General features: G+C 34.3%; 3 protein-coding genes across 7 annotated transcripts; 2 read left to right on the forward strand and 1 right to left on the reverse strand.

Annotated features, from left to right (window-relative positions):
• The first annotated feature begins 11,519 nt into the window (after window positions 1-11,519).
• LOC131633029 (dicer-like protein 4) lies at window positions 11,520-27,557 on the forward strand. Of its 4 annotated transcripts, none has more exons than XM_058903736.1 (25): window positions 11,520-11,819; window positions 11,956-12,133; window positions 12,407-12,517; window positions 13,032-13,172; window positions 13,411-13,483; window positions 15,806-15,870; window positions 16,116-16,244; window positions 16,322-16,453; window positions 17,085-17,223; window positions 17,462-17,558; window positions 17,683-17,875; window positions 19,196-19,356; window positions 19,438-19,644; window positions 19,761-20,020; window positions 20,595-20,869; window positions 20,941-21,371; window positions 21,562-21,662; window positions 22,881-23,086; window positions 23,199-23,408; window positions 24,457-24,918; window positions 25,043-25,315; window positions 25,521-25,850; window positions 26,420-26,729; window positions 26,839-26,932; window positions 27,141-27,557. In XM_058903736.1, exons 1-25 carry the CDS (start codon window positions 11,668-11,670, stop codon window positions 27,304-27,306), a joined length of 4,896 nt encoding a protein of 1,631 aa, XP_058759719.1. In that variant the 5' UTR covers window positions 11,520-11,667; the 3' UTR covers window positions 27,307-27,557. The 4 variants fall into 4 exon arrangements, with proteins under 4 accessions (XP_058759719.1, XP_058759720.1, XP_058759722.1 ...); XM_058903737.1 differs by having other exon boundaries at window positions 11,521-11,819; window positions 16,325-16,453; XM_058903739.1 differs by lacking the exons at window positions 11,520-11,819; window positions 11,956-12,133; window positions 12,407-12,517; ... (1 more) ...; window positions 13,411-13,483; window positions 15,806-15,870 and having other exon boundaries at window positions 17,090-17,223.
• An 11,699-nt stretch (window positions 27,558-39,256) lies between these two features.
• On the forward strand, window positions 39,257-44,326 carry LOC131633049 (DNA replication licensing factor MCM5-like). The gene is made up of 18 exons (XM_058903760.1): window positions 39,257-39,630; window positions 39,713-39,856; window positions 40,119-40,298; window positions 40,400-40,498; window positions 40,579-40,715; window positions 40,821-40,926; window positions 41,123-41,257; window positions 41,347-41,424; window positions 41,681-41,785; window positions 41,923-42,014; window positions 42,094-42,226; window positions 42,320-42,415; window positions 42,725-42,822; window positions 42,899-42,989; window positions 43,236-43,345; window positions 43,480-43,609; window positions 43,692-43,793; window positions 44,056-44,326. The coding sequence occupies exons 1-18, from the start codon at window positions 39,352-39,354 to the stop codon at window positions 44,137-44,139; spliced, it is 2,199 nt and encodes a 732-aa protein (XP_058759743.1). The 5' UTR covers window positions 39,257-39,351; the 3' UTR covers window positions 44,140-44,326.
• An 8,244-nt stretch (window positions 44,327-52,570) lies between these two features.
• LOC131633022 (uncharacterized) lies at window positions 52,571-58,937 on the reverse strand. Of its 2 annotated transcripts, XM_058903729.1 has the most exons (6): window positions 58,782-58,937; window positions 56,076-56,084; window positions 54,161-54,710; window positions 53,547-53,965; window positions 53,350-53,448; window positions 52,571-53,176 (listed from the first exon to the last, which is right to left on the reverse strand). In XM_058903729.1, exons 1-6 carry the CDS (start codon window positions 58,904-58,906, stop codon window positions 52,837-52,839), a joined length of 1,542 nt encoding a protein of 513 aa, XP_058759712.1. In that variant the 5' UTR covers window positions 58,907-58,937; the 3' UTR covers window positions 52,571-52,836. The 2 variants fall into 2 exon arrangements, with proteins under 2 accessions (XP_058759712.1, XP_058759711.1); XM_058903728.1 differs by lacking the exons at window positions 56,076-56,084; window positions 58,782-58,937 and adding an exon at window positions 54,832-55,002.
• Window positions 58,938-60,948: the final 2,011 nt, after the last annotated feature.

Consider the following 60,948-nt stretch of genomic DNA (forward strand, 5'->3'; position numbering starts at 1 on the left):
TTAAAGAAGACATTACCTTATTTCAAGGTAATATAAGTCCACAAACCAAAAAACTGATTGAGAGACACTAAATTGATATTAAATAGAACCATAAACAATAAACTATAAGCAGAAAACAACAAACTATAAGCAAGAAGAAAGGGATAGTAACCTGAGTTAGACTTGATGTGGGAGATGGGTAGGTTTGAATCGGCGTTGTACAAGTAGAAACCAGAGACTTCAAAGTAACTGTAAAATTAAACACACACACGATGCAGTTAAATACAAATATCATAAAAGTGAAGGAACTATATGCAAACTGTAGCACAAACTACAACCTAAAACCATCGCTGGACATACACTAACCTATATAACACAAAAAGGAAGCAACATATATAAAGGGCTATCTCTTAATCATATTTTCGCTTTTCATTTACAAGCATATCGGCCACTTAAAGCAATCTACACAGTCAACATACAAGGTTCTGATAATCAAATTATGTTATTCCTTTTTAGCAGAACTAGAATCCCCTCTCCTTAACATGCTGGTGTGTCTAGTTAGGATCAGTTGACACCAATTTCAAAGATAGCATGGTTACATCTTCAGCAATTATTTAAACAATGCAAGTTTAACAAACCCAAGGTCTAGCCTTCAAATATTGATACAACTCAAACAAATTGATACTCCATCACATTACTTAGTTTTGATATAATGTTATTCAAAACATATTTAAAATTCAGCTATTAAATTATATGTAGATTAATGTCTAAATTTTGTAAAATCATGTATACATGAATGAACATCGAGATACTACAACATGCCTATGTGGTTAGATTTAGTAAATTCACGTTCTACAAAATTGATGGAAGAGGTAAAGTAATAGTATGCCAATTTACACACACAACGACAAAAAAACCCAAATAAGAAAATTATCAATTTAGAAGAGCATGTACCTGTTTCAATAAAGCAACAAATGACTGCTCATAAACAGAATTTTCAAAGATAAAAACAGAATTTTCACAGCAACAAACATATCGATTCGGCAGCATAACGACATAGTAATCTCTCAAGCTGAATGGGTACACAAGCTAAACTATACAGTTATGTTACATTGTCCCTGAATACAATATATATTCATTGGTCTATTCCATCCCCAGCATCACTCAGAGAACACAAAAATGCATTGCTTCTGAAGAAACATACACTGTCTTTTTTGAAAGGTCTAGTAAAGGTCTGAATAAAATACCTATAAACACTAATCTTTCAAATGTCAAAAACAGAACTATAAATCGTGTACCTTCGTCTTCTCTTCGTCTTCGTTTTCTGGGCAGGGATTCCTCTTCGTCTAGCTTCGTATTCTGGGCAGCAATGGAGTTTTTATGGAGATTAAGTGTTGCGGTTTTGAGGATGAGATACGGTTTTGAGGAGTTTTTATGGAGTTCTTCGTTCTGGGCAGCGATGGTTCTGGGCAGCAATGGCAGTGAAAGAAGATTTAGGGATTATGAAACAGCTATTATTTTGATTTTAAAAAATTTAATTAACGAAACAGCTATGAAAGCGCTTTTAAAAAGCGCTCTGGTAGCCCTGCCTTTACCAGCGCTTTTTAGGGTAAAAGCGCTTTCGTACCCCCCCTTTAAGAGCGCTTCTGAAAGCGCTTTCATAAACCCCCTATAAGAGCGCTTTTTGAAAGCGCTTTCGTACCCCCCCTATAAGAGCGCTTTTTGAAAGCGCTTTCGTAACCCCCCCTTCAAGAGCGCTTTTTTGCGTGTTTTTTTATTTTGTTTTTAGCGAAACCTATACCAGCGCTTTCTCCTAAAAGAGCTTTAGTAGGAGTGCTGCTAAAAGACAAATTTGGCATAGTGATTGTTAGCACTGCAATATTTAGAACTAGTTATAATGGATGTCCTCTTCATCAAATGGATGTCCTCTTCATCAAATGGATGTGAAAATGCTTTTATTCATGGTAACCTGGTTGAAGATATTTATATGACAACTCCTCAAGGCCTGTTCCTTTCATCCAAGAGTGTTTGCAAGCTTAAACGCTCCTTATATGATTTGAAATAAGCACCTAGAGCATGGTGTGGGAAAGTTTGCTCCACTATACTTGGGTTCTCCTTTACTCGTATTCGTTATGATTCCTCTCTATTTATTCATAACACATCCACATGAATTATATTATTTCTTCTGTATGTTGATGACAATTGTTAGTACTATAATATCTATAGTTGCTTCTATTGTATGGTTTCTTCATCAATTGGATGTGAAGAATGCTTTTCTTCATGGTAACCTGGTTGAAGATATTTATATGATAACTCCTTAAGGCTTGTTATCTTCATCCAAAGGTGCTTGAAAGCTTAAACGCTCCTTATATGGTTTGAAACAACCACCCAGAGTATGGCTATTTGGGTAACAGCATATTTGGATGTTCACCTTCTAGCAGCTTTTCTTCTGAAGTCTTGATATTCATTTATAGTCTTTAGAGAAAGAGACGTTGAGAGGACATAAGAGTCTTTTCTTAAAATCTAAAGGTTACATTCCAACAAATATAAATGTAGATGTTGGATATAGGAACACGTTACTTCCTTAACCTTGTAGCTTGCAGCTTTGACGTGATGGCTCGGAAGACAGCTTTTGATTAGTACAAACGTCTTGATATTTATGATTAATTGAACAGACCGCTGTACTGAATCTTCTAAAGAAAGTTTCTTGACCTTGTCTTCAAATGATGTACTTCTGATTCTGAAGTAGTAAGCTTGAAAGAGCATGGTGTATCTGATGTGTAGTTCAGAAACTACTTTGTTGAGAAAGCATAAGAACATCAGAACGAAACATGAGCAAAACTTTGTCTTTCAAAAATAAAGACAACAACGTTTTTGAATAGCAACACAGAACTTTCTAGATCAAATATGTATCTGAAGAGATAACAGATCTGATGGTGAGACAACATGGGAAATACAAGCTAGCGTTTGAGTCCTTTCAGAATAGAACAATGTCTTTAGATAATAGTGCAACACCATATCCAAGGAACACGTATAGATATCTAAACAAGAGTCATTAACTAAACTGTATTTCTGAGTTGATCCTTTTCAGCTGATCTTTGATTACGTCTTTAGAGTAATGAGCAACAGCTCTTCTGACGAACATATCTTTGACATCTGAAGTGATATCTTGCATCTAATGTAGACTTTGATTTTGATCTGGAGCAACACTTTTTGTAGACTTTGTTTCTTTTGGAGATACTTGAGACTTATGAAGTAACAGCTTGTTGAGAACTATTTTGGAGATCTTCTTTCTGAATGTCGTTCAAAATTTCATTGAACTAGTGGTGTACCTACAAGGATAAAAGACAGTAGTCTTTCTAACGACAATATTTCTGATGATACTTTAGACAACAGCCTTAAATCATACAGAGCTTTTTGATCTGCACACTCAAGAAAACATTTGAAACAAAATTGGAATATGAGTACGGATGGCAAGTTAAACGGCGTTGAAGACGGTGGGAATGATGGAGGCACGACGAATCTCCAAACAATCGTGAGCAAGAGAGGAGAACAATAGGGCAAAACTTGGAAATGTTCCAAATGAACCTCCTCACCCCCTCTTATAACCAACTCCACCATGCGGGGAAGCCCAAAGTAGGTCATCATTGCTTAGGCCCATAGGTCATAACGCCAAATTTAATAGTCGCCACGCGTGGCACATTAAAACCTTGACTTTATACCTTCCCGAGACAACACTCTGTATTCCTAAACGGATCCCAAGATCAATCAAAAGTTCCGCATCCCCAAGTCGGGCTCGTGGGATGCCAGTCGAGAACGAACGACGGATCACCACGATCTAACATGGTCGACCATCTACGAGAATGTTAGATCACTTATGCGGCAGGCGTGATTCCCCAAGCACCATACTATGCGCCCGGGATATGGGCGACAACAAACTGATTCAGATGTCGCGTCTCCCCGCGAACACTTCCTCGGGTACCGAATCCGTGAAGAGATCTTTCTCATCAGCATAATTGACAACGCCTCCAATAATGAACTTGAGCGTACTCGGACCCTTATGAAGAGTGCCATTGTTTAGGTTGATACGACCAAGCGAAACAGTCACCCGCGAAGCACGTCTCCTCGACGTGGCCCACGACACCCCCATCAGCGAGCTTGTGCGCACTCAGACTCTTGTGTCCCTGGGGACTTTTTCTAGATAAATAAAATTGTCAAACATCATCTACGACAACACAAACCTGACTTCACGGCACCAGCTCGAGACTCTTCGATCTTCTTCGATGCACGGACTGGCTTTAAGTCATTAATCCTTCTACTAAGAGCAACGACTAGGGGGCTCCTGCTCTGGACTAGGCTTGTGGTTGATCCACCGTCGGGCACAGCGTAGTCCAGTGTGCAACAATGAAAGCCCAATAAGAGAAATCCATACAACACTAGGCGTTAGGGAGCTTCTCACCCACATGCCCATCCAATAACACGTGGCCAACTGCCTTCCGAAGGAACCATTCCTCCACCTTCCGAGGTTCCCGGGCAGTTGACCCAGGACGAAGATCACCCGCTGATCTTGTCCTCCTACGTAAGGTCCTAACAGTATCTTGTTTTTGATCCACCGTCGGGCAGAGCGTAGTCCAGTGTGCAACAATGAAAGCCCAATAAGAGAAATCCATACAACACTAGGCGTTAGGGAGCTTCTCACCCACATGCCCATCCAATAACACGTGGCCAACTGCCTTCCGAAGGAAAGTGGAGAACAATCATCAACCCTATGAGATTGAAGAAAAGTTTTCTAAAAAGAAGGAAGAGTGTCTCTCTCTAGGTTTCCTTTATCACTCCTAAGGGTTTTAAGTTGCCTACAATTTTTTTTTATATCCAAAAAGTAAGTCATATTTTATATAGACCATCACAATTGTGAAATATTTATAATTTCATATCATCTAAATTCTTTGATTAATCTTAATGAAATTATTTTTGTAGTCATTAAAGGTATATCGTTTTAGAGTTGATGTTTCTCTTAGTGTATGTTTACTTTTGAGTTAGAAAGCTTTCAAATGTAGGATTTAGAGCTTCACAAAATCAAATTACAAAGTGCATTGAGATACGATAAAATAGTCTTAAATGTGTATCTAAACAAGTAATGTTACCTTGACATCAAAATATGACATCAAATATTATACCGTATATACTGTTCATCGTATTTATACGGTGTATTTTTTATTAAAATAATATATATATATATATATATATATATATATATATATATATATATATATATATATATATAAAATAAAATTATTTTTAAAATTTATTTTATAACATGATTATAAGAATGTGTCATTAACCAACTTCACAATTATATTAGCTACAGAAATGTATATCACTAACCACTTATTTTACTTAATACTTATAATTTATTAATCACTTTCACTACTTCATTAACCAATAAAATACATACTATTAACCCTATTCTGACACTAAATTATAAATATATTAGCATTTTTTACACTTCATTAAGCAACTTTATTTTACTATTTAATATTTTTATTTTATTTTTGAGAACTCGTTAACCAAGTTATGAATCGTATTAACCAACTTTATACATAATATTAACCAAAAGTGATTTACTACGTAAGATTTAATATTTGATGTCATAACACTCAATAACCAAACTCTAAACTCTATTAATTAAGTTGTAGAGTCGTCTCAATTTTTTCGGAGATCCTATATAGATTAGTTGTAGTTTAAGCATGGAAAAACAAATAGAGGCCCTATACGACTATAGTTTAACTATTATAAATATTTTATGAGCTCTCTTTTTTTTTTTAACAAAGCAAAATTAACTTCTTTCATTATTAATCAAAGATTTAATACAAGGAGGAACATTATAGATGTGACTACGTCTAGCCCAAGAATTGACCGCCTTCGCTAACGAATGGGCAACCATATTCGCTTGACGCTTTACAAAACTAACCTCAAAGTTTGGATAAATATCTAAAAGCGACTGAATGAGCTTAATAATAGTAGAAAACTCCGACACTCCTGTGATTTTGGTCTTATCCGCTTGCACCACCCGAAACGAATCACTCTCAAAAGTAACTTGGTCAATGTTCATAGATATTGCTTGTTGAATAGCCTCTTTAAGGGCTATAGCTTCCGCTTCAATGATCGAAAGCTTCCCCGGATCCCACGCCACTCCTGCAATCAGAACTTCGCCCGAGTTATTTCGAAAGCACCAACCCCCGTTTGATGTTCCACAAATATTGTTGAAACCCGCGTCCACGTTACACTTATGCCAACCCACAACCGGAGGGATCCAATGAATGTCGTGTTGCTGCCCGGATTCAACTCCTGCCTGTTTTTGCGCTTCAAACCATTCCTTCCATTTGTGGAAACCCAACCAACCTAGCTTCGAAGCCTCCTCCTTCTCTTCGTTCCAAATAAAATCATTTCTATTTCTCCACTTGACCTCCATCATCACCGCAACTCTACCTGCAATGTTCCTATCCTCCTTGTCGCAAATGTCACCAAAAACCGACTTTACATCTATAAAAGAGTTCAAACGGTGATCAATGACATTACTCAATCCTGCTGCCCGCCAACACTGAAATGTAACAGAACAACCAAAGAAAACATGCCAAGAATCCTCCAGATTACTTTCACAAAAAGGACACTCACCCGGGCATTGAACATGATGTTGACGAAGACGGGCTCTAGTAGGAAGACAATCGTGACAAATTCTCCAAAGGAGATGTTTTACTCTAGGAGGAGCCTTAATACCCCAAATGTTACTCCAAATTCTCGGCACATACGAATTACCGCTTTTCCTTCACATATTCCTCCACAAACGATACCCCGATCTCACACTATAGCAACCATTCTCCTCCTCTTTCCACACCAATCTATCTTCCGTTACTTCTTCCACCAACAGAACTTGAATAATATTTTCAATCGTTGTATAATCAAACAAGTCACGTAATACTCCCATATTCCATTGTTTTACATTATTTAGCATGAGATTACTAACTGTAATATTATACACACCCTGCTGTTGAGGTCCTTTCAAGCACTTTCTTTCTCCATCTCGAAGCCAAGGTTCATTCATCACTCTGATACTACTACCGTCACCAATGCTCCACCTGCATCCTAATGTTAGGATTTCTCTAGCTTTCCAAATACCCCTCCACACAAAACTAGGATTATATCCAAGGGAAGCCTCAAAGAAAGATGTTTTAGGAAAATACCTTGCTTTGAAGATTCTGGACACTAAAGCATGCAGATTAGACATAAGGAACCATCCCTGTTTAGCCACCATTGCCATATTAAAAGCTCTTAAATCCCGGAACCCCAATCCACCATCCGTTTTCGAAAAAGTAAGTTTCTCCCATGTCATCCATCTTATTCCCCGATTATTATTGCTTCCCCCCCCCCACCAAAAAGAATTCAACATTTTCTCAATATCATCGATCACTCCCTCGGGAATAATATACATACTCATTACATAAGCCAGAATTGCCTGTAAGACCGATTTAATCATCACTTCTTTCCCCGCTTTGGATATGGATCGCCCCTTCCAAGAATTTATCTTTTTCCACATACGATCTTTAACATAAGAAAATGTAGCTTTTTACTCCTTCCTATCATCGAGGGCAGCCCCAGATAATTTCCAGTGCCCATCACATGACGGACTCCCATGATACCTTCAAGATCTTCTTTCGCCGGGTTACTCAAATTGTTACTAAAGAAAACTTCTGACTTTGTCATATTAATTTCTTGACCCGACGCTTCCGCGTGTATCTTAAGAAGATTCATAAGAATTTTCACCTCCGATACATTGGCCCTGCAAAATAAAAAACAATCGTCAGCAAAAAGTAGACGGGACACACTAGGTGTCCCTCTACATATCTGAATCCCGTGAATGTCACCTCTCCCCACCGAGCCCTGAATAAGAGCCGATAGACCTTCTGAAATAAGAATAAAGAGGTAAGGTGACAGTGGGTCCCCTTGCCTCAATCCTCTTTCCGGTTCTATAGGACCAACACTTTCCGAATTGACCAGAACATTATAGTGCACCGAAGTGACACACATCATCATCCAATGCGTCCACCTCTCTGAAAAACCCAACTTCTTAAGCATCTCCTTAAGGAACCCCCAATCTACCCGATCATATGCTTTACTTATATCACTCTTTAGAGCCAACTGAGCTTTTTTTTCCATTTGTTCTTCTTTTCAAAGCATGTATAATCTCGCTTGCTATCATCGCATTATTAAGGATATACCTACCCTCCATGAAGGCAGATTGCTCTTCCGAAACACATTTGTCCAACACAAATTTTATCCTATTAGCCAACACTTTTGAAACAACTTTGTACACCATATTGCATAAGGAAATGGGACGAAAATCTTTAAAATAACTCGGCTGGTTACATTTCGGTATCAAGCAAATATTAGTATCTGTAATAGAAGCCGGGAAGTAGCCTCGTTCTAACCAATTCCTGGCTGCCATGAAAATATCTTCACCACAAATATCCCAAAACTTTTGGTAGAAAGCTGGGTTAAAACCATCCGGACCCGGTGATTTATCCGGATTCATTTCCATTAGCGCTGCATGAAATTCCTCTTTCGTAAACACCGACATCGACTTGTAATTATCTTCGTTTGTTACCACTGTACGGACATTACTCAACACCGGTTCATAACTCCCCTCTTTAGCCTGAAAAAGACTGTGAAAATACGCTTTCGCTACCTCCCCCAAACCCCGTTGATCCGTTACTTCACTGCCATCCTCTTTTACAAGCTTAGAAATCTTTTGGAATTTCTTCCTGGTGGTGGCTGACTGATGAAAAAATTTTGTGTTGAGGTCACCATTAACAAGCCAATGCATTTTTGCCCTTTGTCTCCAATAAGTGTCCTCTTGAATCAACACTTTATTGAGATTCTTTTGAGCTTCCATGTATAGCCTTGTTGAAAATTGATCCCTGCATCCCGCATATCTTTCCATGGTCTCTCTGTTTTTTTCCATATCCAACCACTCTTTTCTTCTGTTTTTTCTAGCCCAGCAAGTAAGTGCAGACGCACAATCCATAAGACGATGATCCAATTCTTTCGGCTGCCACTGCTCCCAGCCTGCGTGCACCACTTCCAACAAATATTCTTCAACAAGCCATTTATTTTCAAACCGAAACGAGAATTGTTTCTCCATTTGAACCTTCACTTTGCAATCTAACAGCAGCGGGTTATGATCTGAATGCGACGCTATAAGATTCAGCAATTTAACTTTCGGAAACATATTGAGCCATTCTGGTGTTGCTAGCGAGCGATCCAACCTTTCTTCTATCATATGCTCTGTCCTCCGACTCTTCACCCACGTGAACTGGTGACCCTCTAAAGGTATGTCTATCAAGTTACAGTCACTCACCGCTTCTCGAAAACCGGCACATAACCAATTAGGATGAGGATGAATTCCTGCTTTATCGTTTTGTGACAGTAAATCATTAAAATCCCCTATGATACACCATGGGATATTAGATACTCTGCTAATTTCTTTAAGTAACTCCCAGTCTTGTCTTCTTCTGCTCCTTTCAGGATAACTATAATAACACGTAAGTCTCCAATTGCCTCTTGTTTTGTCCGTCACAATAATATTTACGAAATTCCTACTATAATTCATAATTTTACAGACCGGTATATTTCTCCAGAGAACCGCGAGTCCACCACTTCTTCCCTCCACATCCACTGTTAAGCATCCTTCAAATTTCAACATAACACAAACTGTTTCCAATTTTCTGGCCTTGGTTAAAGTCTCTGACAGGAAAATTATATTCGGCTGGTGTTTCTGAGCAAGTCTCTTCAGATTCGGAATTGCGTTCGGGCTGCTCAAACCCCGACAATTCCAACTCAAGATTTTCATGAGTCCCGGCAGTCCTGGGAGCTGCCAAGACCTGCCGATAAAAAAATGATGGTGCAATACAATATCCTCCTCTACAGTTTCCCCTTCGCTTCGACGTATTTTCTTTTTCTCACCTTCCTCACCTTTAGCTGTAAGAATCTCTCCTTATGTGATATTATCATCCTGGTCATTGTTGTTCTTGTAGATGACTTTGGTTGATTTTAATCTGTTCTTGTTTGCCTTTGAATTCATACCGTTCCCTTTCGTCACGTATCCAATTTAGGCATGGCTTCGAGCTACAGTATCAGAGCGTGTTGTATTGAAAACAACTGGAAAAAGTATTTCATTAGCCTTCCTTGTTTGCTGCCTCGGATTCGGTACTTCCGCTATCGCGTCTTTGCATTGCCTCCTTGTTGCGATTGGTCAACACAAGTTAAGTGTGAAAAATTTGAGGCCTTGTGTGGTACCCCACCTTACACACCTTCAAAGACAAGTTAAGTGTGAAAAATTTGAGGCCTTGTGTGGTACCCCACCTTACACACCTTCAAAGACAATCATATTAAGTTATAATATTTCATGCGAAATGCTAACCAGTGTCCTTAGGACAATGATTAAAACTTTAAAATAGTAAATTTATATCGTTAATCTGCGTATTTAATGTCTTGAAATTTGAAATATTAAATTTTTTATAAAATATTTTTTTTTAGAATGCTTAACCATTACCCTGAGGGCACTGGTTAGCAAGACCCATATTTCATTAATCAAAGTAATTTAAAAAATAAAATAAAAAATAAATTAAAAATTTTAAAAAACAATGTTCACATATTTATAAATAGCGAATAGTGTTGACTGCAAGTGGAAAAATTTAGTGTTATGATATCATTTTTCATCTAAACATTATATTAAAATCTACAAACTAAAAAAAAAGTCTGGTTTTAAGTAAATACTCTATTCATGAGGATTTGTCTTCTGACAATGCCATAATTATTACTAGTACAAAGAGAAGTTATCATTGTCACAAAATTTCACAAATTCAATAGTACTAAATTTCTTTTAAAACGTTTTAGATAGCGATTGTATCAACATCATCTCAATAATTCAATTTTAATATCAATTTTAATTTATTTTGCTATATTTAAACTAACAAAACAAACGCGTTTTTGTGTGACTAATAGAGCGCGCGCTAATATTATTACTATATACATCTCAATAATTAAATCTCAATATTAATTTAAATTTACTTTGCTATATTTAGACGAACAAAACAGCCACGTTTCCCTACAACGCACCAATGGTGCGCGCATTAATATTGCGACCACCGATATAACACGCGTTAATATTGTTAGCATATACTACTACTCTTATTCTCTTAACCTATTGCAAATAAAATCAATTATATCACTATTTTAAAAAATCAACCATCTATATTTATTTTCGAGTACAAATATAAATATTCATCGTATACAATTTTGTTTAAATTGATATAATTAATTAAATAAAATTAAGAACATTCTAAATGTATTATAATAGTATTTTATTACAACTTATATAGTATAGATTTGAGGAATAAAACATATACATAAAAAAATAAGAATAAAATATAAATATATATAAAAAAAATACAATGAAATGAGGCATAAAGCATGAGAGGGAATCATTGTTGGGTCACTCAATCATAGTACTAATAAAGTGACTGAGTGAAGTAGGGATTTCGTCGTTTCATTTCATTTCCACTCTCTTTTCTTCTTGCTGACTTAACCATTAAGTTTATTCACAAGGTCAAGTTAAGTCCCGATTCTTCAATGCCGGACGGAGATTCCTCCACGGCCGGTACTGTTAAACTTCCGATGGAGACCACGGGAGACCTATTTGATCATGGACAGTCCCTGAATCTTACCCTAGTCAACAATCCTGACGGCAAAGTCAAAAAGGATCCTACAAAAATTGCACGAGAGTGAGTAGCTTTTTCCAGGGTTTGTAGGTTTGGTTTTGTTGCGTGTGTTATTGTATGAAATGTGATGTTGTTGATTGTGTTTATGATTTTGATTTTGATTTTGATCGTATGAGTGTTTTGTTTGTGGTTTTGGAAGGTATCAATTGGAGTTATGCAAAATTGCTATGGAGGAAAATGTGATTGTTTATTTGGGAACAGGATGTGGGAAGACGCACATTGCTGTGTTGCTCATGCATGAAATGAGGCATTTGATCAAGAAGCCGAGCAAGGACGTGTGTGTTTTTCTCGCTCCTACTGTTGCTCTAGTTCATCAGGTGAGGTGTTGTTGATATATGATTGAAATCATTGTGATATGGTTGGTTTGAATTTCTGCTGATCATTTTTATTGAATGAAATGAAAAGTTGCATTTATTGTAGAATTTGAATCTTATTTAATGTGATTGTTATGTGAGGTATAGTCATTTAATGCATGAATCTGATTAATTGATTTGATCCTGTATTTATAAATCTTTCTTTTTAACTGATTTGAGCAAGTTGGTGATTCCATTATGTGTCTCCTGAATCTTTGTTTTTTTGTTTATCTATAGCAAGCAAAGGTTATATCTGACTCTACTGATTTTGAAGTTGGAACTTACTGCGGGAGTTCCAAGCGCTCGAAATCGCATCAGCATTGGGATGAGGAGATTGAACAATATGAGGTGACAATGCCAGTTATTCATGTTGAGATTAATTATGATGCCTGTATTGCTTTTGTGTTGTGCTATCAACTATCCGCAATGGCGGCGGATATATATATGGTGGTTTTTGGGCTTGCCGCAATGGTAATTATTGGTCGATATTACGAGTTTTTCCGTCATAATCCGCTATAACGCCGCCACAATGGTAAATATATTGCGGGTTTTTCCATCATAAACCGCTATAACGCCGCTGCAAAGCGTATGGTATGGTAGGATTTTGGCTCTCCGCCGTGGACAATACTGCATTTGCTTTGTATGTTTGATGTGTTGCTAATACATAAGGCTGAAGTAAAAGCTAATGAAAGAATGTTATGAACAACAATTAAATTCGATTCATGCAATTAAATCAAGAAACAAATAAATAAATTAGCTCCAGATTGTTTGGCATCTAGAAATATTGTTAGTTAGAATTTACTTCTAATGGAGTTTGTTGATTCTAAATTTGCACTGTGTTTTTGTTTTTTTCCCTTTTCAGGTTCTTGTTATGACCCCACAAATATTACTTCACAACTTATCTCATTGTTTCATGAAGATGGAGATGATTGCACTTTTAATATTTGACGAATGCCATCATGCTCAAGTCAAAAGCAGCCATCCTTATGCTGAAATTATGAAAGTAAATTTCATTTTTGTCAATGTCAAAACCATTCATAGTGGAGAATGTTACACATTTTTATGATTAAAAAACCTTTATATTTCCTTCGTTTCTTTTTAATTTCATGATGGCAATGTTTCAATTTGGCAATTTGCCAGGCCTTTTACAAAAATAATTCCACAAAGGTTCCCCATATATTTGGCATGACTGTTTCTTTTTAATTTCATGATGGCAATGTTTTAATTTGGCAATTTGTCAGGTCTTTTACAAAAATAATTCCACAAAGGTTCCCCGTATATTTGGCATGACTGCATCTCCTGTTGTAGGAAAAGGTAAAGTAATAATTTTTATCTTTTTAGTTACACATAATTTTTTCCGACATTCTCGAATATTTAGGATTTTGACAAGGAAAGAGAGAAAGAATAGAGACTCTGAATAATAATAATGCCATGTGGTGTGTTATGATGTGATTTTTTTTGTTGGTATAAATTAGGTATCCTCTGCATGCCAAGGACTGAGTTCGAACCCAAGACCTCTGGTTAAGTTGGAAGACATCCCTTGCCATCTTATCCAAGTGCTCTTGGGTTTATGATGTGATTTGTTACCAAAGACAAAACACTAACCTTGTTTTATTGCAATAGTCATATTAGGTACTAGAATCTAACCCGAATCAAGTAAGAATCAAATGACTGATAAAGATAAAGATCAGAATCCCTAAGGTTAATATAAGGATGCTCAAGCAGTGTTGTTAATAGCGGACCGCAAAAAGTGAAAAATCATATATGTAGCACATAGCATTGTAGGCAAATCGTGAAAGTCGCAACAGTTGAAATAAATGAATTATATATACATAGCATAACATAAGAAATAAAAATTATTACGGAAAACCCAAAAATTGAGGTAGTTAGAGGAAAGACCTAAAAAATAATGAAAGAGAAGGGAGTAAAGTGAAACCAAATAAACAATTGAGGAAATGAAGGGAGAGGGAAAAAGAGAAAGGAGAGGAAAGAAAAACAAAACAAAGGAAGAAGAGATTGTTGTTATTTCCTCATATGTATGAAAGGGTTTGGTTGTATGTGAATGGTATTAGAGTAACTATAGTCTAGTTTCGATCATGGAAGCAACAATTTGGAGGTATCATTCGCACGCATAAGCTTCATTGTTTGCTAGTAAATCCAGTCGGTCCTTTGTGTTATTTGACTGAGGAATGGTATCCAAAGCTTAATCTCGATCCATAGCCATGACTTCCGATTGGGACTCGATTAAACACTGTTTGATAATCCTCTTCTCTAACCTTCAATCTGAAGGTATCATTCGCACGCATAAGCTTCATCGTTTGTTGGTGAGTCTATTTGTTCCTCCGTATTATTTAATTGAGAAAGATCTCCATAAGGAATCTAAAAATCTTGCGTATGCGACACAAGAACAAGATTCACACCTCTTCACATGGCTTCTCACTACGACGCTCTCAGATTTGGTGTTGCCTGTATGATTCGATGTGTTCACTCACATCAAATTTGGGACGAGGTTCAGAAGTATGTCTTTGCGCACTCCAAAGCCAATTTGTGCCCACTATAACCTATAACCGAAGATGAGTAGCTGCCATTACCCTTATAAAGGAACTTACTTAGTGTTGCACTTTTCATAGCAGATTCATATACATTGATATGAAACTGGGATGTGCGTTGGTGCTAACACTTAGCAGAAATAGAGGCACCTAATTGCTAACACTTCTCAACAAAGTTATTAATAGCGGTCGCTCCAGGTGCTATCCTGAGATACTCTCCCGGTGCAGCAACCCTATGCTACGGAGGAGCAGCGCACATCCCAGTTTTGGGTAGCGGCCGGGAAAGCTGGGATAGCGGGTTGCGGAAGCCGGGAAGCTCCCGACCTGGAGAGATTTTAAGCTTTTAGGGATTTTTTGGAGTGTGAAAAAAATTATTTATCCTTGAAAAATTTAAATTAGAAAATTTATTATAGTCATTCTTGTTTTCTCTCTCATTCGTGTTTTCATCTTTCTCCATCGCGTTTCTTCTGTTCTCTGCTTCTCGCTTTTTTCGCTTGCTGCTTCTCTTGCCCTAACTCCTTCTCGGCCTCAACTGTTTCATGCTTCTCTCTATTCTTCTTCTGTTCTTCTTCTTCTTCTTCTCTACTTCTGTTTTGTGCTTTCATATTTTGTTCTCTATCATGTTCTTCTTTATTAATTGTTTTTCATGTTGTTTTTTCTTTGATATCATTGTTTTTTTTCCTTTCTTTCAAAATATATTGATTATGGGATTAATATATGTAGAATATATTATTCATATAATTAGTCCAAAAAGTTATTTAATCTACATTAAGCATATAGGTATATTATTCATATAATTAGTTCAGAAAGTTATCCCGCTATCAGCTATTCCGCTATCCCATTTTTTAGCTCGGCCGCTCCGCTCCGCTATTTGGAATTAATAAAGTTCATTCTTCTCTCTCCATCTCTAAATTTCAACAATATGAATGTTTTGTCATTCTTATATTCAACTAGTTCTTCAAGGGTGTTACTCTGTACAAAGATTCCTACATTGTTAATAGTGTATCCTTTATTTTCTTGCTCTACGGTAAAAAAAGAAAGAAAGTAAATTCCTCCATTTTCTGATCTAACATGTTTTCATTTTCAGGCGGTTCTTCTGCAGCAAATCTACCGAAAAGCATCAATAGTCTCGAAAAAATGCTTAATGCTAAGGTAGGGTTTGCATAGTATTATATGGCAAATAGATTAATTTTGAGAGCATCATTTGAGCCCGTCTTAAAAATCCGGTGCCAAACTTTTGCCTTCTTGTTCTGTGCAAGAAAGCAAACGTTCTCTCCATTGATAAAATGGGCGAAGCTGATATATTGATCAAGAGTTCTTGTTAAAAATTACCTATTTGCAATGGTTAGCTGGAGGTCTTTGTTGCTCATTCCTAATGATTTGGATATTTTTTGTAGGTATACTCAGTTGAAGACACTGCATTGGAATCTTTTGTTACCACTCCTGCAGTTCAGATATATCACTATAGTTCGACTGCAAATATGGAAACTAGCTTGTACTGGAAAATTGAAGAGATTAAATGCCAGGTACCTCTGCTCTCTTATGGATCTTAAGATGACTAGATGAATAAGGTATACCTGATCACTGCTTTGTTTCATTTTAGCAGTGCATAGAAACCCTTGGTAGGAGCATAGAAGATCACCAGAAACGAATGAGCACAAAGAAACTTCTCAATCGGGTGCACGATAATGTGGTCTTCTGTCTCAAGAGTCTTGGCATTTGGGGAGCGTTGCAGGTAAAACTCCTGGATTTTGGTTACAGGTCTTTTATTTGCAATCATTTAACTTGAATAAATATTATTATTATTATTATTATTCATGGTGTCTATATGTGCACTTTGTTTTGTTATTGGGTATGACTTGTTTAAATTGCCTACCTTAAGAGTCTGTGTACCTTCTCTTCTTTACTGGCTGCTTTGGGGCATTTATTTCTCCTGAAATTCATTACTGCCATGGCTCTCGCCTATTTCTGATTTATTGCCGGGGTTGACTATGGGAAATTTAGGGAACAATGACAAATAATAGCTTTAATGTTTTAAATACTTGAATATATCTTATTTTTATATAATATTCAAATAAAATATAACAGCATATCCTCCATTTACTATACCCACAACTACACAATTTTTCTTTATCCAAAACCATCCTTTGCTATATATTGACGGTGTATTACGTAATTATACTATTATATCTTGCTATATATATTATCTAACTTAGTGATAGTTATGGTTAGTTTTCATATTAAGTTTGACTTCCTAGAAAATGTTCTAGCTTGCTAGTTGTTTATCTTTATTTGTGTTAACTGGGAAGTTACTGTTTTGATTATTATTCTTTTTCCTTCTTTAATATTCATATTCACCTTCCAAGGCTAGTCGTATTCTTTTGAGCGGTGATCTTTCTGAGAGGCAAGCATTAGTTGAGGCAGAAGGAATTTCAAGTGACGAGTCTGTATGTGATAAATATCTTGCAAAGACAGCTGAACTACTTACTTCCAAATGCATGACAGGTATTTTAACATTGCTTTGTGTTCTCTGTTACAGAATTTTTAAGCTGTTGCTTCTGAATTGTTTGACGAAATCCATGCACTCTTAATTGTGCTGCCGTTTTAGGTGATGTTAGGTTATGGTTTATCTGGCAATAAATTAATCTACTCGTTATTGTAATTGTATGATATGTTTAGAACAAAGTTCTTGTACGATGTCTTTTTAAAATGTACATTTTTGTCTTATTTTGCAAATCCGTAGGTGACAATGTTTCTGATCCATCTTCCTTGGAAATATTAAAGGAGCCTTTTTTCTCAGCAAAGCTCTTACGCCTCATTGGGATACTGACTAGTTTTAGGTTGGCAACCTTGTTTCGTTCACAATATTTGATAAATTGTGCTTTTTAAACAGTTTTTTCAGACATGTTTTCACATAGCACGTGTCTAATGTATATATACGTTCTGGTCAAATGTCTATTTCAGGTTGCAACAGAACAGGAAATGTATAATTTTTGTGAATAGAATTGTGACTGCAAGATCCCTGTCATACATACTACAGAAGCTCAAGCTTCTAAGTCAATGGAAAAATGATTTTCTTGTAGGAGTCCATGCGGGAGTGAAGAGTATGTCACGGAAGACCATGAACACAATTGTTGAAAAGTTTCGCTCAGGAGAGGTAAGAGTGTAGAGAATAATATTATATGTGTTTTATTATGAATAAAGGTGCTCCTTTTATAGGAGAAAGTACAATCAATCAATTCCTTAATTTCAGAAGTGATATAAGGAAAATAAAATAAACATAAAAGTAGAATAATAAGGAAGGAAATAATATATTATGTTTCAACAAAAAGTAATTATGGATTTCACTTGTTGACTTTGAAATGCGTTACTGTGAGAGCGGAGTTGTGTGTAAGATCTTGTATGCTATTTTTTCAATCAGCTACACTACTGCACATGCATAAATGGATTTAGTTGTTTTAGAAGATTCGGTGACTTCACCAACTTGCTTATTTGTAATAACTAATGAAAGGAGTGTTCTACTTCTTGTTTCCGCGTAAGCTTGGTCTTGAAATGGTCCCTCTATAGCTCAATGGTTATCATTTTTTATGGTTCTCTTTGAAAGGAAAATACTGTTGAGGGTATGCAGCAATTGTGTCTGAAACACAACAAAAGTTCATACTCACCTTAGTATTAGTTACAGCCGCAATTACATAATTATCTCCAAAGATATCTCCCTTATAAGGCACCAATAGACTACATATATGCATTAATTGAGAGAATGGAACGAAATTACGAATTTTCAACAAAAGATTATCCTCTGGCCATAAATGTTGTCAAGATCGAGACCACACCTGGGTTGCAAGGTTAAGATTGTAAAACATAGGCTTGTAACGAGAATCGCTAGAACCTCTAACCACAACTGAGAATGTCAAGCGAGATGGGAAAAGATGCTGCTGGCTAGATGCAAAGAGAGGGTTGGTAGAGATGGGGAAAGATGCAAAGGGATGAACATAGAGGGTTGAGAGAGATGGGTGCCTGAAGAGATGAACAGAGAGGGAGATGAACATAGAGGGTTGAGAGAGATGGGTGCCTGTTTTTGGGAAGGCAAATTGGCATTTTATGGAAACTGAAAATGAAATTTCTACAATATATATAGTTGCTGAAAACTCAAAGCAGAAAAGGTTTGAGTAATTCTAAAACTAGAGGATTAGTTGAGTGTAATTTCATCAAACTTTAAAGAAGGTTAGCTTAATATACCTTTGTTTTACATCAGCTTATTTGATTGTCGAGCAGTGTTTGTTTTCTGTAACTATATGTAAAATGTATTTTTCTTCTCTGCATGTATTTCAAGCGTAGTTGGTGTTAAGGTAGTAAATGGCACTTAATACAGATAAGGATAATTTTGTTAATGGTTTAAATATGCAATATATTACCTAGCTTGTCAAACAAAGAGTTGAGTTTAGTAACATGCTTATTTGGATCACACCGTTAACAGTTGAATCTATTGGTTGCCACCAAAGTGGGTGAAGAAGGGCTTGATATTCAGACATGTTGCCTTGTAATACGGTTTGATCTACCCGAAACCGTTGCCAGTTTTATACAGTCAAGAGGCCGTGCCCGTATGCCTCGTTCAGAATATGCATTTTTGGTCGACAGGTACCTTTACAATTTAGATATTTTTAAAGGAATCTATGCAAATCTGTCCTTCTCGTTATTTATGGAATCTTAGTGTTGCAGCGGCAATGAGAAGGAATTAGCCATAATTGATGGTTTTGAGAAAGATGAACTTCGAATGAATACGGAAATTGCTGTCCGAACATCCATTGAGACACACAACATCCCCGTGGAAAAGATTTTCAGAGTTGATTCATCTGGTGCCTCAGTCAGTGCGGGATACAGTATCTCGTTGCTACACCAGTATTGTTCAAAGCTTCCGCATGATGAGTATGGGCTTATTTAAGCTTTTGATCTTTGTTTGATTCAAAATATATAATCCAAAGGATTTTCAGGGAAATGGAGTGCAAATCTTATGTGTGAATATTGTTAACTTATCTTTTCAGGTACTTTGATCCCAAGCCAAGTTTCTTTTACTTCGATGATTCAGGGGGAACTGTCTGCCAGATAACTTTGCCTTCCAATGCTCCAATACACCAAATTGTCAGTGCACCATATTTGTCTATGGAGGCTTCGAAAAGAGACGCATGTCTGAAAGCAATTGAAGAACTGTATAAATTAGGTTCTTTAAATGACTGTCTCTTGCCAAAGCAAAATGATGCAGAGCCAGAGGTTTTGGACTCTTCTGATTCAGATGACTGTGAAGGTCAAAATTCAGCTGCACTCTGATTAGTCATTGCTGCTTTCATTATCTTTCACTAGATTGTCAAAAATGTACTGTATACATTATATTTTCAAAAAAATACTGAGCATGCTTATGTTATCCTGCACCATTCATGTTGCCACATCACTGTAAGATTTTTTCCTCTCAGGCAGTCATTATCATAGTCAAAACTTTTGATGATGTTGAAACACGTGATCAGAAGATAGTGTAAACATTTATTTCTTAGTGAATTAAATTAAACTCTTCGTATCATTGCGTGCTTCAAGGTTTGTTGAGGATTTTTTTATCTGTTTTCAGATGTAGTACTAGTATTATTATTATTATTATTATTATTATTTTGTTAATTGTTGATAGAATTAGAGTTTGACCTAACTCATCTCCACAAAACCGTTTTCAGTTGTGGTACTATTATTATTATTATTATTATTATTATTATTATTATTATTATTATTATTATTATTATTATTATTATTATTATTATTATTAATTTACGGTTCTAGAGATGTAACAATATGGTTAAGGTGTTAGTGCTCTATTAACTTTCCTTTATTTGCAGATAATATTTCAAGAGGAGAACTGTATGAGATGCTAGTTCCTTCTGCCTTTAGACAGTCATGGAAAAATACGGAGAAAACTGTCCGTCTCAACTCTTACTACATTAAATTTTGCCCCACTCCGGAGGATAGGGTCTATAAAAAATTTGGCTTGTTCATCATGACTCGTCTTCCACTGGAGGCAGAGAAACTGGAACTTGATCTTCATCTAGCTCACAGTAGATCTGTGATGACAAAATTTATTCCATTTGGAGTTGTAGAATTCAACAATGATGAGGTAAATAACTTTTTTAACAAAAAAGAGAAGAGAAAATTTTAAGCTAATGTTCAGGCTTTTTTATCTTGCAGATAAAGATGGCGGAGAATTTTCAAGAAATGTTCCTCAAAGTTATTCTTGATAGATCAGAATTTGTTTCTAAGTTTGTAGAATTGGGTGCTGAATCTCACACGCGCACATCGACCTTCTACCTTTTGCTTCCAGTCATATTGAAAGAATATAATGATGTGATGAAAGTAGATTGGAAGACAGTAAAGAGATGCCTTTGTTCACCAATCTTCAGGCATCCAGATGATACATTCGATAAAAAGGTTACCCCTTTTGATAATCATCTGCATCTTGCCAATGGTTACAGAAGTGTTGGAGATGTTGAGAATAGTTTAGTGTATACTCCACACACGAATAACTTCTTTTTTGTCACAAATGTTATTTATGAAAAGAATGGATTCAGCCCTTTCAAAGATTCAGACACTTCAAGCTACGTGGACCACTTACATGAAAAGTATGTATATCAAGTACTATTACTGATACATTCTTATTTCACTTTTGGTTTTGCATCCCCGAATTCTTTTTATTTTAAAACTTCCTGCTTTACTGATAGAATCAGATATCAGAGGTTTTGCGCATGTAATTTGGAATGCCATATATTTGTTCTAAAGTTTGACAACAAATCTTGCATGCTTGGGTGCCAGGTTTTCCATTACTCTCAAACACCCCGAACAACCACTTCTACATGCAAAACCACTCTTCAAATTCCACAACCTGCTACACAATCGAAAGCATGGCGATGCGGGTACTTTGTTGAATATCCTATTTTTTGGGTGTTATATCTTGTATACTATTTTATCTACTAAAAATCAATTGCATAAACTCTCTAAGTTGCCCTTTCATTACAAATTCTACATTAAAAAAAAGACATTTAAGTAATTAAGTAATGTTTACTTTTTTTTCATTTTCATCTCCTATTACGGCATGACATGTGACATTCATTTTTCAACCTTCACCAATTAAATCACAATTAAATGTTATATACAATCATTCTCAAATAATAAAATTTTATTTTTTTTATCTCATGTGTCCTTTTTTTTATATATTATTTTATATAATTAAGTTTATATGATTATTGTTCATTTATAATTAAGTCATTTATTTTAAATTTACATGTTTCTAAATACATTTTATACATATCAAATAAGTTTACCCGTACGGTAGTACGGGGTATCTTACTAGCTTGTCTAAGTAATTATTATTTTTAGCATGCTTGATTTTTTTCACATTTCAGGTTCAATAGGTTGTGTGGGTGTGTATAGTTTACTAATAACTTTATGAAGCTATGGCAACTGGTTTAAGGCCCTTTCTGTCCAATATTGTTGGCAACTCCGCCTTTATTGCGGTTCACCCCTAGTCGCCTAATTGCGGCATTTGGCTTGCCTTCTTTGCAGCCTCCAAACACCTTAATTGTGTTGGCTTTAAAAATGTGGATTTAGCCCCACTTTGCTTAGAGATATGGCATGTGTAGCGTTTATGAAGTTTAGGCAGCCCTCACCTTACACCAGTTTAGTGGTGAGTTAGGTTCAGCCCAAATTCTAAGAAATATTATTGAATTGGCTTTGTGCACCTGTTAAACTGGGAGGTTTGCTGTTGTGTCGTAAGAAGGAAGGTGGTTTGGACCTTGGCATGTTGTGTCGTAGATCATTTCTGTAGAAGCTAAAAGGCTATGATGTTTTCCTTTGGGTTTGGGACCTTATTCCCTTCAAAATCATATTATCCAGAGAAAAATGAAATAGATGTCAATTACAATGATATACAGATACACAGTCCTTATTTAAATAGCTTGTGCTTGATTCTACCATATACACATGATATACTACCATAAAATCAATGATAGTCTACCGATGCATGTGTATTTCTTAAATTTTTCGCATTGACGGGTATATCTAGATTTTTCATTTTTCTTGTATTCAGATAATTCCTCTCTAAAGAATTGTAGATTTTGATTTGTTAATGACAGAACCACATGAGCTAGAGGAATACTTTGTCTATTTGCCTCCTGAGCTATGCGAGCTGAAAATAGTTGGCTTTTCCAAGGATATTGGTAGTTCAATATCTTTGCTACCTTCAATTATGCATCGTCTTGGAAACTTGCTGGTTGCCATTGAACTGAAGCACCACCTACATTCCTCCTTCCCAGAGGCAGCTGAAATTAGTGCCCTTAGAGTAAGACCTTATTAAATGCACGTGTTATTCCTTTAGACCAAACCAATGCAGTATATATAGTACAGATTGTTGTTGTAGTTTAGAGCTGCTAACAATTATGAATAATTTCTAGGTTCTAGAGGCTCTCACCACCGAAAAGTGTCAGGAGCGTCTTTCCCTTGAAAGACTTGAAGTGCTTGGTGATGCTTTCCTTAAATTTGCTGTTGGACGTCATTTTTTTCTCTTGCATGACAGCTTTCATGAAGGAGACCTTACCAGCAAGCGTTCCAATGTTGTAAATAACTCCAATTTGTTTAAGTTGGCTATTAGGCGCAATTTGCAGGTAAAGTTATACTCGTGTTTTTGCACTCTCTACACACATTTCCGGAAAAAAAAACTTACTTTTTTTAAGCCCTTAAAGATTGGCCCTGGTGCTCTTGTTAACACTTACCTTTAGGCTATGTTTGGGAGTTTGCAGGGGAGGGGGAGGAAGGGCTTTGAAAATTGATTTTTTTTTTTTAAATATAGAGAAATTTGTAACTTTTTTTTGAAAAAAAGATTTTGTTTAGAATGATAAATAATGTTTATCATTAATGTATTTTTACTTGTTGAAATACTAACAACAAAAATTATATTTGAACATTTTGTCTAAGCCCTCCTAAACCCTCCTTTAATACAAATTTTGAGTTCCCCAAATTAAGGGGTTTTTGGTGTTATAAAAAAAAAAAACCCTCCAAACTAAAATCTTTCTCTTCTTTTCCTCCAATCCTTCCTATTTTTCAAACCCCCAAATTTTGTAGGTAGGCTTTCAACTAACAGTACTACTACTAAACCCCATATGGGGTACTAGACATCTAGGTAAGACCAAATGACAGAGGAATAACATAAACCCAAACCTAAATACAATTCTTTAAGCACGGGTTGTGTCAGACCTCCTCCTATTAAGAATTACTAGTAACTGAAATTGAATGTGACAGTTCCTATTCTGTCAAGCAGTTATTTTAAGACAGTCATGGTTTAAATTTTATCTTTCTGTCAGTTATGTTTCATTAAATAATTAAATGTGACAGTTATGTAGGCTTTTATGTTGAATAAATAGGAAATGGGCAACGCATAGTAGGTTGTCAAGAAGTTATTAAGTGGTTAATTGGGAGGGAGAAAACCCTGCTCTCGATATCTTTGTGGAACCAGTGTCTTTGTTTAACTTTTTCTGTGTAACATTACTCTCAGATATCTCTGATTGAGAATTTTTTTCCCAGAGATTAATCAATAATATCCAGTTGTTATTCATAAATACTTCCTATTGGCACTTGTTTCTATCAGATTGAAATTACTGAAGTGCTGCTTATTCTGATATCGCTTAATGTTTTTCTCCTTGCTCTCTTTTCCAGGTTTATATATTTGATCAGGCATTTGATCCCTTCCAGTTCTATGCATTAGGCCATCCTTGTCCAAGAGTTTGTACCGAGGAAACTGAAGACAGCATACACTTATGTTTAAATTCTGGTGAGGAGAAAAGAAGTGTAAGTGGACTCCGATGTGATAAAAATCACCATTGGTTGCATAGGAAAACAATTGCTGATGCGGTTGAAGCTCTGGTGGGGGCATTCATAGTTGACAGTGGCTTTAAAGCTGCATTTGCCTTTCTTACATGGATTGGCATACAAGTAAATTTTGAAGCCTCACAAGTTGTTAATATTTGCACCGGAAGTGTTGACTATTTTCCTCTTTCTGCTGAAGTAGACATTCCTTCCCTTGAAAGTAAGTTAGGACATCACTTTGTTCATAAGGGTTTGCTTCTCCAGGCTTTTGTACATCCTTCCTATAATAAGCATGGAGGAGGTTGTTATCAGGTAAACATTTTTCTTTTGACTCCCAAAGTTTCGACTCGGGATAAGATTTACCATCTCTATAGCTCTGAGAATTCTAGTGCTACATTTTGATCTTTATTTTTCTAAATCTGGTAAATCTTTGCAGAGATTGGAGTTTCTTGGAGATGCTGTGTTGGATTATTTGATTACGTCATATCTATACTCAGCTTATCCCAAACTAAAGCCTGGCCAACTGACGGATCTGAGAGCGTTGTCTGTCAATAATAAGGCATTTGCCTGTGTGGCAGTTGATCGCTGTTTTGATGAATTTCTTTTATGTGATTCAAATGCTCTGACCCAGGCAATAAAAAAGTACGCTGACTGTATTAGAAGACCTATACCGGACTGTGGCAATAATGGAGGGCCAAAAAGTCCTAAGGTAGATGTTGTGACTTTTTTATAATGTTGCAGCTCCAAGATGCATTTATTGTTATTCATTTCAAATGCATTTTCCTGTGTGAGATGACATTTCTACTCTAGTATATAATGTTTGTATCCTTTTCGAAGTTCTGATGGATTTGTATTGCTTTGTTATTTTGCAAAAATTCATATGGAGTCTAAATTGACATTATGGATTGTTTCAGGCCCTAGGTGATTTGGTTGAATCTTGTATTGGTGCTGTTCTTCTTGATTCAGGATTTGATTTGAACAAAGTTTGGAAGATTATGACTTCGTTCTTGGACCCAATCATGAAATTCTCATCAAGTTTGCAGCTTAGTCCTGTTAGAGATTTGCAAGAACTTTGCCAATTTAATAATTTGGAGTTGCAGCTTCTGCCATCAAAATTCGCCAAAACTTTTTCAGTTGAAGCAAAAGTGATTGGAGATGGTGTAAGTGAAAAAGTTTATGCGACCAGCCAAAATAAAAAAGAAGCTTCTAGAATTGCTTCACAGCTACTATTTTCAAAGTTGAAGGTAAAATAAGTATGCTTATTTTTCTCATACTTCCATCCTCGTTTTCTCAACACCAACATTGCATTTTTCCTCATTGCTCAGTGGCACAACATCTGAGTATATTGCTTTTGCTTTTTATAGAATTAGGAATTGGTTTGGGAGGTCTGGGATGAGCAGAGAACTTTGTTCTCTCGCAGAATTGTGATTATCTTTCTTTTGCGTTTCATTTCTATTTCTGATCTTGTAAGGAGCAGGATTGCTCTATTTATTTCTGTATTTATTGATTTTTCTCTAACCACCTCTGGTTGTAGGAGTTATTTCACTTAATATCTGTTTGGTTTGTATCATACACACAGATGTATTTTCAATTATTGGAAAGAGAATTGCAAGTATGTGTGCAGAATGTACATGCATTTAGTAAAGCGGTATTCCTGGGTCGTTGCTGTTTCTTCTGCTGTTATCGACTTATTGCTACTATTATAACAATCATTTAGAGAGATGCATTTTACCCTTTCTCGGCTACAACTTCAGGAGTTATATTGCTTGTATTTAACTAAATGATTTGAGTAGCTATGGGTGTGGATGTGCAGGCTCAAGGCTTCAAACTGAAGTCAAAAACTTTGGAAGATGTTATGAAATCAACATTTAAGACGGAACCAGAACTCATTGGCTATGATGAAACTCCCATTGATGTAACAGATACTACCACCATCGGACAAGTAATGGTTAATGGAGACCTATGTAACAAGGTTAACCCTGAAATCCGCCCTATCCAGGAGGTATCTGATGCATCCTCCTCAAATGTTAAACCTGTTGTCCAACGGCTTCAATCTTCTCTTAAGGGAAAGCCTAGCGAAACCATTCGAAATCGTGTTTGTGTCAGTGACTCATCAAAGACAGGTAATATTAAGAAAAACTGTAGTAGTTTTGTTGTTCCAAATATTGGAGCCTGCACATCTGTTCTATTGATTCTTACTGTGTTTTAACATTACTTGGTACAACGAAACAGCAAAAGCACGATTGTATGAATTATGTGCATCCTATTGCTGGAAAGCTCCTTCATTTGAATGCTGCAAGGAAGAGGGACCAGACCACCTTAAGTTGTGAGTCTCTCATTATCTTTTGTGTTCTAATCTTTTTGATAAAATTATGTATAACTACCCATATTTTGTGAAATTCTCTGTATTTCTCATGTGATACAAAATATATGGTACCACGCAATATAAAAAGTTCTCATAATTTAGAGTGTTGTGCATGTTTTATTTTATTATGACTCTTAGGATTGTGTTGACTACATTTGCTTCATTTTAGATTCACTTGCAAAGCGACGATGAAGATAGAAGAGGCCCCAGATACAGTTTTTGAGTTTATTGGGGAACCCTTGCCAAAGAAGAAAGATGCAGCAGATAGTGCAGCTGAGGGTGCATTATGGTATCTGCAAAAGGAAGGTTATCTGCATAATGCTAATGGTAATTGACACACTCCTATCAATTATATATCATGTAACATAATCCGTAAAGTTCAGCATATGAAAATCCTTTTTTGACCAAGAGGTTCATATGGGTATACCATTGAAGGCCGCGAGTGTCCCTAAATGGAAATATGTTGTATAATGATGTTTATGTAGTGTCTAAGTTGTTTTTATCGTAGTGTCTAAACCATCGCCTAATTATTATAGTACATTTTCGAAATACAATATATGGCGATGCGTAAATAATCTTGGCTTGTTGTCTTTGGCTTTGAATATTTTACCAAATATATACTAGTTACAATATTTACAACAAATACTTGCAACAAATGTTTACAAATTAAGGGAAATAAATAATTTTTTTGATTTGTCTCTGATATATCTGAACAACTCTGTGAAATATGATAAATGTAATTACATATTTGTATTATTTCTTGATTGGCACCCCTCCCCTCTCAAATTGAGGGCACGAAACAAATTTGGTAAGAATATCAACGTTGATGTGAGGAATTAAAATAGTTTGATCATCATATAGGTGTTATGAATTGAGTAACAATCAACTTTGATTGGTGTGTTTGTATAAAAACATGTTTTGTCGTGATTTGAATGACACTTATATTACGAGGAATTAACTTGCCACCCTTTTTTAGAGTTGCCACCCCCCAATTTTTTTTAATCCAATTTTATCCCTGATAAAAAAAATGTGGAAAACAAAGAATTTCCGGACGAAATTTTTGGTATGCACTACAAAGTTTTCGATACTAAATACCGGAAATTCAGTTAATTTTAAATTTTTGGTACAACATATTGGAAATTTAGTTTCTTTGAAATTTTTAGTATATCGGAATATTGAAATTTCAGGTATACCGGAATTTTAAAATTTTTTATGTACCGGAAATTTCAAATAAATTAAATTTTCGATATGTTTATTTTTTGTTTTTTAAACGATTGAGATTTTGTCGACACTTTTGGAGGGTCCTGATTGTCAATTTTATGCTTGTTGTTTGTCATCTCATGTTTGTTAACTATGTTTGTTTGTTATTGATGTTATTTTATTTATCTACTCTAAACATGTAGTAGCCAAAAAGATTATGGAATAAATAAGATGTTCGTATAAAATATACAAATAATACAATGATAACAAAATAAATCTACATAGATCCCCACGGCAACATTCTTCAGTTCGAGCACGAGCATCGGCTCTATCGGTGGCCCAGCCCGCAATTGTACCATTTCTGGAAAAAAAAATATGAGAAAAATAGATTTTTTTAAAAAAATAAAAAATATCGAAAATTTCAAAATTTTCGGTACTGGACAAAATACCGGAAATTTTAAAATTTACGGTATTTTTAAAAATTTATAAAGATACCGGAAAATTTGAAATTTCTGGTGCAAAATACCGTAAATTTTAAAATTGCCGGTATGAAAATACCAGAAATTTCATAAAAATACCGGAAACTTATTAATATTCGCGAAATTTCCGGTAAACTCCTCAAATTTCTGGTATCTCCAAAGAATTTGAAAAATCCGGCACTCTCTGCAAATTTTGAAAAATGTGGTAAATGATTTTGGATGGACATTTTGGTCTTTTCATGCATTTTGGGGGTGCCATGGCTAATTTAGGGGGTGGCAAGTTGAATTCTCTTATACTATCAACATAAAGTAATTGTGGTTTTGTTAGAATAAGGATCTGTTTGTTTTGACTTTTTTAAAATAATTTTTATAGTGAAAAAAAAAATTTACAAGGAAACTTTTTATAAAATTTTCAAATGGAACAATTTTTGAAATTAATTTTTCTAATAGAAATACTTATTTTTTTCAAAATTAAATTTCTTTATAAATAATAAAATGAAACAATTTAAAAAACAAAAATCATACATACATTTCAAATATTTTAAATAATAAATACAAATCAAAATATCAAAACTTTGGCCACGTATTTAATATTCTAAATTATCAAAAATTTATAATATACACAATAAAATAAATGGAGCGGGTTCGGGATGGGTACTAATGTCTCAATTACCCAACCCATCCTCATATTTTGTAATCGGGGAAAACACAAATCTGAACCCAATCCCAGTCAAAACGAGTTTTCCCCGTCAACTTTGGGGTGGGTTCGGGTGGATACCCGCGGGTACAGATTTTGTTGCCATACCGGTTTTCCCCGTCAACTTCGGGGCGGGTTCGGGTGGATACCCGCGGGTACGGGTTTTGTTGACAAGCCTAGCTACCAATATCTTTCTCCTTCATCATCCTACTGTGACCAAGGAAGGTACCCCATGTGGGTATATGCAGGAGACATACAATGTCGTCCAAAGTGATGGTAGTCTCGCCATGAGGCAGATAAAATGGCGATGTCTATGGGTGCCATCTCTCTACAAATGCCATAAGCATCCCATTATGTATGGTTGATTACCCAACCTAACAGAGGTCCTTAAGCCCAGAAGCTGTGAGGACATCTTGGAACCACTACTCGGTACGCTTCACGAGAGAGGAAATCTTCTGGCCGTGGTTGTATAACTTCTAGGGATCTCTATTATAAAATTTTCCAAAGAAAACACTGTTAATAATTAGCAAAGTTAGAAATAATAAATTTTCACTAAGGACAAAAAAGTAATAAGTAATAAGTCAAATAAATTTTACTTCTCCGTCCCAAACATGCCTGGCTCTATGATCTGCATACCCTGTCAACAGGGATAAATCTGAAGGACCCCAAGGGTAGACGACAGGCGCCTCAGGCGCATCCTCCTCCTCATGCAACGGGTCAACACAATCAGGAGGTGGCACAGAAGATCCAGTATAGGGTGGCAAAACAGGCGGTGGCCCGCTAGGTCGTCCCGCGCACCCGTAAAAAAATGGCAGGTTGATTGGGATTTTGGGTGCGCTGCCCACCAAAGCCCGCCGCCCGCCTAAGCTTGCCTCGCCAAAGCACGTCGCCCGCTAACGCCCCGCCTCGTCTATTTGTTAATCTCATCTCACCGTAAGCCCGCCTTTTATTATTTAATTATAGTCATTCAAATTCTTGATGGTTTTATTTTATATATTTATTTGTAAATATATGCAATATTTTTTTAGGTAAAATTTGTTTAAAAGATGCTTTATAAAAAATTATTCTAAAAAATAATTGAAAATTTTAATTGAAAGGTAAAAAAACGACTATTGATGTATTAAAAATAAGAAAATAGATGGGCAAGCCCGCCGTCCGCCACCTTGGCGGGGCAGACATGATTTTTATGTCCATTTCCGCCCCGCTCGCTTTTTGGCGGGCTTAAGACGGGCAGAGCCGACGGCCTATTTTGCCACCCCTAATCTAGTATCCCTCTCCGAAGGTGGTATATGAGTAGAAGAAGTATCCCAGCGACGTCTGTGGGTGGAGGGCGTCTGTGAGGAACTCTCACCATCATCTCGATGCCTCCAGGATGAATAAGTAGATGTGGAAGGCCCCCTGCTGGAACAGAGGTATCAGGTACCTCTGCTGCAACGAAGGTATCAGGTGCATCTGATGGAACGGCGGATCCATCTGTCACATGTGACAGTACTTGCATCTGTGCACGTCGCACATATGCATGTTGTGCAGTCCTCCCATATATAGTGTGGTCTAGATGGTCGGCCATAATGTCTGTATTGTATTACAAATAAAGTCGGATTATATACATTTAATTTATAAAAATAAAAGGAAAAAAAATCAAATTTAACTTCGCAGGTGCAAATATGGAAGACTTTTGTAGATACATCTACAGAACTATCTAACATTTCAAAAAATTAGGGTTGTTCCGTAGGTGCATCTAAGGAACTACCTAACATTTCATTTGTTTCGTAGATACACCAACGAAACATTCTGAAACTTCAAGGACGCAACAATGACGTATGTCACTGTTCCAGCCACTATAAAACCCCATTTTAGTGGCTTGATCGCCTATTTTACACATAACAGAAAAATACTTACACTGTCTTTAAACTATGTTTCTAAAACTAACTAATGATTTCTACACCTAAAAGTGTATTCAAACTCTATTACGGGAAATACTCTAAAATAACTTGAAAACTCAAAAACTTATTCACATCGCCACTCTAATGTTATAGAGGTGTGCTCTAGGTTTTTCTTGTGTATTGCATTCGTTCTTTGGGGCTGGATCGTGAGCGATCGCCGTGTTTCCTCTTGTTTTTTGAATTAATCAAAATTTATTGATTAAAAAAAAACTCAAAAACTTACCGATTAAATTGAGTTTTGAAGTTGTTGGAATGTACTGATCGTTGATGTTGACGTTTACCGCCGAACTCGAAAAAAAAAACTTTGGTGGATTTTGATATTTGAGGTTGAGAGAGTTTGAGAGTGTGAAGAAGAAGAAAAGGGAAGAATGAGATAGGAGAAGAGTCTGACGCGAATATAAACTCAAATGCTTTCGTAGATGCATCGCTGGAAATTTTCCGTAGATGTACCTATGGAACAAATGAACTTTAAAATAAAAACAAAGTGCTCCTGAAGATATATCTACGAAAGCACTGACCATTTTTTACAACGCCCAAGATGTATAAGAAGTCCAAGGGATGGATCAAGAGTTTCTCAAAAATTAAGACTTTTTTACAATGAAAAATTGGATTGGGTATTTTTGAGTTTAGGATTTAAATTATATGTACCAACCACTTTGCTATATTCTAGTTATTGTAATTTAAGATATTATTATCTTATATAGATGAAAAGGAAAATGAAGTATAAATTATAAATGGATTAGTAGAAAGCGTTTCTTCTTGCTTAAAAAAAAACGATAATTATCAACAAAAAAAAAGTTAATTATAAAAAAAAACGTTAATTATAAAAAAAACGTTAATTATAAAAAAAAGTTAATTAAAAAAAACGTTAATTATCAAAAAAAAAAAATGTTTCTTCTTGTCTTTAAAGCAAAGGGTATTGCTAATTTTGTCGGGAGTCCGATGAAGTCTAGTCGATAATTGTTACATACAAGATTTAAATTTAAAATTTTTTCAAACAATTGATTTTTAAATAACGTTTATTAACTACATGAGTTAAATCATTTGATGAGGCATACATTTTATTTTTGTAATATGTAGACTTAATTTTGAAATTCAGTAAAATGTCTCATGGATTTAAGAATAAACTTTTGAAAATTTTGATGGTTTTTTGACTATCTTTTTGACGAAGTTAAATACCTTATTTCATATATATATATATATATATATATATATATATATATATATATATATATATATATATATATATATATATATATATATATATATATATATATATATATATATATATATATATATATATATATATATATATATATATATATATATATATATATATATATATATATATATATATATATATATATATATATATATATATATATATATATATATATATATATATATATATATATATATTTGGTCGGTTCTTTGAATTTATGTGTCTTGGGCGAATCAAAAGAGTTGTGCCCCAATTTTTTTTAATAATAAATACATAAAGATAAAAGAAATAATTGGATAAAAACGCATTTTTATTTGACATTGTGCAAAAAGATTACAAGTATGTATCTTTGAATCAATGTTTACACTATATCAAAACATAAATAATTTATAAAGAGACTTATTCTTATTCTTCTTCTTCTTGATCAGATATTTTTTTCTATAAAAAATATTGACCAAACCTTTAAAATTATTTAAATATCACCCTCTTAGCATTTTTTGTAGTAAAATCATTAATAATTTGTTTATAATCAACGCAAGACTATTTAATCTATCTTATGACATAGTAGATCTCAAATAAGATTTTAATAATTTTAATTTAGAAAAACTTCTTTCAACGGTTGCAACACTAATAGGAATAGTCAATATTATTCTATATGTTATGCATGCATTAGGAAAACAATCAAAAGTATTTAAAGAACTCAGTATCATGTAGTTTGATTTTGATTGAACTGTTAAAACTTCTCTAATAACTTTCAATTCTTCAAACAAAATTTCACCATCAAGATCAAGAGAATTGTCATGTTTTAAACAAGTTTCAAGATGTTTATAAAATTGGCACGGTTAGAAGATTTCTAATATATCAAATAACATTATCAATAATATAAAATATTTCCTATATCATTATTTTAATTTTAGTACCTCAATTAAACTCTTTAGTTGCTAAAGTTATAGATATATTATTTGATTTTATTTTAGGGAAATTAAATGATTTTATTCTACTTTATATTTTATTTATGAGAAATTACATTCTTTTATTAATTTTGATTTTGTAGTGCCTCTATAATTTTGTTAGCCAGTATTTTTCAAAAAAAATTCTAGCAAGTGTTTTTATATTAGAAATTTTTTTTTAATATATATATTGAGGTAAAAGAAAAATTTGGTGCCCCTCAAATTATGAGGCCCTAGGCTTCTGCCCTGCAAGCCTGTGCTCAGGACCACCCCTATATATATATATATATATATATATATATATATATATATATATATATATATATATATATATATATATATATATATATATATATATATATATATATATATATATATATATATATATATATATATATATATAACATAAATAACAACAAGTTGTTAAATTTAGTAACATGATATCTTCGATAACTCTTTACCGAATATCTATGTAACAAAATTCACTATTGGATTGAAAACTAACATCATATAAATCATGTCCATAAAAATTAATATCAATTGGAAATCATTTGATACGGTAAAGAAAATCATCAAAATTAACAGTTTTGTTGAAGTTTTGTAAGACATTCATTTTTATACATCTCGTTAACCTATCAAATAATTTTCAGTTGATGTTAATATATATATATATATATATATATATATATATATATATATATATATATATATATATATATATATATATATATATATATATATATATATATATATATATACATACACACACGCTAACATGTGTTCTAATGACACATGTTAAAAAACTACAAATAGAAAGTTTGCCTTTAAAAAAATAATTTTATGTATGTAATAATAAATTCAGTACATAGTTTTTAATATAAAATTTCTTTATTTAATTCTTAATCCGTACCTTCAACATGTGTCATTAGGATACATGTTAGTATTATCTATGAAAAAAATGAATGATGTAAGTGCTATCAAATACTTAAATTCCACACATTAAATACAATAGAAAAAATTGAAAAACAAACAAATAAAACAATTTCTCATTTTTATTAAAGTAACGATTCACTTCTTAACGGAAGCTCAACTCCAACGCTCTCTTCTCTCTCTTCAGTAGTAAAATCCTTCGCCGCCCACCACCCCTTTACCTTTGTAACATCCAATTTACTCGTTTCAATCATGTAGCTAAGCTATTCGGTGGTGTGTTGAGGTCTCTCTGCTCCGACATTCTGCAGGGGTGTGTTTTTGGTGCTAAGTTGATATCTTGAGATTTTGATTCTCTGATTGGCTTGAGATCTGTTGAGATTTGCAAATTTTAAAATTTTAAGTTTGCCTCTCTATGTCGACACAATTTTAATATTTGCATCAATCTTCGGGATTTATGCGAGATTGGTTTCATATCCGTATCATTCAATTTGACGTCGGATTGTTGGACTCGAAAGAGTAAGTTTGGTTGTTCGTTTTTGCCAAAGGTTGTTGGTTCGTGAATTAGGTGTGTTGGCGGTTGGTTCATATACCACTTTGAAAAGTGAATGCTCACACTAGACTGTTTCTTTTGCTATTTAGTTTCGCTCTCGTAAGCGGGTTCAATATGAGCTAAGATCCTCTCTATTTTTCCTCTCCATTACTATTATTTTTAAGACATTTATAGTGTATTAAAAATAAGTGGATCCATCAAATGTCACATTATTGTATTTGTATTTATAAAACTCTGGTAATTGATAAAATGGAGAAGAGAAAAATGGAGAAGATCTTGACTCGTTCAATAGATAGTGTTGGTTGTGTGTGCGCTTTTACTTTATTTTTTTTATAAACTACTTTTGTTGTTTCTGATCTATTTGTGTACCCTTTCAGGTTGATCTTGTGGTTTTACTGAGTTTGGTTTATGTCCCCTCAATCCTTTGTAATTTTGTTTTATTTTATATATATTTAGCTCATTAAAAAAATACTTTTTTAAAATACAATTATAATATTTTTCTTGAAATTAATTAAAATAATACTTTATTAACTAAAACAAAAGGACTAGTTGGTAAGATAAATAATAACTAAATAAAAAAATGTTAGTTCATGGAATAAATAAATATATTAAAATTACAGATTAAAAAAAACTAGTTAGTGGAAGAAAATTACTAGGAATTTTTTTTGATTTTTTTAAGAAATAAAATTTTGTTGATTAAATTAAAAAACAATTAATAGTAAACTAAATAAATCAATTTAAAAAAACAATGATTAGTAAATATAATAAATAATAAATAAATAAATATAAAATTACAACAAAGTTATCCTTATTTTAAATACTAAAAGTTATCATTTTACAAAGTTATCCTTATTTAAAAGTTACTAGACGTACACCCGCACGATGTGTGGATAAATTTTATTAAATTATTAATAATAAATATTGTAGTTTAAATTAATAATTTAAAACATAATGATATAAATAGCAATAATTTAATAATAATTTAATAGTTTGCATGTCTTAAAAAATAACAATGTATGTTAACTAAAATGAGAAATAAATTGTAGAGTAAAAATAGTGAAAATTAATTGAGTAAAGGTAGTAAAATTAATAGAGTAAAAAATATTAAAATTATTGTCATTGTTATTATTGGTATAAAAAAAATTCATATGCTAATTAATAACCAATAATTTAAAAAACAAATTTAGATGTTATAGGTGGTATATCATGGTAAATTATGAATTTGTAAAAATAATAACTATTAAATAATCTCCCATTTATTCCACTACTTCATTGCCTAAAATAAATTATTTATTTGCAACATGTAATTAATTAAATAATAATAGTAATAAAAATAATATTGAATAATCGGAGAGAAGTTTTATGGTTTTTAATCATCATATCATCATATTCATCATATATTTAATTATAATCCTATAACTTCTAAAAGTAAATTTTCCCGCCAAAATATACTTAATTATAATCCTATAGCCAAAAATATATAATAATAATATTAATTAATTAATAAATATCATGCTTAATAATAATAATAATAATATTAATTAATTAAAAGTAAATTTTCCTGCCAAAAATATATAATAATAATAATATTAATTAATTAATAAATATCATGCTTATTTACATTTTATTTTTTAATTAATTCATGAATTATTTAATATTTAATTTAATTAATTAATTTAGGCTTAATTGCAACTTTGGTCCCCCTATTTAGCATATTTCTTGATTTTGGTCCCCTCATTTTAAAAACCACTATTTTAGTCCCTTTTTAAAGTTTTTATGTGAATTTTAGTCCCCCGTCAAATCTGGTGCCTATTTTCAGTGTCATGGCACATTTTTTGTTGAGCTGGCATGTAATATTTATTCACGTCATCTTAATACATTAAATATACATTACTATATTTACCATTTAATTTAAATAGAGTATAATTAAATAAATATCAATTAAATAATAAGTGAATGTGAATCCAAGAGGAGCAACAACGTTACAACATCCACGAAGAACACCCACGAAGAACACAAGCGACTATGAACCCTAACGGTTGAAACCCATCACCCACGAAGAACACAAGCGAACACAAGCACACGATACGTTTCAGAATCGATTGGTATGGCAAACCCAAGCTATGTTTCGAGGTAAGTAAATCGATCATTTGTTCTGTGCGATTTGAATTTGCTCTGCGTTTTCAGTGCGATTCGTTGTGGTTTTTGTTCTGTGCGATTTGTAAAGTGATATGCGTTTTCTTTTGTGTTTCTGTGATTTGTGTGTGGTCCCTAATTTCCCTAATTCTATAATTTCTGCAAAACCGTAAGTTAATGTTGTGGTCCCTGAAATGATTCTGAAACGGTAATGTTGTGCGAATTGTTGTAATTTAATGTTCTGAAATTGTTGTGGTCCCTAATTTCTGCTGTACTCTATTGTAATGTGGTCCTTAATTTGTTGTGGTCCCTAATTGTTGAAAGTTCCATATTCTGCATTGTGTTCATTGTTTATTCTGAAGAATCTGAAAGTTTCATATCCAATTGCAGGCCACCTGAAACCCAATTTATCAGACTTAGGTTACATCATCGGGGCTATTTTGTAGATAATCCAGTCAAGTTGTACGTTGGCGAGCTTGTTACAGAAATAGATTGGGACCTGGATGTGGATTTGCTATCTCATATGCAAATTGAAGAATTGGTCAAAGCTGAGGGGTATCGTAACCTAAAGTGCTTATTATGGTATTGGAACCCCAACTATTCCTTCTCACGTGGACTTCGACCTCTAAATAGTGACAACGATTTGTTAAGGTTGGTGGAAGATGTTAGAGGATTTAAAGTCGTTGACATCTATGTTGAACACAATGTTGAAAAAATTTCTATTGATGATGTTATTTTAGAGGAGGAAAGTGTGGAGGTAAATGTTGAGGGAGCAAACATAGAGCAAAATGTTAAGGAAAGTGTGGAGGTAAATGTTAATGAAAATGTGGAGGTTACTAATGAGGAAGTTATTGAAGAAGTTGGTGAAGAAGAAAATGTGGAGGTTACTAATGAGGTAGTTAGTGAAGAAGAAAATGTGGAGTTTGGTGAAGAAGAAAATGTTGAGGTTACTAATGAGGTAGTTAGTGAAGAAGAAAATGTGGAGTTTAATGTAGAAGAAAATGTTAAGGTTACAAATGAAGACAACGAAACAGATCCAGATTATACCACAACCATGAAATCTTCTTCCGGGATTCTCATAAGTCCATGATGTCATCAATGGTGACTCAATTCCACACCAACATTTACTCCCTCTTCTTCTTAAACCAGACTGGTTTGTTGAGGCAAACGAAAAACTTCTTTCAGACATGGGTTGGAGAAGAAGATGAAAGAAGAAGATAAATAAGCAATGGATCTGATATTGGAGACAAAAAAAAGCGTTTGGAGATGATGAAGATATCACTCGGTTTGCTTGGAGGATGAAGGAGGCGCATGAAGGAGTCGTAGTGTTCCCAATTTTTAGGGTTCAATATTTATTCAAGAATTTATATAATCATATTTGATTAATAATTAGGAAATTACATTTAAGAAAATTATTAAATTACATAACAAATTACAAAAATAATTTAATTTAATTTTTAAATGAGTTGGCATCTGACAGGTCAACATACTATATGCCATGTCATTTAAAATTAGCCTCAAATTTGCATAGGGACTTAAATCCTAAAAAAATTAAAGTTGAGGGACTAAAATAGTGGTTTTTAAAATGAGGAGACCAAAATCAAGAAATATGCTAAATAGGGGGACCAAAGTTGCAATTAAGCCATTAATTTATTATTCATTAAAAGTTTTGACGGGAGATTTTGGTGGAAAGAACTTCTAAGATTATAATTTAATATGATAATATGATATATGATATGATTTAAATAAGAGCTTAAAGGCAGTGCACTGTCAGTGTAAATTTTTTTACACGGTCAGTGCATCACAACCCTTAAAAATAAATACTTTATGTGTGATTTAAAGAAAAAGTTAAATGTTTACAAAAATCAAAGGTTTGAATTTCACTGACAGTGTAAAACTGTTTTACACTGTCAATATATTTCCATTAAATCCTTTAAATAACTTAACAAGTTTTATACATAGTTTTTCTATAATATCTAAAATTAAATTAACCAAATTTCTTAAAGTGAGGGGTGCCTTAAAAAAGGAAGTGAAGCCCATTTTAATTATTGGAATTACAGATTTTTAAAAAAAAATGGAATGATAGAAGTGCCAGTGTCGTATCTCACGCGCCATGACATCCTTATCTAGCACGCACTTTTCCCGCCACAATATTCCCGCCAAAACCATCCACTCTTCTTATTCATTCCATTTCTCCCACAAAAAAACACATTCAGAAAAAACTGAAACCCTAACTCAAACCGAAACACAATCCCTCACCACAGATCGAGAAAATGTCAGGTTGGGACGAAGGAGGTGTATACTACAGCGATCAAGCACACTCCTGGGACGACGGCCGTGGCGAAGCGGAAGCCACCGTCTCCAACCACACCATCCTCCAAAAATTCAAGGAGTTCATTCGAAACTTCGAGACTGGGAACAATGTTTTCCCTTACAGAGAGAGTCTTCTCAATAATCCTAAGTTCCTCGTTATCGATATGGAAGATCTTGACTCTTTTGACCTTGACCTTCCTTCTAAGCTCCGATCTGCTCCCGCCGATATCCTCCCACTGGTACTTACTTACCTCTCTATCACTCTCTCTGTTGATAAATTCGCTGATCTTGATTTTTAAGCTGATTTGTTTTTTTGTGTAGTTCGAAACTGCGGCGGCGCAGGTTTTGGTGAATTTGAAAACTAAAGTGGCTGGAGATACTGGAGTTATGGAAGATGCTGCACCTGGTGATGTTCAGATTCTCCTTACCTCTAAGGAGGATTCCGTCTCAATGAGATCGCTTGGGGTTAGTGGATTTCAACTGATCTAGTGTTTAATTATTCCGAGTGGTTTTGAATTTTATCTCTACGGAGATGTTTAGAGTTCCAATTTAACCATATGATAGATTCCATATAGCAGCTTGATTCTCAGTGTATACTGAGTGCTTAGGGTTCCAATTGGGACATTGACTACTTTTCATTAAAACAAGTTGATTATTATAGCATTTTGACATTTGGTCATATTTGAGGTTACAGCAATTTGTTAATTTTTAATCTATTTTTTCACAGGCTCAATACATTTCAAAGCTTGTTAAAATTGCTGGGATAACTATTGCTGCATCCAGGACTAAGGCTAAGGCTACATATGTCACTTTGATATGTAAGAACTGTAAGAAAGGGAAGCAAGTTCCGTGTCGGCCCGGGCTTGGGGGAGCTGTTGTTCCTCGTTCATGTGATCATATTCCTCAGGTTTGGTTCTACCTGTCTTATATTTATTTTGCACTGGGTACTGTGTTTTTTTTTTTGCAATTGAGGATATCTTACAGGATAAGAGTTATTTTTCTCTGTAGCCTGGAGAAGAACCTTGTCCAATAGATCCATGGCTTATTGTGCCTGACAAGAGCAAGTATGTAGATCAACAAACTTTGAAGTTGCAAGAAAATCCTGAGGTAGTAATATAAATGTGAAAGCTTTCAAGACAATTTGAGTGATAATCATTTCTCACATATTTTTTTATTGGCTATTGAAGGATGTTCCTACTGGAGAACTCCCTAGAAACCTGCTTCTCTCTGTTGATCGGCATCTGGTTCAAACAGTAGTTCCTGGCTCAAGATTAACTATTGTTGGAATCTATAGTATTTTTCAGGCTTCCAACTCTTCTACATCGTGAGATTAATAATCCTTTTTTAGCATTTTTAGATTCCTTCATTGACATTCTACAATTGATATCAGTGTATATCAGTATATATTCTAATCATATGTTTTATGCAGCAACAAAGGAGCTGTTGCAGTTAGGCAGCCTTATATTAGGGTTGTTGGAATAGAAGATGCAAATGAAGCCAAGTCTCGAGGTCCCACTGCGTTTACGACAGAAGAAGTTAGTGTTGACCAACTCTAAATTGACTACTTCTGTGCTTTATACCTGTTGGTTGCATCCTTTAATATCACATTGTAGTTGAATGAATCTTGTGTTTTTGGATCCTGTCAAACTGATTTTATTAGATTTTAAATATTATTCAGTTTCCATTTACTATGTATCGATGTTACTGGTACAAATAATGGTTCTTTAACAGATTGAAGAGTTCAAAAAATTTGCATCTGAGCCTGATGCATACAAAAATATATGCTCCAAGATTGCTCCGTCTATATTTGGGCATGAAGATGTCAAAAAGGCTTTGGCCTGTCTTCTATTTGGAGGGTCAAGAAAGGTATATACTGGTACCCATACATTTTGTTTGAAATAACAAAAATTTCACACACAGCCTCTGATTGTTTTGCTCAATTTCATTGCAAGCAGCATTTGCCAGATGGGGTGAGATTAAGAGGTGATATCAATGTGTTACTTCTCGGGGATCCATCTACAGCAAAGTCACAGGTTACTTATAGGCATTATTTTCTGTAGACACGTTCTTCAGTTACTGTGTGTTGACTTGAGTTACTAAAAACAAGGGCCACTTGTGGTATAAAAAATGAATTGGTTTACTTTATGTTTAGATTTTAACATGAAATGTTAAAACATCCCCCAGAGTGTAGCAGTTTAGTCAGGGACTTTCAATATCTCAACCATTAATTCATTCACATCACATTATAGCTTTCATTTCCTTACATTACTTGACAATTGCATTTTACAGTTTCTCAAGTTTGTGGAAAAGACTGCTCCTATTGCTGTTTATACTTCTGGAAAAGGCTCATCTGCAGCTGGCCTTACAGCTTCTGTAATCCAAGATAGCAGCACTGTAAGTCCTTTACTTCCTGCATTGTTTATATTTGATATTAAATGTCTGTTATTGCCACTTAGTCTTGAGATATGATCATAAACTAGTCCTTCACGTATCTTGATTAAAAAGCCACTGATTATTATTGTACATTTCAGCGTGAGTTTTATCTTGAAGGAGGTGCCATGGTCTTGGCAGATGGAGGTGTTGTTTGCATTGATGAGTTTGACAAGATGAGACCAGAAGATAGGTGTGTATACCACTAGTTTCTTTTTGGTATTTTGTCATTGTTCGTTTTGGTTAACTTTTTTGCTGTATCTATTATGTAGGGTTGCCATTCATGAAGCCATGGAACAGCAAACTATATCCATAGCCAAAGCAGGAATAACAACTGTTCTTAATTCCAGGACTTCTGTTCTTGCTGCTGCCAACCCTCCATCAGGGCGTTATGATGACCTTAAGGTCAACTGTTATATTGCCCCTTTCTTTTTTTGGTTTCCTAAAATGCATATTATTAATACACGAGACTAACCAGATTCATAAATGTTTATCCAGACTGCACAGGACAATATTGATTTACAGACAACTATTCTTTCTAGGTTTGATTTAATCTTCATAGTGAAAGATATCAGAATGTACAGTCAAGATAAGGTAACTTCCAACTGTTTTATACTATGTTCTCACTTCTAAGCATGTGATTCTTTCTTATGTTTTCTTTGAATGTAGCTTGTGCTATGAGAAAATGTTGTCGGACTAGTTGTGCTATGATGTTTAAATTTGAAAATGCATATCGTTCTAAAATACTTTTTTTGAAACAGTTATCTAGTTAATATTTAGCAAAATGTGTCTTACCTCCTGATTTGTGTGCCTGTCATTAAAGGACTAGTTTTGCGTAAATATATTTTACATGTTCCATTATTTTCAATATTTAAGTAAATGGTTGACTTATTTTGTTTACAGATTATAGCTAGTCATATCATAAAAGTTCACGCATCAGCTAGTGCAACAAGGGGTGAGAATAAGACTATCATTTCCAAAGAAGATAATTGGTTGAAGAGGTATGCCACATCTTAATCAGATTTTTCATTAATTTCAGTTTTGAGAGAATGGGCATTGAGCTTTTATGTTATATAGGTACTTAAAGTATTGTCGAACTGAGTGCCACCCTCGTCTGTCGGAATCTGCAGCAAAGTTACTGCAAAATAATTATGTGAAAATCAGACAGGTATTCATGAATATAATTAATTAGAAATGCATTGTTAGCCTCTAGTCTCAATATGCTTATTAGTAGTTGGTGATAATGTTGGAGGTCTGTTGGAATTCTGTATTTTGCTCATAATTCCGAGTCTTTAACTGAATATTTTGTTGGATGCCATTTACAGCCATATTTCTTTTAAGTGCTGATTTCATTTAATAAAATGAGCATGCTTCTGAAAATATGATTCACTTTTTTTTTTATGAAAAAATGTAGGATATGAGGCAACAGGCAAATGAAACTGGAGCAGCTGCTGCAATACCAATTACTGTAAGGCAGCTGGAAGCTATTGTGAGGTTGAGTGAGTCACTTGCAAAGATGAAACTGTAAGTATCTTTTGTCCATACCTCCTGGTGTAATTTGATTAAAAATATCATTCAACCAATCTTCACAAGAGAAGCAAAGTTTATCTTTTTGGTCTTTTGATAAAATATGCCTCATTGATTAACTCTTGTACCAGATCTCATCTTGCTACCGAGGAGAATGTGCAAGAAGCCATAAGGCTTTTCACTGTGTCTACGATGGATGCAGCTAAATCGGGAATAAACCAACAAGTAAATCTCACACCTGAGATGGCACAAGAGATACAGGTATGTCTTGTGATTAGACCATCTATCTCTCTTTTTCCAAATAGGCTTCATATGCTGATGAATTATTATTTGCTGTGAGCAGCAAGCAGAAGTTCAGATAAAGAGAAGAATTGGAATTGGGAACCACATATCAGAAAGAAGACTGATTGATGACTTAGGCAGAATGGGGATGAATGACTCTATTGTAAGTACTATGTAGCCACTTAGCTGATGAGACTGCCAGCTTAAAAACCAGAATTTAGCAATGCCATTTGGCTCAAACTTTTAAAAGATACACATTTAGCACTGCTTAACTGTTACTAACTTAAAGCAATTATATTTTTCCTGTTTTTTTTTTTCTTTTCCTGGGTTGTACCCAAATGTCTGTTAACAATCATCCCACCAAGAGTTACATATATTAATATATGCTTTCTTGTCTTATTCATTCATGTGACAACATTTGACAGGTGAGAAGAGCCCTTCTAATCATGCACCAGAGAGACGAAGTGGAGTACAAGCGAGAAAGGCGTGTTGTATTTCGGAAAGCCTAACTTGTCTGTTTTCTGACCCATTAGGTATCATGCAGAATGCTAAGATTCAATTAAGGGCAACTAAATGTATTCTTCATGTTATTTTAAGATTCAATTAAGGCTCACTATTAGCTTTTTGCTTTATAATATTCAAGTACTGTGTATACCAATCATGTACTCCGAAACCAGGGAAACATTCTATCGTTAATCTTGTTTTTCAATAGAATTCTAATTCAATCTATTAAAAATTTAATGTGAAAGTAAAACTGATAACTCACATTATATATATATATATATATATATATATATATATATATATATATATATATATATATATATATATATATATATATACTCATTATGAGCATTCATACTATCCTCTCCTAATTAGTTTACATAGTTAGAAATGTAAGGTAATATAGCCTTGTAACTAACCACTCATATTATGCACTGAGGACTTAAAAGTGGTCTAATATTTCCTTAAATTCCAGATCTTGCTTCCACTCCATATTACTATTGTTAAAAGTTGTAATTCATTGTTTCCGTAGATAATTGCATAAAATCCTTTTTAATTTCTATTTTTCATGACACAATGATTATGTTTTTCAACATGTCTGAAAAATTTAAATAACTTATAACGAAAAATGAAAAGAGTAATTGTTTAAATAGTTTTGTTACAAGTCTTCTATATGTTTAATTGGTTGTTTGTAATCACTATATAAAATAATCATATATTTATTGTAATAAATATAGTAAAACAATTCAATCATTTCTTATTTTATTTCTATTTTTTTTGGATTCAACCATGCTTCTCAAAATAGTTGCAGTTTGCCTTTCAAATATTCTCGTATTAAATTTCGGCTTCTTTATTCAAGAATACTTGAATGAAATAAATAAGGATCTCTTCCAACAATTTTTTGAATGATTAAGTCTTCTTTGACTTAAGAAATTAGTATATACAATTGTACTTAATCAATCATTCCGTGTTTTTTTACTTGCCCTTGATTATACTTGTTTCAATCTAATTTTCAAGTCCTGTCTTGGAAATTATAGTTAAATTACAATTTTTAATTTCATCGTGTTGAAATCAGGTCCAAACTCAAAAGAGCTAAGTCCCACAACTTGTTTTGCCCAAGGACTAGTTCAACAAATGGCAAAAGAATTACATAACAACTAAACATTCAATAACTTTCCCAAAACCGCACCTGAAAGTCGAAAGCCATCATCCTGTCTGATTGAAATAATATACAGAAGTCTCATCCTCCAAATTCACTCTACTGTATATACAAATTGTGTTGTCCATGCTACACAAAGATAGCATAATCCCAATCCAATCAAATTCAAAATTTAGCACAAAACCAGATCAATATAATGAAGAATAGAAAAAGAAAGCAAATTTTGGAATCAAGTTAACATGCTGACTAAGATTAGTAAGTAACAAAAAGTAATAGGCTATGCTAGTAAGTAAGCACACTCACACTGTAAGGAACCATAGTAATATTAAGAATGGAATAAAGGTTTATACCTAGTAGTGGCAAGGCTGCATCCAAAAGGAGATAAATAGGCTGATTGCACAGATCTTTGTGAGCAAATGTCCTCAAGGCTGAGTGCTTTGGCCCTCCGATACATCTAAAATCCCAAGTACACGCAGCTCCATCAGAGGAACTAGTAACTACAATATGAGAGCTTTGAGGGTTGAAATCAGTTGTATTAATTCTAGCTTCATGCAAATCCTAGTGGGATGAACATTTTTCTATTATGTTATCCAAAACTGTCAGACCCCATTTACCCTCAGATAAATATAAACAGTTTAATTCATTCCTTGGGTTTGAAAGAGCATATATACATGCATCATCACTACTATTATATACCGTATAAAAAATTTCCTCCAATGTCAACACGATTGTTACAAATTCACCTCCATATCTTCAAGATACAACCTCCAATGTTGTTTTTTAAGTCTGTCTACGAAGAAATGTTTGTGATGAAGTTCAGAGCAAAGAATCCCCAAACAATCCCTAAAAATCTGAAAGAATGGTATTTATACTAAAGCTCAAATCGCAGACCGCACTAAGCCCAATCAGAGCTCGCTTAGCACGGGTCCACTTATTGCACATCAAATTGACTTAAAGTGCGCTAAGCGCGATTCTCTCTGCCTAGACACCTTTAAGCGCATTGCACTGCGCTTAGCCCAACCTAGGACACTTTATTTTCTTCAAAAAATGCATCTAGAAGCTTTATTTGTGGTTCTTATACCCAATGCTTCAACAATGCGATAAATTATACAAATTGAACCAAAAATGATTAATATATACAATATTTACACGATAAAACTATACAACTATTATGTACACTAAGTTGAGTTTTTAGCTTATTAATACAAAGAATCAAGTCAATAAGTGCCACAAAATACTACTTCAAATAACTACAATTTGACACTTTTAAATCTCCCCAACTTAAAATGTTGTTTGTCCTCAAACAAAAGTCTTTCCAACCTAAAGAAACAAAAGCAATCAACCAAGCAATTGTGAATCAACAAGTTTTAAGAATGAAAACAAATGTATGATTCAAAATCAAAAGCATATAAGCAAAGTAATGCTTACCACTATACTACAACGACACCATGATTATGAAACAAATCATAAGTACAAAATTCATGTCAAACATTCCAAATAACACATGCTCAATCATGAGTCACACCAAGCAAAAACTTCATCAAGGTATGAAAGACACACAAACATGATGTACTTGACTCTCACCCAACAATCTTGCAAACGAAAGACTAAATTATGCATTCATCCTAAAAACTCGTATTGAAAATATAAAAGCAAGAATCACAAGGACTTTCACGGGTTTTAGCGTGGCTTGGTTAACAAATAATGGTCAATTTCTAAAGGTAATTGAAACAAAAATTTGCCTAATCCTATGGGAGTATCAATTCCCAAAGGTTCAAACACAAAACTTCAATCACACTTTTTCTCTTTTCCCAATTGTTACACCAGTTCACACAACTTATTAGAACAATTATTTGCTATTTTTTTTATGTTCCTTTTTCAAGTCTTTTCTTTTTCTTCCCCCTTTTTTTCTCAACCTCTTAGCAACTAGCCTTTTCTTCCCAACTTAAATACAACCAAACATGTAAAGTGAATGCTCCCAACTTTCTAAGACAAGCCAAAACTTCAAACCACAAGTTATGATTGAGGGTTTAAGAAAAAAATTCAGAATTCACTAACTAATTAGTTATATACAAGTTCCAAAAGTTAATCATCAAAATGGATCCTAACATAAAGTTCAAAGGGGTAAAAAAATTCTCACTCACTCACAAGGTAAATTACTATTTGGTCCAGTGGTTGTGCTCAAAATCAAACAAAATGATTTGATCCTTTTCATGCTTTCATACAATCAACACAAATAAAATATTATACATAATAAAATCTAGTTGCAACAAGAATGTTGGTCGCCTGCATATAGTGAATAGTGGAAAGCTTCGTCACATTTGGGATAAGATCTAAAGTGATTCAATCTAGAAAAAATAGTGCAAAAGAATGAATGACATGTAATTTGTTACAAATTACAAGTTTTGTAATCATGCTATGTTATAGAAAGCGATAAACGAGTACCTTACAAAGTACTAACTTCAAACACTATCATTACCATGACATTTGCACGTTGAAATAATCAAACTTAAAAAATTCACTCCATGCTTCTTCAAACCAATAGACCAATTTTTGAAAAAAAAAACAACAAACAAAAATATTAGAAATTACTACTATTTACTACTCTAAATGACCTATGTGAAAGTGGATAAGAGGGTCGAGTAAAAAGAATTTTCACTAGCACAACAGCACGACGTGCTTAGCAACACGAGAGAGTGCTTAGCCTGCACTGAGTTTCAGGGCCCGCTTAGCACTATCAGATTGCGCTCATCGCGAGCAGGTTTGTCCCGAAACTCCAAAACGCATCAAAATAACATGCATTTCACCCACCTTCACTACCTATAATACATAAATACAAATCTGCGAAAGTATGTAAATTTTGGGTTGCCTCCTAACAAGCACTTGTTTTACTTCATTAGCTTGACGCCTTTATGTATGTAAAAATGCTCCTTTATGTTGCCTCTTTGCTAGGATAGTTGTTCACCAACGACTACTACTAACCAGTCACTTTAGAAAACATGAAGATAACAAAAAGCTATACAATATACACAAGTATAGAAAACATGTACAAATATACATGTATGGAAAACATATACAAGTGAATATACAAGTATGTACGAAGCTCAAAAACATAGAATTTATTGTGATGCAATTCAATATCTAAACACCATTCCCCTGCAACTGTGTCATTTTGTTAGTGCAGTAAAGCAACAAGCAAAGCTAAGTACTTTTGTTTTATCATCTCCACGAGGATTAGTGTGAGGGAAAGAATGTCGTTCAACAATCTTTGCGTTTCTGAGCTTGGTTTTGAATGTTTTAAAAGAGTAAAATGCGAAAAGTAAAATTATGAACAAGAAAATAAATGTATTTCTTATGGAATAGAGAACTTATCAAGCTTTGGATTTTATCTACCCGTCAAAGAGCATTTGTAAGCAACCTAAAATACTCATCAATATCATCGTGTATCTCTCACATTAGTGCCCATGTATGTTGCATCGACCAGAAATCTAACTTATTGCTTAATCGATGATGTCTCAACCTATTAAATAATAAGGAGCATTAAGAATCAATACTCATTGGGAATATTAGATATAAATATATGTCTAGAGTTTAGAGCCTAATAGATGTCCATCCTAGATCCAGATTTGAAGAGTATGTATCTATAGCAACTCAAATCCAAACATAAAGCAAGTAAACAAGAACAACATCGATAAAATTTGTAAAATATATATTATACAACGCCATGATCAATTTATATACGTAAAATCAGAGTAAACTTACATACAAATCTTAACAATGAAGAATACAAAGACAAGAGAGAAAATAACCCAACTTTCGCGGTGTCAACAAGATTGATACAAATTCACCTCCGGATCTTCAAGATACAACATCCAATATTGTTTTCTAAGTCTCTCTACCAAAGAATGTTTGCGATGGAGTTGGGAGAAAAAAATCCCCAAAACCATCCCTAAAAATTGAAATAATGGTATTTATACAAAAGCTCAAATCGTAGACCGCGTTAAGCCCAACCAGAGCTCACTTAGCGCTGATCCACTTATTGCACATCAAATCGACTTAAAGCACACTAAGCGCGAAAATATGGCGCTTAACATAATTCCCTATGCCTAGACACCTCTAATCACGCTACACTGCGCTTAGCCCAACTTGGGACACTTTATTTGTTTTCAAAAAATGCATCTTGAAGCTTTATTTGTGGTTCTTGTGCCCAATACTTCAACAATGCGATAAATCATACAAATTGAACCAAAATTTATTAATCTATACAATATTTACATGATAAAACTATACATCTATTATGTACACTAAAGTTGAGTTTTTAGCTTATTAATACAAATAATCAAGTCAATAAATACCATAAAATACTACTACAAATAACTAGAATTTGGCACTTGTCACATAGTAGTGTAGGCAAACAAAGAGATTGGTTGAGTTTAATGTTATAATTGTTATATTTGTCGATGATATAATCAAGATGTTTAAACGTCTAAAATCATCTAGTAGTGTGTAAGTTTTGGTATTTATTATTGTTTTGTTAAGTTATGTAATTATATGTGTTAAGTTATGTTAATCCCACTATAATGAAATGTTAAACGGTTATCTAATAAATTGTTAAGTTAAAATGTTAATAATATACAAATAATACAAAGATAAAAAAATCTACACAGGTCTCCTACGGACTATGTGTGCTATCTATGATGCCAAAGTATAAACCCCATCATTTGGGTTTAACAAACATATGAAGTTATCTGTAAGTATTGCTATCATTTGCATACGCTATTAGTCAGCCACACGAGGCTGAGGGAATGGAGGCAGTGGAGACGATGGCACGTCATCAGAAGGTCCAACATCATATGCATGTTAAACAAGTGGAATGATGTGAGGGTGTTTTACAATAAAGTATCATTCTAAGTAACCTTGCACACACTAATGCATTTCGTCGCAGATAACCAGAAAAGGAAAGTGTCATCAAACTCTCAGTGAACTCTATGGTTTGTGTCGGGTGTCCAAATGACAACGTCTAAGGTCAGCACATCGATCCACAACATGTAATCTTGATGACAATATGGATGTGAATGTTTGGCCATCCATCTCTTTCTATGTGGAAACCCATCAGTGTATGATAGTAACACGCCTTTTACAAATGGACAGAAAATGCTCGTATATCCAATACTGCACAAGAACACAGGCCAAACGACAAATGTAATAAATAAGAACTAAATTAATAAGACATAATAAATTTTTACATCTGAAATAGACTCATATAACCGACAAGTTGTCTCGTCTCAAAGATAGTCACCTTTCTAAATGCGGTATATAATGCAATCAATGCATCATACCCTCATGCCCAATTGACATGGTTAAGCTAAGTAACAGAGACATCTACCTGACATTGATATATTCACTGTACTTATCTGCTAAGATAGTATATTCTACAATATGTAACATGCATACCATAGTGGTTGCCTTATACATAGACTGCTCCATTAGTTATGTATACTTATCCCAGAGCCAAGACAGACGAAAGTGAACACCCATGTTAAATTTAAACTACTTCATAACCTCCACCTCAATAACCCCAGGCATTGTATAGCAGTCATACATGCAACCTTCAATAGCAATGTTGTTTTAAAGATTGAGCATCAGAGTTGGTGATGTAGTCTCTCTACGCTTCTTGTATACTTTTTCTTTAAATGAAGAGAGTGTATATGCAAATGTACTCAAAGTAAGACAAAATGTAAGCATATTTAAGGTTAGATGAATTAGTCTACTGCTTTACATGAATCCGTTATTCACACGTATTTCATTATGATCAGGTGCTCTAATAGTTACACATTACACTTGTTTGATCACAATGATTTTATTATTTTCAATATTCACCTCACAAATATGATTATAAAATTAACCAATCAATGTATCACTATTTCTACTTTCCTTACTTCCCCTTAATTATCTTTGTTTCAATCCAATTTTCAAGTCTTGTCTTAGAATTATAGTTAGGGAAATGCTAACTAGTGCCCTTGAGACATTTTTAAATGATTAAAATAGTAAAAAAAAAAATGTGTGTATTCAATGCAATAAAAATTCATTGAAAATTGAAATATTGACTTTTATAAAAGTATTTTTTATTTAGTATCGTTTAAGAGTGCCGGACACTATCTAAACACATATTAGAAAGTAATCACGAGTAGAAATGCTCTCTCTTCTCTCTAGAATACCTCCTCCCAAACCTTTAGGGTTTGTTGGTGGCTGCCCCCCACCTTCATGGTGGCTCTCATCTACCATTTTTATGGTGGTATCTCCTCCCTCTATGAAGGGTAATCCCTCTTTCACCCAACCCCCCTCTCATATGTCCATCAAATCTACCCCCCTCATCGGATTTTCCCTCTTTACCCTACAAACCACCACTCAACCATCCTCCTCTCTGTTGAACCGACCGCCTCCTGAGCCACCACCACTACTAGAAGACGAAAATATCCTCAAGGTTGGTCTTAGCATCTCAAAGCCACCCCTCTCCTCGGTTTATGCTCTATTGGCTACGATTCGCGCACCCCCAAAGCCGCCGTGGTTTTACAACAGGTTGTATTATGTCCTTCTTTTAGATCTAGCTTTTTATGTCCTTGTGTTGTCTATTTTATGCTTTGGTCATTTGGATTTTAAGACTGCACTCATGGTGTTTGATAAAAAGCCTCAAAGGATTTTTGTGTTTTGGAGTAACACTATCTCTAGTCAATAACAAAGTTTTGAGCTTTCCATGAAAAGAGACAATTTTGAGAACAAAGGAAGTCGATATGCGCATACACAAGTCAAAGAAATCATCCTTAATTGGATTTGGAAAAAGACAATAGATTCTCATTCTTATTTGTCACTAATGGTGCTCTTACAAGAGTTGGTGATTTGATGATATGTTGTTGTTTCTGGTTTGGTTATATTCCTTTAGCTTTTGATAAATCTATGTGTAATGTCTTAGATACTTCTCAAATATGGATGGGGTTTGTCCTATACCATAAGTCTATTAGTGTTTGTAATGTCTCTTGGCTTTTCTCTTAATGAAAAAGTTTTTTCCATCAAAAAAAAAGAGTGCCGGACACTTATTAGCATGACTCTTATAGTTAAAATAATTTTTAACTTCATCATGTTGAAATCTTACCTAACATTCTCTTAAAAGTCAAACATCAGCTCACTGTTAGCAAATATCTTGTTCATTAAACACGTGCTATTGGACTTATAAAAAAAAAAGGGACAATAAAATGTAATAATGGAAGCATGCTTCAATATTTTCCTGCTCAAACATTTCATTAATTAAAATTGATAATTTCTACAACTTACTGTATTAGCTGATCCTATTAGGATATAAAATACTAGGCAATGTGACATGGTTACAAGCAAAACTGAGGATAAATGGCAATTCCAGATACAGAATCACAGGGACTGTTTGTTAATTTTTTGCAGCATTCACACAGTCAAGATAATAGGGACTGTTTGATCTTGATCAAGTGGTTCAGAAAAATAAATTTGATTTTTCCAAATTAACAATTTTAAATCAGAGCTGTTCAATTTTGATCCGACAGTCTGGCACACTTGAATGTGTGAATGTGTGTTTTTTTGACTGCAGGAGATTTGGGTCCGTCCAAACATAGATCTGGCCTCCGCTTGTAGCTCCTGCTAGCATCCCAACATTGTAAGGGTGTGCATCAAATCTACATGGAATTGCAGACATGTCTGGGGTCTCTAAAGTCTTTACTGTCGCCTTTTGAACTGTTGAGACGATGTCTGGGATCTCTAAAGTCTTTACTGTTGCCTTTTGAACTGTTGAGACGATGTCGACACCTCCGTCCATGTTCCCAATGAAGAGATGGGAATTGTCCCAGCCCCATATTGCTCTGCTACCACAAAATCAAGATCGTAAACCCAGTTAGAATCAAACAGTGAAACATTAAATCATAATTGAAATGTAAAAATCAGGTCCAAACTCAAAAGAGCCAAGGGACTAATCCAGCAAATGGCAAAAGAATTACATAACAACGAAACATTCAATAATTTCCCGAAACCGCACCTGAAAGTAGAAAGCCATCCTCCAGTCTGATTGAAATGATAAACAGAAGTCTTATACTCCAAATTCACTCCACTGTATATACGAACTGTGTTGGCAATGCTACATCAAGAGATAACATAAACCCAATCCAATCAAATTCAAAATTTGGCGCAAACCCGAATCAATATAATATTAAGAATGGAATAAAGGTTTCGTACCTTGTAGTGGCAAGACTGCATCCAGAAGGAGAGAAATAGGCTGATTGCACAGATTTTTTGTGAGGAAATGTCCTCAAGGCTGTGTGCTTAGGCCCTCCAATACATCTCAAATCCCAAGTACACGCAGTTCCATCAGAGGAACTGGTAGCTACAATATGAGAGCTTTGAGGGTTGAAATCTATTGTATTAATTCTAGCTTCATGCAAATCCCAGTGGGATGAACATTTTCCTATCCTGTTATCCAATACTGCCAGACCCCCTTTACCCTCAGAGAAGTATAAGCAGTTTGCATCATTCTTTGGTTGTGAGAGAGCATATATGCATCCATTATCACTTTCACTACCATTATAAACCATATCAAAAATTTCCTTCTCTGCATCCATCATCCGAATAAATCCATCATAACAACTTGTGTATATCTGCATACAAATCAATGATCACAACATCAGACAATTCGTTCAAACCATAAAATTAAGGAAGTTATAAAATTATCTTATAAACGAATTTGTTCAAACTAATATAAAACTAAAAAGTTGAACATATATCACAGATATCATAATTCATAAGGATAAATAACTAATTAATTCATAATTCAGAACTTACAATTCACACACCTTTGACAAGCAATGTTGTTGAAACAAAATCCCAGAAATGGGAGCCTCGTGTGGATGGTACAAAAAAATCTCACTTTCTCCAACTTTCCAAAACCCAATATCCCCAAATATGTCAGCAGCTGCTATCATGTTAACATCCTTGGAAGGACAAAACTGCACTTGAGTTATCCTTCCAGGAAGGACGCTTGCTATATTTTCAGGATCCAGAGACAAAGATTCCAAGTCGAGGGAACACTCGGTTTTGATCTTTTTTGCAGACCCATTAAGTTTTTCTTCTGAGAGCTCCTTATTCGACATACCAACAAGTGATTCAATAAAAGAACGATCAGAATCATCTACGCCTTTGTAAGCATCCTTCATGGAAATAGGACCCAAATTTTGAACAAAGTTCTTAGCTTTATTGGGGGAATTATGAGTAGAAGTGTTGGATTTTAAAAATAACCCTTCTGAATCAGGTGGAATACCTCTTTTTCGAAGTGAGTGTCTGCTAACAATTGGGGTTTCAGTTTTGGGTTTTTTGTCCGATTTTACTTTGGATTTGGTAACAATCCTGAAAATTGCAAATTATGAACATCAATTATCAATACAAACGAGTATTGAAGTTGAATTAAAAGGGGGAAATTATTGATGAAGCATGAAATAAAAAAGATAGAAATGGAGAAGAAAAATACTTGGAATGATTGGATAGTGCGGTGGCTTTGGATTGAACATTGAGTGCAGCCATCATTTCATTGTTGCGACGAATGTTTTCGAGTCGCTTGCGTTCATACTCGTTGAGTTTCGGAGACGACGCCATTGAAATCGAAGAGAATGAAGAAGATGTCAGGGTTTTGATTTTGGAATATGAATAGTTAGAAAAAATAATTGTGTTCCGAGAATTTTATATTAATTTGTCATTAAAATATATATTTGCGCGGGAACTCAAAAATTAATCTGGCGGTAAACAAGTGATTGTGTGGTAAATTTATATAGGACTCCCTCTGGCGTGCTAATTATAAACAAATATTATTTTTTAAGTTTATTGAGTAATGAATATATTTGGTCTACGTAAAACAGATATTTTTATTATTAAATAAATTTAAAAACAGAATATTTACTATAATAATAACAAAAGAGAATATATCATATTGATTAACTATAAGTATCACTTATCTACCAATAAAATTTCTGCCTACTGATCGGGAGGAGGATGGAACCACTTGATGCTAGAAGTCTCCCTCGAACTGGACTAAATCGGTGGTATAAAGCAAAAAAAAAATAAAAATTCTACCTACTGATTAACTATAAGTATCATCTATCTACCAATAAAACTTCTGCCTACTATTGATTACAAGAAATATTTATCATTTCTCGGTAAATTTTAAATAACATTATTTTCAAATCGCTATTAATTAATTTTATGTAAATTGATTTAGAATATGCCACACAATATAAAAATTTAATTTTAATATTTATAATTTAGAAATAATTTACAAGTTATTTTGTGTCTATGGGTCCATTTTTATCATTAAGATTTAATTATATCTTTATGTGTGTCAACCAAAGTCTTAAATGGCTAAGGTCAAAATCAGCGTAAATTTATTTTGCATAGTATAAAAGTTACCTTACACTAATCTTACAAGTCCATCGCCCGCCACTGTATAAGAGATCAGTACCACCGATTCAGGATTCTACACCATCTAGTTACACTTAATTTTAGTTCCATATTAAAATATTGGCACTATCTATGGGAATCAACTTTTGATTCCTAAGTTTTCCATTATCTCATGTTCGCCCTGCAGTTCATCAATCTGAAACCTTCTCAGGTCGTCAAGTCAATAGCACTTGAAATCAAACACAAAGATCTAAATCCAAACTACAACGGTGTCAATCAAATCCAATAGCATTTCAACCTCGATTCTTTAAATTTTTGGACTTTTGATTCCTAATAAAATTCCATGAATGGATGATTCAATATCCAAACTCGCATATGCATCAGAGTCATCGAAGAGTGAAGGTAATTACCTCCAGGATCGTGCATAAGATCCCTGATCAGCCTTTCAATCCTGCATCACCTTAATTATCCATCATTAACGCGGTCTTCATCATGACAAATTCAGGATATGGCAAGTCCATAGCAACTCGTGGCGTAGATTATTACCATAGCACCTTCCCTATGTGGCGAAGGGCCTGCCGAACAATGAATGAAGATCATATCACATTGAAACTACTATATCACAATAGAGATAGTGTCGCACAAGAGTTCTTAGATCACGACGAAGTGAACCGAACTCTAAATGCATAATTATCAGTGATTGAAACACTTACCACCGTGAATAATTTTATAAACTACCACAGTGCCAAATATTAGACATTTTGATATCAACTTACCATATTGTATTCTCATCACTGAGATCCATAGTGTTATTACCTTCAATTTTCGACACCAATGTAGGACAAGGCATGAGGGTCAAAGTCCTAAAAGTATGAGTTTAAATGTTTATGCTTTGGTCGAAAAGGTCTCAGTCAACGTGTGAGGTCAATTAATCTAATATGACTCTGTCGAAATAAAGCACCCATGACCTTAGTCAGATTCTTTTCACAATTGAGTTTCTTTGTTACCTGAAGCATAGTCGAAGCAAGTTAAAGTGGATAAGGGCGGATAATTATTCAACGACATGGGAAAGTTTGTATGACAAAATTTGCATGGGTGTGTGTCATTTTTTGTATGTATTGTCGTTTATAATGTAAAATCAAATTGATTCAGTACATATATAATATACCTATATTTAATGTTCTCATTGTTTATGTAATGATTATGTTATCTTGAATATGTGGTTAATTATCAAAACAGACTGCACAACCCAAAACTTAAATTTCAGGTATGTTTCTGTTAAATTCGGAAGTATATTTCCAAACTTTTAATGTTTTTGGGCTTTTTTCGGAAGTACGTTTTCAAAACATCCACTGAAAGCAAGATAAGGTTTGTTGGGTCATTATTACTCCAATAACTATAAATACTACACCAATCCTTTTCATCAACAACAAGCCACAAAACACCAATGACACAAACCTACCCCCACCTTGCATTTGTCTACCCGATGCCGTTCCAATTTCGCTTCTCGCGCGACACGCCGTTCGCGAAATTGATAACGCCACTCAACACTCTCTTGCAATACCCGGAAAATCGAAAGGTTGTCAAGCTTGAGTACCGCTCGCCTTCGCGTAATAACGAGGGAGACGTTCAATTCACCCCATTTGAATTCAAAAACGACGAAGATTTAGCGATTTTATGGACAACTTTCTACCGATTTTCTTTAAAGGGTCTGATCGAGTTGGATGCGAAACTTCAAAGATCGGGAGCCGACATTATCAAAATGTTGACTTGACTCATCCACACCTACCCGTGTTTAACCATATGTAATTTTAATTTTATGTTATGTGATGTTTGTAATTTTCATGCTTTAAAATAAATCGAAGCGTTGATGTTTGTTTTCATGTTTTCTGTATCAGAGGATATTTCGGAAGTACATATCCGAATTCTTCCAGGGGTGAATTCGGAGATGCATCTATGAATTCACTTTTTTTTCTTCTGAAAATAAACTTTATTTCGGGGATGATTCTGAATCTGAATCAGAATCATACTCTGAAGGAGAACAAGCCAACTTTGCACTGATGGCCACATTGGATGATGGATCAGAATCTACATCAGAATCAGATTCTGAAGAGGTATTTTCTGAACTATCTAGAGATGAATTAGTTTCCAGTTTGACTGAACTTCTGGAACTCAAGGCTCACCTTAGTATCAAATACAAAAAGCTGAAAAAGCAATTTGAATTTGAAACTAAGAAGTTGGAATCGGAGAATTCTGAACTGAAGGAAAAAGTTTTAAATCTATCCAAAAATAGTGGATCTCCTTCTGAATCAGAAAAATCCATTCCTAGTCTAAATCATATTCTGAAAGAATATGACTCGAGCTTCAGAAAGTTCTTATCTAGAAGTATTGGCAGAAGTCATCTTGCTTCTATGATATATGGTGTTTCTGGAAACAGAAGGTTTGGCTTTGGCTATGACGGTGATACCTCACATAAATTTGAATCTGTTGATGATATGAAAATCGCATACAAGCCATTGTATGATCAGTTCAAATATGGCCATGCACATGATATTAGGCTAACTTCACATGCACAGAGTTTTAACACTGTACACACCAAGAAGCACGTGACACAACCTAAAAAATATCATGCTGTCAAACCTAAAGAATATCATGATGTTCCTCCTGTTAACTATTATGCTAAAACCAAGTTCAATCAGAACTTGAGGAAAACTAACAAGAAAGGACCCAAGAAATTGTGGGTACCTAAGGAGAAGATAATTTTTGTTGCAGATATCCTTAGCTGCAAAGAGGACAAAGCACAAAATGTCATGGTACCTGGACTCTGGGTGCTCGCGACACATGATGGAAAGATAATTTTTGTTTTGGGTTTTTTGTCCGATTTTACTTTGGATTTGGTAACAATCCTGAAAATTGCAAATTATGAACATCAATTATCAATACAAACGAGTATTGAAGTTGAATTAAAAGGGGAAAATTAATGATGAAGCATGAAATAAAAAAGATAGAAATGGAGAAGAAAAATACTTGGAATGATTGGAGAGTGCGGTGGCTTTGGACTGAACATTGAGTGCAGCCATCATTTCATTGTTGCGACGAATGTTTTCGAGTCGCTTGCGTTCATACTCGTTGAGTTTCGGAGACGACGCCATTGAAATCGAAGAGAATGAAGAAGATGTCAGGGTTTTGATTTTGGAATATGAATAGTCAGAAAAAATAATTTTGTTCCGAGAATTTTATATTAATTTATCATTAAAATATATTTGCGCGGGAACTCAAAAATTAATCTGGCGGTAATGTAGCGGTAAAAATGTGACTCGACGCGTTTTCACGCATTCGGAGTACAACAGAGTCGCCACCGAACTTTATTTATTCCAAAAAAGGAAAGGGAAAATATCGATAAAACCCACGAATAAAAAGAACGCGGATAAGATAGTCATCGTAACCAAATTCGGGTTCGGGAGTCGGTTAAGCAAGGGGAAGGTATTAGCACCCCTCACTTCCATCGTACTCGATGGGACCCATTTAGTTTTCTTGTGATTTATTGTTAGCTTATTATCTACTTGCGTTATTTATTAGGTTGGAAAAAAAAAGAAACAAAATAAGATTTTTTATTATTGTGCTCGCCAAGACATTTGTATCTTGTGCCTACGTATTCCCTAGTGCAATGGGAAAGTCAGAGCAATCGTAGTTCGGGCTAAAACGCCGAAATGTTTTGCTGATTGATTTTAGCGAGAGGTACTCGATCGCTTTCAAATGGAAATACTACACGCACATGGATATGATATCACTACAAGAATGGATAACTAAATCAAGATAAGACATGATTTTGGCCATCATCGCATTCGAGTGGAAGATGTTAGATCTTCACATGTGGAAGTATGTTCGTATTGAAATTGAATAAGTGTCTCGTTTTATGAAAAAAGAAGTGTTTTAGAATGTAAAAGGGTATGAATGAATTGAAAGTTTGTTTGTTAAGAGAAATCAAACATTTAAACAAAAGCTTAACGGCCATCGCTCAAATGTTTGAAAGAGAAAATTGTACAAGTACGTACAACCTCCTCGTAGGTGATGAAGATGATTTGATGAGTTGAAAGACATTTAATTGAATCCAAGTATTTACACAAAAGCTTAACGGCCATCGCTTAAGATACTTGAAAGAGTATTTGCTAAATCGGGTTTTTAGAAGTCTTTAATGGAGTTTAAACATCCAAACAAAGGCTTAACGGCCATCGCCTAAATGTTTAAAGAACAAATTGTACAAGTACGTACAAACTCTTCTTTCCATTATAGATAAAATGATTTGATTAAAAGAAGGTGTTTTTTTGTAAAAAAAAGGGTGAATTAAATCGAGTTTGAAAGAGTCTTTAATGGAGTTTAAACATTCGAACAATGGCTTAACGGCCATCGTCTAAATGCTTAAAGAACAAATTGTACAGGTACGTACAAACTCTTCTTTCCATTAAAACTCAAAACTCGATTCGATTAAAAAGCTATTTTTGTATCATTTTTAAATATTTGGAAAGAAATTCTATATGTACAAGAATATATTTTATTTTGTCTCTTAATAAATACAGTAAGTAAAATAAATAAATAAATATATTTTTTTGTAATTTTTATATGAAAAGAATTCTAATAATAAAATGTTAATTGTTAGTTATATATATAATCAAGACAATAAAAATAAAGAAATGGGCCATGGGGGTGTGAAATCCAGATGGAGGTTTTGAAGGCCCAAGAACATTAACAACAGAAAAGGAATTATTAAAAAAAAATTAAAAAAAAAATAAAAAAAACAAATGGGCTGGACTGGGTCAAAGGGATCCAGACCCAATCAAAACACACACTCGGGTTAGAGAACCCTAAATACCAAAGGGATCCACCTCTTTCATCTGGTCCTTCTTCTCTCTCAACTCACGACTTCATCTCTCCCTATGCTCTCACACGAAAACACTGTCAATTCTGGGAAAAAAGAAAAAATGAAACTAAACTCTCTTCTCTCGATCAACGACGGCAACCCTCACTCAAGATGACAGTCCTCTCTCGCGCTCTGAACAACAAACTGAAATAACTCTCGTCTCTCTCGCGCTTGATTTCGGAACAACAACAACAAGCAACGTTCTCTCTGCTCTCGTTTCGATTCCGTCTCTCGCAACTAATCTATCACAAAGCACAAATAGAGCACATAGCAGCA

This window comes from Vicia villosa, unplaced genomic scaffold, assembly GCF_029867415.1.
Source record: "Vicia villosa cultivar HV-30 ecotype Madison, WI unplaced genomic scaffold, Vvil1.0 ctg.001063F_1_1, whole genome shotgun sequence".
NCBI classification, from domain to species: Eukaryota; Viridiplantae; Streptophyta; class Magnoliopsida; order Fabales; family Fabaceae; genus Vicia; species Vicia villosa.

Bases quoted from the DNA above. Each gene is read 5' to 3' on its own strand.
- LOC131633029 (XM_058903736.1), top strand. From the start codon at position 11,668: ATGCCGGACGGAGATTCCTCCACGGCCGGTACTGTTAAACTTCCGATG. The intron at 20,021-20,594 runs GTCAAAATTCAG...CTTTATTTGCAG, and splicing joins TGATTCAGATGACTGTGAAG to ATAATATTTCAAGAGGAGAA. The intron at 23,409-24,456 runs GTAAAGTTATAC...TCTCTTTTCCAG, and splicing joins CTATTAGGCGCAATTTGCAG to GTTTATATATTTGATCAGGC.
- LOC131633049 (XM_058903760.1), top strand. From the start codon at position 39,352: ATGTCAGGTTGGGACGAAGGAGGTGTATACTACAGCGATCAAGCACAC. The intron at 42,990-43,235 runs GTATTCATGAAT...GAAAAAATGTAG, and splicing joins ATTATGTGAAAATCAGACAG to GATATGAGGCAACAGGCAAA. The intron at 43,794-44,055 runs GTAAGTACTATG...AACATTTGACAG, and splicing joins TGGGGATGAATGACTCTATT to GTGAGAAGAGCCCTTCTAAT.
- LOC131633022 (XM_058903729.1), bottom strand. From the start codon at position 58,906: ATGGCGTCGTCTCCGAAACTCAACGAGTATGAACGCAAGCGACTCGAA. The intron at 53,966-54,160 runs GTGTGTGAATTG...ATTTGTATGCAG, and splicing joins AACAACATTGCTTGTCAAAG to ATATACACAAGTTGTTATGA. The intron at 53,177-53,349 runs GTGCGGTTTCGG...TTGTGGTAGCAG, and splicing joins GGATGGCTTTCTACTTTCAG to AGCAATATGGGGCTGGGACA.